This window comes from Notothenia rossii (genome assembly GCF_949606895.1).
Source record: "Notothenia rossii genome assembly, chromosome: 2".
NCBI classification, from domain to species: Eukaryota; Metazoa; Chordata; class Actinopteri; order Perciformes; family Nototheniidae; genus Notothenia; species Notothenia rossii.
Window position 1 is genome coordinate 85,879,538 of NC_136904.1, and position 68,588 is coordinate 85,948,125.

The window sequence follows — 68,588 nt, forward strand, 5'->3', positions numbered from 1 at the left end:
TAGTCTAACACAAATCACCTAGCCCTGTGGTTTTTGTGCCAAAACGAACCAAATCTACAGCTTTTGTCACATCTTAAAAAATGTGCCGTGTTTTTTTAGCATTGATTTCTTATGTTTTTTAATCGTTCTGCTCATTTGGATATCGAAATATGCCTTAAAATGTAAGTTTCTTGTTAACATGGTCTGTGATCAGTAGTTTGATCATATAGACCGCATGATTACCTTGGTTAAAGAGTGCTGCAGGGATGATGTATTCTTGTAGTCCATCTCGACAGTTAGCTTTGCTCTGGTTCCCTCGAACAAAGCAAACACCACTTTATGTCGTGGAAGCAAAAATGCAATTAGCAGATGTAAAAGTTCAACTAAATACACATGTTTGCATTACTTTACGTGCCCTCTTGAAAGCAAAAGGAATACCAGTTTCAGTAGATGTATAGATTTATTTATATTTAGTCTTAAATGATTAGACATGCAAAGCACAGTTGGGTATAGTAACCTGATATCCCACGCTACCAAAGAAGAAGGTTTAGTTTTGATTTGATATTCTATTGTCTGTGCTTTCACACAAAATGTAAAAGACAAGCACATGTGTGTATCAGAGTTGTGCACCAGACAGTGAAGTCTTGAATACAGTATATGCGTGTTAACGGCAGACAATAGAGCCAAGCAGAAATGTCTGTGTACCTCCTACGTGAACTAGTTTGAATCTTAATGACAGTGTATGCCTGGCTGGGCATTGTGGTGTTATGGTAGCAGCAGTGTTGTGTAATTAAAGCAACTTGCCCCTTAGACTTCGCCACACCTCCACTCTTCTCTCTGTGTCCTCACATCACACCACTGCTGCTCTGAACACTAGCTCGCCTCTTTCTTTGTGCAAGTGTTTCTGCTTCTCTTTCTCCTCGTTCTCCTTGCTCTGCTCTCTGCGAGTACTTGTGCTAGCATGGCAGTTTGGCTGATGGTCTCAGTATCGCGGGTGTGTGTCAAACACCACCTTCCCTCAGAGGAAAGAAACAGAGGGAGAGCTGCAGGAGGAGGAGGAGGAGGAGGTGTAGGTGGGGGCACACACACTCACTCACATAGCACAAACACACATACACTGCATGGTGATGTCATCTATAATGACATCATCCCATGGAGGGGAGCCAAGGGACCTGATGGGTTAGCATCCTCCAGTGAGTTAAAGGGAGAGAGCAAGGAGACAGTAAGAGAGAGACTTGTAAATACAGAGGAGGGGAGTGGACATTGAGAGACAATGACTGGGATCTGAATTTAGTTTTTTTTTACGACATGCTTTTTGGTCCTGCAGTCTTCACAGAGCCACGCGTCTTCTCTCTGTTAGGGAATACTTCCTTTATCTCCATTTGCAGGTGTTACAGTCCTGAGGGAAGTATGCATGAGTGCAGCTAGAGTGCAGCTAGAGTGCAAGAGAATCAATACCAGTGAGCTAATACAAACACCCACATAAACACATCAAACACAACCTTAATATCATATCTAACACAAGCACATGAACTGCAGTGTCTATACATGCAGTGTTGGAACATATGCTTTCATAGTTACACATGGACATAGGCTCACAATAAAAACTGTCACACCCATTGGGTTCTTAGCGAGGACACCTGTGTCTCTGCGTGTTTCCATTGTTGTCCACTTGGCTGTGCTGTGCTCCACACTGTGCTCCCAGCATGCTTGCCATCTGAAACCAGACACCTACGGGCCAGCATCCTGCAGGACTCAAACACCTCTCCTTCTCTGGAGCCGATGCTGAGGATATTCCTCCTGGCAAGCAGCGATGCTTTATTTGTAAAAACTCTATTTATTTGAAGCATGGTTATGATTATGCCCTCTTTTCTTTGTATCTTTGACACACTTTGATGAACAGCCAGCCACTCTCATTGTCAGTTTTCTTTTAAGACAGTATATTGATAGATGAAATCTTGGTGTTTCTAATACACGATGATTCAATCTTTATCGCTCACTGCTGTCAGTGGCAAACTGACACAACTGTATAAATAGAGAGGCATGTAGTGTGGGACAGAGAGGAGCAGGGATGAGAGATAGGAAGGGAATGGGGGAGGGCTCATCGTGATGTGAGGGTGTGAGTCCACACAATGGAGGAACCATTTGGTCAGGGCTAATCAAATGAAATAAGCAGCAAAGAAGAGGCTGAGGCAGAAAGGTGTTGCAGGGGCATATTTGACAGCGTATTTATACTTTTCAGTCACTCCTTACTACTCATAAAGTTAGCTTCAGTGCAATAACTTGTGTCCAGTTGACAAGAAAGATATACTTAGAACAGAGAAGAGGAAGCAAGCAATTCTAGTGATTACTTCCCCTTTGAGTCCATGTACTTTGTGTTGTGTTTGTTGGAGTAAAAGCTTACATGCAATCCAATCCATGTCTTAAAATAAAATACGGCACATCCTGTAGACTGACTGATGAACACAATAGGTTAATAATTCACAACCACAGACATGCATTCACACATAGACTGTACATACTGTATGAACTTCCACACACAACATGCGTGAGTATAATTTTGCGATGCGGGTCATCACGATGTAAATGTTTACATAGAGGAGGGTGCACTACACTACCATCCCACTCCACACACTTTCTATTTTTGGTCTTATTTGGTGTATCCATGCCCGGTCCAATCACCATCCACTCTTTCCCACCTTCTCTTTTTTCCCACTGCAGTATTGGTATGGCAACATTGGCACACTCCTACTCTCTTCCGATCTTAGTCATAGGCCTCACTCATGAGGCACAGCTGAAGCCCTCCAACAGTTGATATGTTTGGTCACTTCCGTGTGTTTCCTCTCTTTGCTTTTATCACTCTTGCACACACACATACTGTACGCATGCAAATAGCTCCTGACTCCAGCTCTCCACTGGAAATAAAGAGGAAACAGAATTCAGCTTAATGTCTTTTATCCGGTTCTTCAGGTAGGTTAGGTTTGCATGTATCTGACTAATGGCAATCCCTTTGTAGGTCAACAAAAAGGGAACATATACTGTTGTGATTAGCCTTTGTGTTCAGGTTTACTGTGGAAAATGTGTTTGGCTCAGGTCGCTAAGTTACCTGTTAGTTCCCATTGTGCTGGAGACTGAGCAGGGTAGGACAGGGAACTTATCACAGGGACACTTGCTGTCCCTGTGGACACCAGCCCATAAGCACTCTGTGAATATGGGACACCTTTTGTGCATACAGTGGTTTTGCATTAAGGAGCAATGTGTGTTTTACTTCCTGTCAGCTTGTTCTTCTTTCTACATTACATAACCATACACTACATCACAAGTGTTGCTATGTATATGTTGTAATATTCACTTCTATCTCAATAACACTGCCTCTGTGCTTGGATGTTTTACTCCCTTCTGTGTTAAAGTCATACATTTCTTACAGCCACATCGAGAAAACTCAGCTGCACAACCTTGTGTTTTACTCGCTCCACACAGGGTTGCATGTTGCTATTAAGTTTTACTGACGGCTTTTAAGGCACAGTGATATATGGCCCTCAATGACTGTCAGAGCTTTACAGGTTGTTCCAAGAAGAGGCAGAAGAATAATTACAGTGTCTTATAACTGTTTTGATGTATGGGGGGAACGTGAGTGTTGTTTTAAAGACAGACTTGTTAAAAAATGTCAACATAACCTCTTAAAAAAACCTAGGAACCATGCCCATACTGTAAGCCTCTGTTTGTTCCTTGAGGCACACTTTTACAGAAAAACCTCTTAATTGTCGAGTTTTACGGCTTCTTATCTTTTTTATTTTATTCTTGCCTTTTTGTCCGCTTGTTCCATTTTATAAACTTTCTATTTGCATTGATACAATTTTTCTCTAAAACGCGCAAATTTAATGTTGTTTGTCATACTGGAGCTGGAGCGTTAAACACACACTACTGCTTCCTATTATGGCAAAGACTGGTTAATTGACTGTTTTTCCACACACTAACGTATAGACAGAGGAAAAGCAGCCAAGAGAATGGGAAGACCTTTGAACTTCGTCAGGCAATTTGCCATTAAAAAGCATAATTGGAGGGGTCCAGTGAAGGGTTTCAGCCCACTCCCCACTAAATGGCCAACGGTTTATTTAAGGGGACAAACAGGTCAAACAGTCTCTAATTATCCCTCAATCGAAAGGCAAGGATTTTTCTTTTGCCCTTTTTTTTTTTCTCCTTTCCTTTTCTTTCCTGTGTGTGTGTGAGAGAGCAGCATCGTTCCAACTCACCAACCAGCGGTCTCTGTTGACCTACTTCTGCTCTGGACACTAGGGCACTTCAGCTGGGACAGGCCTCACCCACGGTCTCCTCTCGGGCCTGTAGACACCACAGCCCGGGACGTGAACATATTCCCTCAGAGAAGAGAGCTTAACGCACTCACATCCATAACCTCCCTGACATTTCGTCCATCAGGTTAATTGAGTGAACATCATTGATCTTGGATGCGTCCCCGTGCAGCTGACAAGGATACCATTGACAGAGTGACACTGATAATGTTTGCATGCTGCCACTGCATTTTCACTCCAGCACGAGTCAAAAGCATGGCTGTCACATGAAGTGTGTTCTGCAATTTTCAAAATCTTTGGGATCTAGTTTCTAATTTAATTTGTATACTCTGTCTAAAGGCATCACGTGCAGGGCAATGGGTTCACTTTGACTTCATTGATCTCTAGGTTTGAGATCTACACTTAGTATAACAATAGTTGTCTTTTGCATGAATAACTTAACAGACTATTTAAGAAACATGTTATATTGTATTAACTTTTTGTAAATATCCACATAACTAATAACCTTAAAGCCTATAAGTTTGAACTACATTCAGTATAACAATAGTTGTCCTTTGCATGAATAACTTAACAGACTATTTAAGAATCATGTTTTTTTGTATTCACTTCTTGTATATGCACATAACTAATAAACTTAAAGGCCTCTTTATTGTCTACAAAGTTGAAGAAGTGTTGAGAAAGGCAGAGTTCATTTATATTACTGTGCACACACATAGAGGCTACTGACTTTTTCGTTGTGAGTCATATAGATTCCTCCCACACAATATGACCTTTCAGTTGCTGCTCATATTCTAAATATCTAAGTAAAACAGAACAGGTGTGATGTTTTTTTTAACAGTCTCAGTTGCTCTTTTACGTATTTGGCTCTTCTGACACGAGTACAAAATGTGGGATCCCAAATTAGATCTTATCTTTTATTTAGCCATCTCTCAAATGCACACTTTGTATGCACTACATTTGCATTAAAAGTTAAAAACTATGTTTCAAAAACAATATTGCTCAACATACTTTAAGACGGGAGAGAACGGTCCTGGTCCATGTGGAACTCGGAGTTCAACAAAAAGTTTTAAAGGTGTCTTTTACGCCATCTGTGTTATATTTTCAAAAAGTCAGCAGTCAAGTTTGAGCAGAGAGACCGAGAGGAAAGCACAAGCTTGCATCAACTTCAGCAACATGTGAGTTTGTTTAAAATAAATTGGTTCGTGGACAGATTTAAAAGTAGAAAATATAAAATTTCCCCACAACTATTTTGGCGCTCTTATTGCAGTCTTGTTCTTCATCGATGACCTTTATGGAGAACCGCAGCCCATCAGATTATTACGCCTGTTTACTGTTTCTTTTTTGCATTCTGACTGTGCATCAGCCCACACATCGGGCACATATTCAAATACTGCTGCATAACTGTGAGCTTCACACACACACACACACACACACACACACACACACACACACACACACACACACACACACACACACACACACACACACACACACACAGGAACCTAAAGGTAGGTTATCAGTTTTAAAAGTTCACTTCGGATAATTAAAAGCAAACACAGGTGTATTATGTATGCATTAAAACTCGTCAGTCTGGTTTTCCAGCTTTGGGTTCTGACTCTATTTTCGTTTTTTAAAGGTTGCACGAATCCTGTAAAACTCAACTTTCAGAATATGTTAATACAAATGTGCGTATGATTGATATGTGCATCTCTGTTCTGACATATCAAACGGCGATCGTTTAATTGGCAATCATTAAAAGTGCCATTTTCATTTTTGAAAAGCGTCTGTATTTTGCAAAAGAAAAAAGTAATTCTGTCAGTTTTTCATACAATTATCAATTTAAATGTCTAATTGTCTCACATGCACAATAAAGAATGGGTTTAGTTCCTTGCAATTTCCGAACAGATTTGTCATAAAACATTGCAAACTAACTATGTACATGCCCAGTAAGTGAAATTAGTCAACGTTGGTGCTGAAATAGGGCTTTAACATTTTTATTTTTCCTTGAATGTTTTCTTTTATTATTTGCCTGTATTATCACTGTGCATCGTGAGCATTACAGACAGTCATCTAAGACGGTGTGCACCTGCTGTTACAGAGAGATAAAGTATTATTTCACTTACCTTTGAATTTAAGATGTTCTAGTCAGTGCCTGTTGAACAATATGTACGTTGTCAGTGAAAATGTTCCTCATTAGGTGACTGATAAAAGAATAGCCTTTTGAATTGATGCTTTTTAAAGCAACAGTTTTCACCTTCTTACTATCCACCAAACAGGCTCGTATACTTTTCTCTTAAAAACATTTTTATTTGAAAAGGCTAGTTTTTAGACAATTGTGAAAACTCCACAAAAGATGTCTCTTTCGTGACAGAATTAGCTTCTCTATTTAAATCAAATTCAAAACTCCAAAAATGTTTCCCATCAGACTTTCCACTGCTGTGTCTTACGCATGCAGACTAGTTGCTCCAAGCCACGCTAAATCATAGCCCAATTATTTTTAAACTCAGCTTGTAAAAGGGTGGGCTTATTTTACTTACCTTTGAATTTAAGATGTTCTAGTCAGTGCCTGTTGAACAATATGTATAGAAGGCCTACTATAATATTTCTCAACGCTTCGAAATAGTTTTGCAAAGCCCGGATAACATCATGCCTGAATCTGCAGGCCTACACTGCACCAAGAATATCTCTGGTGAGCTCCTTTTACAAATCCTCTGACGTTTTCATAAAGCTGTCACACTAATAAGAAGTGAATTTTTTTCCTCACGTTTGACTTCTTAATTCTAACGGCAGCATTTGAGATTAACTTCCTCCTGACAGACTGTAGCATTTTACCTATTGCTTTTTTTGTGAGATTCTCTTTTGCAATGAGTTAAAAAAATGTTCAAGGACATTTAGGATCTGGAGGAGCTGGTTTCCATTTGCTTTCATGTTATATAGCGGCCCGTGTTAAGCATGTGCTGCTCTATAGTCGCGAGGCTGGATGGAAGGAAGGGCGTCTTGATGGTGACTTCACTGACACCAACAACTTCCTGACGCAACGCTCCTGTAACAACGGCGCGGAAACAGGGAGCTCACCTTTTTATCCGATGAACCAACATGATCCTATTTCTGCATAAGCCGTCTCAGCTCTCCCTGCCTTCACTTCCAAGAACAGCATCGGCTCGTTACATCAAATATTACTCTGTTTATGTCTAGTTTTCTGCAAAATGAGGGCAAAATCCTCAGTCGTTTACTCTACTTGTTGCGTCGCTTTACGGTGCTGTGTATCTGTCGTCTAAAGGCAGGAAATCAAATCACCTGGCCTGTTTGTGATGTCCAAAGTGTTTGGACGTATTTTGAATTTCGCATCCACCGCGAGGAAGTAAACTTTTTTGCCACCTTGGCTAGACTATAATGTGTGAGAAAAAGCGAGTAACCTGTCAGGAAACGGAATGAATGGATGGGATATTTACGCAGCGTCAGCCCGGCTTTTATACTGAAATAAAAGGTGATTTTGTGTGATAGCGAATAGTTTTGGAATGGAAGGAAATCGCTAGTCTAATTTACTCTCTGTTGGTGGTGGTAACGCGTTACTGCGCATCTCGTTACCGCCCTGCACTGTCCGGGAACTAGAGTTTGAATTCGAGAGGCGTGTAGGCTGCAGGCGCTCTCTTTTATACTCTGGCTCGATGAATAACAGACAGAAAGCCTTTACGCGCCATAGAAAGCAAGGAAGTAATGCTGAAAAAGCTTTGGAATCTAGTTGTGTAAAGAAATCCAAGTTATCGAGGCGGGCTGTGTAAATGTGTCCGCTCCTATACGCGCGCACGGGGCGCACCGACCTGTAGTAGCCTGATCTTGGACAGCCTATCAAACCTGGGCACCGAGGACTGTCTATTTCACTTTGAAGGGATGCTGGTCGTCAGACACGTGAGCTGAGCTGATGAGACGAGTTTATCGCGGATTTGGATGAAGGGTTTTCTGCGCGTTAATGGCCAGGCATGCGAACTAGGCTACGGTGCGCTCAGATGTGAGTGTTTTTTTTCTTTCTCTTCTCGGTCGCTCTCCGTATCCACCGCTCCGCCTCCCCCTTTTCGCAACATTGACGCAACCAAAAACACTGGAACAAAAGAAACAACTTCCTTGAAGCTTTGCTGAAACTGCACTTAGTCGGAGAATGGAAGCGTGTTGTCAACTTGTCTGGATGGAAATGTCGAGGTGAGGCTGTCACCAGGAGCCGGCTGGCAGCGAGGGAGATGCAGTCGATCACTCCGAAACACATCCAGGCTGTCGAGTAAGTGCCATTAAACATTCACTGGAGTAATTTCAACTTTTGCTTTGTGACCTCTCGACTAGTTGAGTTTTCCATACAGTGTCAGTCACTGCAAAACAATAAAAGTCGTTTTGGTCGATTTTCTGTGACACGGGGCACAAAGTAAAGTCCTTAAATGTAACGTTGTCCAGTTGACGAGGTAAAATATAAGTTAAAGGACTTTATGGTAATTGTGGGATGTCGAGGTCCAGGCAAAATGACAAGCACTATTTTTCAACAATTTTACATTTAAGGAGCCATTGACAACACGACTGTCAATCTAAAAAATACTCTTTGTTGGTTCATCTAGTGTTAAATAATTGTGTGTGTGATTCTAACCAACGTTTAAACGAGTAGACAAAGAAGAGTTGTGCATTGACCGGCTACCAGTTTATTATTGTTATTCATGCAGCAGCTTTGAGCCGTCGCCGGGTGCATGAAGACCCCGGTGTTCGATAAACATGTCCCCAACATGAGAAGCGAATATTTTATGAAAAATATGTGGTGGCATTATTTCAGGTGATGTGTTTAAACTTTGCTCTGAGGTTTTATCCGCAGTTTTGGGCGGACCGGTACTGTGCTTTTGTCGCGTCGGTGTTTTCGCTGCATGAACAAAGGACTGGATGGAGTAGTCGGCTCGGCACAGAGCGTCGGTGGAGAGCAGGCGGGCTGTTTACAATAATAACACCACTGCGGGTGACGTCACGAGATTGACAGCGCTCTCGACTAATGGGTGAGCCGCTGAGCCATCAGCAACACGCTATATTTGGAAAGTGGTTACATCATCGAGGTGCAACAGTGGAGTGAGGAGGGAGGGACTTCCGCAGGGATTTTCAATTTGTAGTCCAGAAACAGGACAATGAGTAGATTAATTTTGTCTTTGGAGGCTGGGGGTCTGGATTTTAAGAGCTTATCAAACATTTCCAGAAGCTGTTTACTCTCTTATATTGCCAATAAGCTTTTAGGTGTGCCTTAAACACAGTTTTTGACCTTGTCATAACAATGCAGACACGGTCAGGTAACATATCCTTTAATATAACATTAAGAGTGTCAATAGTATATATATGTATCCGTCAATGGCGTGCTTCTTCCAGTTTAAGTGCTAAATATACTCAGTTGTGGTGCATTTAGCAGGTTGCTGTTTAATTTTCATCCATACACAACATTTCTCAGCAACTGTCTACTCCGTAAATGTTTACTGATACCCCAAGATGCCTATTCAAGTCTATGCAAGTCTGCTCTATTTATAAATTCCAATATTACATATTACACCAGAGCTTTCCTGTCTGTTCAGCATGGACACCCCCCTATCTTTAGACCCTTGGATAGGGAAAATCTCCTCTAAAAGGCTTTTATTGTGGACAAAACACAGATAGAAGGTAGTGTTATAACAGAAGTATTGATACTAAAACTGTTACATCTTATTGTAAATTGTAGATTTTAGAAAAGGAGAATCGATAATGCCGTAATTTTAAAGGCACCGTTTATTCTACCATTTAAATTGAGACCATACAACAACTGTTAAAGAAGAGGTTTGCCTTCGCCTGTACCCAGTGCTCCTGCCTTGATGCTACGGCTGAGATGAAATAAAACTGCAAACTTGGTCATTATCTTAACCCCGTAAAAGAGAGGTGTCAAGTGTAACATGTACGGGTATGGTCAGCTTCCACACTTCTTATTTATTTAAACAATATACAGAGTTAAAGATGAGAAACAGCCTATATACACATTAAGGTATTTTGTCCAAAATAATTGATCCTCAAGATTGATAAGTGCAAATTGTCAGCGCCGGGCTGCATATACAATCTTTGTCGGCAAATACTGCAGTTTAAATCCAGCTTTCTTGTGAAAAACTGTATCTTTGCTTCATAAACATTAGAAGTAGTGATTGACATATATTAGACTCTTACATAATACAATTTCTAAGCTGACACTATTTTTCATTAGAGCAGAACATACAAGAGGCAAAGCCAGAAGTTTATTCCTCAATGTAACAATTGGCTTAACTTTTTGATGAATGTTGTGCTTTTTTTTTTTTTAGCTCAATACACATAAGAAAACTAAACAATTATCTCAGTAAAAAACATTTCTTTCAGCGTAAGAAAATGTGCGGTGACTTGACTTCACATATTTGCTCTAGAGCTACATTGGAGTGTGAAAAAACATTTAGCGGCACCTAAATGTCAGCTATATTTGATTGATCATGATATATGACTTATTGCATGATACACATAGCTATTAAAACAACAATCGTGACAATGGACTCTTAGATCAGCTAAGTGCGTTGACACCTCATGAGCATATATGCTTTTGAATGTAAAATAAATAGGAGGATCTTTTGTGTGTGCTTTCTTTAAACTTGATCCAGCAGTTATTTTGCATATAGTCTTTCAAAGGTGTGAAATGCGTATTCAAATGAGGTCCAGATATTTTAAATCTATGGGTGTTAAACATATCACTCACAGTGGAAATTGTTGTAATGTTTGCTTCTTAATTATTTCGGGACATTTGAAAACAAACACTGAAACTAAATATTATCTGTGTTGATGTTTATTCAATATGAGACTACGTATGCTGTACACCTGCTGGAGGCTTCAGTGGAATTTAGTGGCTCTCTTGACTAGCAAATGTTACTGCATGCCACGACCTAAACACAGCAGAAACCTCAAGATAAAATGAAACAATGAGTTGTAAAGTAAAGGGTAAAGGGATGTTTTTGTTATTGAGTCTCGTTTAACCTTTTAAATATCACTAAATTTGAATTTAATGTAAGAATTCTATGCAGTAAATTAATATGCTATATCCTATAGATACTGAGCACTCCCCGGTAAACTCTCACCTGATTTTTAAACTTAGTGTTTTAATAAAATTGCACCGTGCTAATTTATTTATATCTTTTCCATGCAAGTCTCGGTGGATTGTCTGTATCCTCGGTTGAAGCTGCTCATGCCGTACTTTACTTTTGTGCACAATAATTATTACATTTAGAGACAAAAACTGAAAGTACAAAATATATTAAATCAGCAGCTTCTTGCAGAAAAAGATAGCAGTTAACTTTAAGCAAAACATATTCTTTAAGGCCTTTCTGTAACCCTGAATTCCCGGGATTAGGTCTCGCTTGTGTTGAGCCTTCTCTTTAATCCCTCTCAGCTCTCTGCCTCAATAAAGACAGAAAAAAATACTGAAGGGTGTGGACAATTGTCAGATAATCAAAATATATTACTACTAGACCAGGAAGCTACATATAAAGGGTTTTGTTGGGTAACTTTAACACTTCTTTTGAGTAAAAAGTAAAGTTTGGGTGCTAAGTCATAAAGCATCCCAACCATGACACTAGAGGTTTGACTCTCCGATGCAGCGATACATGTCTCTGAGGTTATTGGTCAGATTTTATTGACCGGAGCACAAGATCCTGTTTTTTTTTGGCACATGACCTTATATTTAGTCTGCAAAATGTAGCAAAGAGAAAAAGAAAGCCTCATAGATGTTGTTTACTATGTAACAAAGTTAGAGAACGCAATTTGTGGATCTGCTTTTGAGATTCTTAAGAAAGTCCTGTGTTGGCAGAATAACCTTTTCAGACTATAGGGAAGATTTTGCAGATTATTTTGTTATTTGACATAAAAATGTCATAGGAAGTCTAAGTGGCTCATCGCTTTACTCTCCTCCGCTTGTCTCTCCTCCGCTTGTCCCACCCCTCCTCCTCCCTTGTTAACATCGCAGCTAGCCGAGTTTTTCCCCTTATGCTTGTAATGTAATTTTACTCTATGAATTATAGTCACATAATTTGATTGGTGTGAGAAAGTCTGTAAGAATATACTGAGACTAAATGAAAAGGGCTTCTTGTTCTGTAATATCTGAACTTGCTGTCAGTGATAGCGTTTAGTAAGGCCCTGTATTGTAGTGTTCTGCTCTAAGCAAAGCTATTTATATGTCATTAAATTAGATAAAGGTGAGGGCTGTTGAAAAGCAAAGTAAGAATTATTATTATATCAAGATTTCTGATGGCAAATATTCATGTTAAAAGTAGTCTGTGCCCTTTTTTTCAGAGAAATGTATTCGTCACTTCATTAAGTTAAGGCAAAGTTTGTCAAAAAGCAAAGTAAAAAATAATATGTTATCATGATTTATGATGGTAAATGTACATGTAAAAAGTTGTTGTGCTCTTTTTAAAGCGCCCAGGGGCTATCGTGACACCTCGGCACCTCGCAGCCTTTGTGCTAAAAAGAGGTGAAAGGTCTCTGTTGTGTTTTCAGGGTGACCTGCTAGTGACTATTAGCCATTGATAAATGTGATGTCCCACAAGTGTGCGGGCTGGACCCCTCCAAAGGGGGAGGTGTCATAACACGCCCCACACTAACCTCCCCAGCCAACCCCACCTCAACGAGTGCATACACACACGCAAACACACACTCTGCCCTGCTGACAGGAGCACAAGGGGGCAGCTGCTACAGATGTCTCATAGAGAGAGGGGGAGGGGAGCCGAGGAGACATCAATGGAGAGTCTCTCTCTAGTATGGAGTTCTCAGTGGGGCTCATTGTGTTCTCTAAGGACCAAGACGAGGGAATAGGCCACGTTAATATAGTAAGCCTATAGTCTCTTATACTTTGTTTGAGGGTGCTGCTCACGTTGACTGCTGGGCTGTAACATTAGTTTCAGAGGGAATTGTCTTAAATATCCCCAAATATTAGCTCAGTTTACACAGGTTGAAAAAAGAGTATTTAAGAATATGCTTCTTTTCTAAAAGTAAATAAATTAGCCTCCAGTACTTTTTTATTCAAAGAGTGAATCACACAAAGAATATTTAAAAGGCTGACAAATTCCACTTCTTGAATTCACCTCTACAATGAGAAAACTATGAAGGATTTCCACACTCTCTTCACTTGTGATGTCTAATTTAATTCAGGGTGAAGCAGCAATGTACCATGGAGTGCTGTGCATACTCCCGTGTCAGCCAACACCTAATTTTCCCACGACAGAAGGTGATTTCAGTGTACAGCAAACTTTTAACAAGAGTCAAGTGAAGTCACCTGCTGGCGCCTTAAAGCTGCAAACTGTCCTGTCTTCTGTGGGTGCTAATCCCTTGTTTAGTGTCCCCTCTGGCCTTAATCAAATTGTTTTCAAGGTGTCATTAAGGCTTGTTTTTATATTTACTTCAGGTAACTAGAAGGATTTGCTCAAGCGTGTTCGGAGGTGAGCTTTTTTTACTCTCTACTTCACTATTATTTGATGTGATGCAGTCCCATGTCTGGTGGGGTTGTGAAAGGCCATATTTTGAGTCACATGAGCTAAGCAAGGGAGTGAAAAAGAAGTGTAAAACTCCTCCTTGAATGAGAAGCAGCTGAGTGTAACTGCCAGCCATGTACGCAAGTCATCTAACATGAAATCAAATTACATTGAACTTAAACTGCCATAGCATGGCAACTTTGGAGCCAGGGTTAGCCTGCTGTGGCCAAACACTGGGATTCCTGACACTATGGCTCTTGTTCAGCTCGACTACCAGAGGACAAGGGAGAGCCCCACTGTATCTCAACCCTCCTAATGAAGAGATGCATTATGATGTGATTTCATTTGGGCCTGCAGAAAAGCTGTTGTGGATAACAGAGCAGTCTGAGTAGCATGGTCCGTTTGTGTAGTGACATGTGACTTGTGTTTTCGTGAGTCATAAGGATCTCCTGCCTAATGGAAGGCAGTGTGTGCTCATGTGACGGTGACACAATGCAGGATGAACTGTATAGTATTCACCAGAGCTCAGCTTGGCTACTGTTTGGCACAGCTAATGACCCATGTGCGCCTTTTTATCTTGTTAATTTTTCTCATAGGGAAACTAAACAAACCATAACTTCTGTTTATTTCACTGAAGGGTTTTGGCTATAGTGGTCACTGTGTAATCGGTTTAAAACTTGTACAAAATTGGGGTTTTTCAAGAAATGTGTAAAGCTGTAAGTACTGCATATGTGCATGTGTAGATATGAATGCATATGCGAGTGTGTGTTTGCGTGCATTGTCTTTGACTCATCATGATCTCCCTATGGACACAGTGGTGTTTTTCGCTGGCTCATCCCTGCCTCTCCACATGCCTGTTTAACAACACTGAGCTCCTCCTTACAGGCTTCCTGTCCAAACCAGTTTATCTGTAAACAAGTGTGTTTTTTTCCTCTCCGCCCCATTGTCCACACTACACCAGAATGCATGCACAATGGGCGCCCTCTCTCTCCCAGTTTGCTTTTGTACTCCAAAGTAGAAAACATTATGTTTTTACTACCAAATACACAATGCAAAAAAATGGCTGGCTTCTTGATGAGGACTGAAGAAATATGAAGTTCTAAAATGGCATTACCATACATGTCAAAAAAGTAAATGACATCTAGTAACTCTGTTAAGTTGTGTTTGAAAGATTGGCCTCTACACTTAAACACCCGATAAATGCAAAGCAATGCACCTTGGTGGAGCCAACCTATAGCAGGTGAATGTCATGTATTGTTATTATGTGTGCATTGGGATGAAATGGCTGTCTCTGTTTATCTTGCCCGAGGTACACTATGCTGCACAGGTTATGATAACAGCAGGGTTATTGTGGCAGAGCCCAACCCGTCTCTGCATGCACACTACAGTAGTGTTTAGTGTGGTGATGCCAAGCTAACTTTTAACGGAGAAGAAGTGGTTATGTTATATAATGAATTTATGGAATGTGTTTCTTTTAAGGAATGTGTTAAAAAAAAGTTACATTTTAAAAAATTGTGCTGCTTAAAAGGAATATCAAAATGTTGAGGGGGCTATGTCACAGCAATTTAAGAAAAGCGAGCAAAAATCATTATTCCAACTCTCGAAAATACGATTTTTTCATAATCCCACACCACATTATGACCAAGAAATGCATGTAAGATGAATATAAGGCCGCAAAGGATGCATTTGGTGTGCATCCTTGGCGGCCTAGGAGAAATCCCACAGACTCCTTTACTTCTTGACCTTTACATATACCAGATGTTATACCCATGTCATCCATGGCTGTAATAATGTGTTTTATTTGGCTATTTATTGATTGTTTTGACAGGCCTGTCACTCAGAGACAGGCAATATTGCTCTAACTGTATATAAGAACCCATACTATAAATAAGGAACATTTGACATTCATTGCTCTCATATAAAGGATGGTAAAAAAAAAAATCCAACGTATTCAGCTTTCCTATACACCATAACACAATGCGTTTAGATGTAGCCAAATCTTATGTTGTACAGAAGGCTTCATAAAGGCCTGAGTCCATATGCAATCTGGAAATAGTGTTGTTGCATTGCCCATAGTTCAAACTGGGTTTTTATGACTCTGGCAAAAAGCACAAATGTTTTTATTCACATATTTTTATACGGGATATCCATGATTATGAATAATGAGTGAGTTAAGTGCAATAGCAGACAGCTGACTCATTTTGATCTGGGTAATGTGAGTGAGGAATAGTCTGTTTTAACCACAAGGCCAATTGAAAAGTCTCAGTGATTGCTGTTTTGTTGGGGAGTCAGCTCTTTAGTGGAAATTAATTACATGACAAATAATGTTTTAAGAAGAAATAAGTCAAGACCTTGCTGATGATTCTTTTTTTGTCCTTACGAAATGGCTAGGGTCCCCAGGAATGACAGTCCTTTAATGTTAAATATGTCGGTAAGATAAGGGTTCTATGAGCATATTGTTGCTAAAAGATCATGGCATTCATTATGTAACATTCTGGTTTGAACAAGTTTCAACGTAAGGGTTTTTTCGCCCTGATCAGTGCTGTAAAGTCATTGGGGTCGGGACCTGAAGGGTTAATTTGTCCCTCTCTGTTCAACGCTGCGTGGGCTGCGAGATCATTCGAGAGTGCATTTTCAGCGACCAATCAGCGGCACGGACTCCACTCCGTATCCAGCCAATGGGGAGAATGGGAGGCTCTATCGAATTTGAATGAGGAGTGTATCTTTCGGCGCCATTTTCGAGTGAGCAGCGATTGCCTCAGCAGCTGCGGAGAGAGGATGCTGCGAAACACAGAGAAATCTGTAGGGGAGAGAAGACGGAGCGCTCAGAATTAAACTGCGCTTTTTTAAGAGAGGGGGAGGACCACGTACTTTCAATGGAAAGACAGGTAAATTATGCCACAAAGAGTTTATTTTAACCGGATAATATCAACGGATTTGAAGGAAGGGGATCCGTTGAAAAGAGCCGTTAGCCGTTTGTACAGATTTGCCAGCTTGTTCTACTCCTAGCCTGTTAGCTTAGCATGCTAGCACAGATAGAGGGACTTTGCTGCGCTGTAACGGTAGAAAAAAAAAAAATGCACTCATACCGCGGTCCGTTTTATCCAGAAGGTGAGCCGAATATCTAACAATATATTTAGATAAAATATATTATATGGAGGCGACACCTGACTTAAAGGTTATTTGCAAAAGTTAAACTATAATGGAGTCTTTTTTTCCGATTTGGAGCCTAGTTTTGAGCGGGAGGTGCAAAAGCAGCCGACCGAGCAGAGGAGCAGCACAGTCGGCAGTGTCAACACATGCACACGGCTCCTAACGTTACACTGGCTTGGGAGGGGAAAATATCAAATGGGGAGAGACACGGTGCCTTTTGTGGTAACTAGATTTTACAAAGCTTGTTAACTGAGGAGGAGTTTTTGTCCGTGCTTGCAAACTGCATATGTGAAAACCAGAAAACACCTGGTAAGTTTGTCATTATATCTCTGTATGACCTTACTCTCAGTCATGACTTTAACCCTCCTGTCGTGTTCGGGTCAAATATGACCGACTTTCATCAATCATAAATATTGTGTTTTACATTTGCTTCAAGGCCTTGTGATATCCTTCACAGTAGGCATTTGGACAAATACAATTGCCGATCACCACTTTCATTGAATTTGTAGTGGTTTGGTCAACTTTGTTAGCCCTATGGTGTTCCTGGTAATAAAAAAAAAAAAAGACCGCCATAGGAAATGAATGGGTAACCCTAGATTATGTTCATCTATTCTATCAGATAGTACACACCCACAAATCGACCAAATGTTAATTTTGGAATACATGTACAGTGTCTATTCTTTGCATATTCACTGTAGTTATTAATGTGAACCAGTAGCCCGAGACGCTGTCTACAGCCCAAAAGAGTGTTAAACATAATTTGGTGATGATTGAGGGTTTTTGTGTTAATGTCAGGGCAGATTGGTCAAATTTGACCGGGAACACCAAAGTAATGGGGGGAGAAACGAACACGACAGAGGGTTAATGTTAACGACGGATTTTTAAAAATGTTATCTCAACCCGTATTTGCAGTTTTAACGTTAACTCAAACACCAGGACATTCTCATTCTTACGTGCTTGCTTTATATTTGTGTCTGTCGTACGGTAACGTTAGAAGAGCAAAGTGGCTCTCAGCCAAGTAACAACAATCATAGGTCGCTGCCTCTGATGATTCAACTTTAATAGCTCCGTTTGACGAATGGTTGTCATAACCACTGCCGATGCAGTAAAGTTGATTTAACGTTAGTTATTGATTATAAAAAATGGTGTCATTAGTTGTGGTGCTGCTCGGTGTAACGCTGGGGGTTTGGGATGATCGTAGTTTGATGCAGAAAGGTTTTCTCGTCATTGCCTTCTGTCCCTTCTCGCCTTTTTTGCCCTCAATAGCCTCGCTCCTCTTTCTGTGTGCCCTGCTCTCTGATTAAAATCAAGTACATGAAGGGAGAGAAAAATCCCTCCAACGTTACGGGGTCTAATCGTTTTAGTAAAGGGTGCCAAAAGAGACCTAATCATTAATTATTGAGACGTTCTATGTAAGACATTTTATTCTGTCTTATGCTTCTCATAATGAACATGACTACTTGACTAATAAAGCATTGAGAGAGGAAAAGAGAGGCTCCATATAAGTGTGCGTCTAAACCCGCCCCTTCTGATTCCTTCTAAGTAGAGATCGGTTTAATGTGTTACATAATGCGAGGCCTCCCTATCTTTCACAGTGTATCATTTATTTCAACAAATACGTGCCCAAAGCTTCAAGAATCATGTTAATATAAGAACAAACTAAAACATTTTAATTTATAATAACTGCTTAGAGAGAAAAAAAAATGTAGGCACCTTTTTTCTTCTTTTTTTGCAATGCATTCTCTCCTTGCCCTGTCACAAATGACAGTTTGCTTTCATATAGCATTCTTCCCAGGATTATTATTCATATTCTGAAGAATTAAGCTAAACAGTTGATTCCCCTTCAATTAGATATGAATTACCTTAATACAAATGTTATTTGCTTAGCTTTCTTCTCTGAAATTGCAGTATGTGTCCTTAGTATAATGTTTTTTTTTATGTACATGGGACAGCGTGTTTATGATGAAACCACCCACCTTACATATAGTAAGATTTGGTGTTTTTGATTTTAAATCATTTAGTTAAAGGTACATTTACAAACGTGATATCAGGGAACACCTTTCACTGCTACATATTTGAGCAAAGAGGTGGAGGGGGGGGAAATACTGTACTTTAAGATTTGATCCGCTTTAATCTGGGTGTACGAAACGCAATGAATGGTATGATAACGTACAGACATCTAATTATCTGCTTCAGGAATGAATAATTTGGCGATATTTAATGTAAACCACATGGTGTATTTTAAATGGTTATTCAATGCATAGTCATCAAAGTTTCCTATTGTCTGGCTTTGTTTGACTCCAATAAGCACTGAATGAATAAAGACAATATCCCAACTGTTAATCAATAATTACATAACCCAAAAAATGAGACTTATTGATAAAAGTGTAAGTGTAAGAAAAAAAAGCTATTCGGGTTGTGATGTGATATTTTTCATACCACCAGATAAAGTAATGCGATTCATAGCTCAATATCTAATTGTTTTTATAGGGTGGATTCATACCAATTTTGAATTATAATATTGGGATGTACGCATATGTGTATATAAAAAAAAAAGGTTTTTACATTTTCTTTTGAAAAGCTAAGTACACCTGCTTGCTTATTTAATGCTTAAAGTCAAAATTCTCCATCCACCGGTCCCTTTATAAATCAACACTGAAAGCTATTTGCAGTTTGAAGATTTAAAATATAATACGGAACACTTGGTCAGTTAAGTGAAGATTAAAAAAACAGTAATTTATGGATTTCGGTGTCGGTAAATTAAATTAGGGGGGGAAATGAAACTACACATGTTTATAGATGGCACTTAATATTTCAGTTGAAGCAGCAATAGTGATTACAATTCAATTTAGTTAATGAAAGTAATCTTTTGATATGAGTTTTTCAATTTCACTTGCAGTGTGTTGATAGTGCTAATATTTCTGTTTCATGAAAGACTACAGATTTGACTGATCAAACCTCTAAAGTGAACAAGGGAGCACTTTTGTCAGAATGAAATGTAATGATTAGGAATCTTAGTGATATATAAACTTTTACACACTGGCAATCTACTATTTGAATGTGTATCTCTCATGCTCATCCTGGTGAAATAGGTGGTGTAAAGATTTTGCTCATATTATATAAGAGGGATTAGAGTATTGTTGATACTGTCCCTGTAAGGAGTTGTCCAATTAGTACTGTATTTGACTAGTTATGTATTCCGGTGGAGTCTACAGTTAATCTCCTGTAAATGCTGGAGGTTTATGTCTTCCCCCCGTTCTCTGGTATTCGCCTCTTAACCCTCTGTGCGGAGCACCGTTGTGCTGTTTCAGACTGTTAGCATGACATTCTGTGACTCATCATTCTGTCTTCTCAGACCCCTCCGGCAAAATGGGCTCCCACCCCCATTTCCTGGTAAAACTGTGCCTCTCTTCTTGTACTTGCTCACATGTGTTGTAGCCAGGCTGCAGAGAACCCCCGCCCTCCTCTTCCTTCTTTCTGCACAACTCAGCACAAACTTTATAGTATTAAAATTTGCGGTGATGGGAACAGGTTTCCACGGGTTTTGTTGATTATTTTCCAGAAGTTGGCCGTGGTTTCACTTCTATGCCCGAGCAGCATTTAATAGAAGCTGTCACATTTTCTTTTATGTAAATCAGTCAGTTTTCCAGCAGACATGATTTCAGTTCAGGAATAACTTTAACTTCTATATTATTCTTATGTTTGGATCTGAAATGTATTTTGCATAATGCATTAAGTTATGGTTGATAACACTAGTGCAGAATATAAGGGTGACAGGTCCTTGCATGTTTCTTAAAAGCATATGTTTTACATGGGCTTAGATTTGTCCTTACACTTAGGGGCTGCATCACTGTAGTGCAAACAGCTCTACACCTGTTTCACATAAATAGTGAAGATGTTTAAACCATTTTTATTAAGGTGCCATTCATTTTTATTTTTTGAAATATCATCAGTTTTTTTGCTTCACTGCTGTTGTAGTTTTTGGAAAATCCTAAAGTGGAAAAAGTTGGTATTTATTTGAAGCAAGAATGTTGTTGTAAACAATATCTTTACGTGGTTAATTGGCAGCAATTTGTAGATTAAAAAAAAAAGTCTAGCACTCTTCTTTAAAAGTTAGATCTTTTGATCCTCTGCGGCTGCACTCAAAAATGTGCAGTTTCCCTTTTATTGTTGTTTAGTGTAATGGCAGTTCTACTTTCGAACATCATGTTTAAAAAGAACATGTCAGCTGTTAGTGCTGGTAAATTCTGTTTGATAATTAAATCTGTGGTTGTAATATGATAAGCTGCAACAGCAGATCTGACATAGCAAGAGTATGCCTCCTCTGACTTCACACTGTTTTCATTTCTGCTGCACCAGCCTTTTTTTCACCTGAAAGTGCTTGAATAGCCCACAATATTAACTTGTAAGCAGTTTGATTGGAATGATTTCTAATGATCTTAAAATACTGCTGGATGGTTTTCTATAATTTTTTAATAGGGTTTAACTAATTTAAGCAGGGTTCAACTTTACCCACTATACCTAGTCAGGTGGTGTGATTGGGTGCAGAGAGGCCAGATATTATTTTCACATACAGTGAAACCAACCATTCCTGGTTTGGTCAGTTTGCTTTACTTAATAGAACTTGTTTGGTGTACATGCTACGGTGATATCCGCACACATCCTTTAGAATTATGGCATTAACTCATCTTAATCTGCTGGTGTGTAATTTTCACTGCGGTAAAGTTGCAAGTAGGTCGGTCAATGTAATTCAACATACAGCGAGCTTGGTACTTAGTACACTTTGATGTATTTATTAATTCCAATGATATATCAACATGTAAACTCAGTCAATGGTGTAACATAAAAACATAAAGCCTCGTTTTTTGGGGGGAAAACATACTAGTGATATTTTTAAGGCACACTTTTTACACTAAGACCCAAAGTTGGTCTAATATCTGAATAATTATTTGCATTTAAGTTTGAATACGAACAATACCTCAAGTATAGCCGGTGTTAGTGTAATTTCTTGTATGGGTCTGCTATCCAACTCTCACACTTTAGCTTCCTCTTTTGCCAATCCTGAATATGTGTGACTGAACATAAAAAATACACACTTAACAGGATCTTAACAATAGCCATAGTGATGGTTCTCTAAGAAGTTACTTACTGTAAATAAGCATTTAATCAAAGGTTTCAAAAATGTTTCCAAAAGTGTGTTGTTGAATTTTTTGTTTTAATAGTTTCATGCTATTGGTCAAGTGTAAACTAACTCCTTGGGTCGTACTTTTGAAATTGCAACACAGTGCACTACTTTGTCGGCATCCTGTTTATTGCTGCTCTGTCTTCCGTAGTAAGAGGAAGCTTGTGATAGTTAAAATTAAGTTCTATTAAATACCTGGAATGATCAGAAATGTAATTGTTAAGGAATGCAAAATATTGGGTTGCAATGCATTACTTCTAAAGGAGAGGCAGGTACGCCAGTTTGTGTAAATATTTCTCCAGACACATTGTGGACACACAGACACTGCTGTTGTTCATGTTGGAACCTTATGTTATGGTCCATCTTTAATATACCTGCAGTGAATGCATATCTGCTTGTGTTGTCCTGTGAAAAAGGGTTTACTCTCCTCGATCCCATGTATTTGTTTCTGGAGTTCTCTGTAATTCATTTGATAAGATACTGCCGTTGCTTCCAGGGAATCCCAGTCACCCTGCCTGTGCTATGCTGGACATGTTTTGCTGGCTGTGCAAAATGTAACAGGTTTTTCTAGGATTAACACATCCCATTACAGTGCTGGTGTTCGTATGACACAAAGCAGTTCTTTATCAACACCATCCTTGGTTGTTTTTTTACTAATAAAAAACACTCCGCACATCCTCAGTTTCTCATAGACTTAAACATTGGAAGAGCTCATATTTATTTTTTCCATTATTGATATTTCATCACAATTTGTTGCTTTGTATTACTGGATGAATTGGTTTTGTATTTGATTTGACTACTGTAGAGAGATCGCATGCTGTGAACAAGCTGCCCCATTAGCTGGTGTAACATAATAATGCTGTGGCACGGTGAACATAGTTTGTTTGCACTGTGTGTATTCTTGCCAAACACAGGACAAATATAATTGGCAAGCTTAATATCTCTTTATCTGGCCTTATTTTCTTATGTGATGGAAGGATTTGTGGTAGTGTGTAATGGTGCTTTCATGACAAACTGAAAAGATAGGAAACTCGGATTATAATCTTACATTCCTTCCTGGTATTCTGGATGGCTAAATGTGTAATCTGTAAATGTTATTAATCACTAATGTTTGGAACGAAGATATTGTGACTTTGAGTAGTTTCCTTCAATAGTTGTAGTGGATAAAGATAGAGAGCTTTCTGAACACGATGAGAAGCTCACATTTGCATAGATCTTTTCATGTGGATAATTATGATGGCCATTCGTGTTTTCTGCACAGCTTAGGACGTCAGCTCTGCCTTTAGTTTGTGCTTAAACAGGCAGAATATGGTGTAACACAGACGAGAGGCCAGCCCAGACCACTTCAGGGGAGGTGATGGTTTGTCGTGTCCACGTCCCTGTGCGCGATGGTGTGCAGGAGGTCACTTGACCTCCAACCCTTGGGTCAGGTGACCCTTTGAGGCCATTGTATGGGGAGCAAATGTCGTAGGAATGGGTTAAAAAGGCTGAGCAGTGACGGTGACATGTCCGGGCATGCTGCTTAAAGGGAGACAGAGAAAAATAGGGAGAGGTTAGAGTCATTGATGTGAACGATTCCACTTGGACTTGTAAAGAATGTATTAGCTTAAAATTAAATTACACAGTTTACCCGATTAGTTCCTTTTATGCACTTTCGTCAAGTAATAAATAAGGATGAACAAGGTAAACATTTATTTTTTTTATTTTTTTTAATGGCTTCTTCAAAACAAAAAAGAGCATAGCAACTGACTGAAGGTAAGGACATGACTGGGCCAATGTTCAGTATTTGAATCCAAGATGGTGTACATTGTTTGTCTCTAACTTTAGCATACAATTGTTGTTGCGACAAATATTGCGACAGATTTTATTCTTTTTTTTAATTTATATAAGAAATAGGATGCAAAATTCTCCTTTGCACCTGCAACTTTCTGGAGCCCATTATTTTTTTTTATTTTTTTTAACGGTTTAAAAAGTTGATTCTAATTACAAAGATATAAAATGAAGGAATCCTGCAGATCTTCCAAGCTATGTCATTTAAATAGTTGTCTTGCCAAAACGGATTTGACCACATATTTAGTATAAAGTACAAACTTTTGATGGGTGTGTATCAAATGTCTGTAGTTTTAATCAATGCCTTCTTGAGTTTCAAGTAACATTATTTTATTTGGTTATCATTAATGTCACCATTAATATTGATATTCAGGAATAACATATTATGCCATGACATATAGAAGGATGATTAATATCCTATACGAGTATTAATAATACAATGGCTAATGTACATCTTGGAGTGTCTGTGGGTGGGACTTGAAGATAAATAAGAAAATGGTACATGTAGGTAATGATAGCAGTGGCACACAATACATTATTGGAAATGTTCGGCAGCATAACAACAAGTGTAATGATGGACTTGATCTCATCACTTGCACAGCTATTGTTATATTTTTCTAAATCATACCTCATAGTTTTGTAGTGACTTCTAAACTCTTTCAGCTGTTTTTTGTGTCACAGTAAACAATCGTTGGCTCATTTTTTCAGTCTACTATTGTGGCATGGCAATGTAATTAAGAGCAAGAACCATTTTGAAACGATTTAAATACAAGAAACAACCAAAAGTATATATCCTATAGGTTAAATCGTCTTACAGTGGACAGATGAAAGCAATACGTTTGAGCTGCTGGCCGTTATATGTTATTATAGTTCATCCCTGCTTGCAGCTTTATTGCAACATGACATTGATTGAAATCTTGCACAAGTTAATGAATTAAGGATATCATTTTACATTTTTTCTCGTTGATCTTCTCAGCAGCACTGGATCGTGTACGTGTGTGTGTCTGGGTGAAAAAGAGAGGGCGACCACTACGTCTTGTCACTGTTTTTTTGTAAGGGAAGTCAGTTAGAGATGTTATTGGGTTCAGGCTATCAGCTCCATTTCAGACCAAGGTCATAATTACAGGTCCATTGAGACCTCTAGTGGCAACACATTTGCTGGACCCAATCTCCTACTGGATTATTGTCAGGAGAAAGTTTGTTTTGGCACCTTTGCATTTAGGCATAAGCATTAGATTTAAGATTCAAATAGGTTGATGTTTACCAGGGCCACCTGGGAAAGTTGACATTATGTTGAAAGAGCTACGTTTTAATGGTACTATATTGAGTGGGCTAATTCTGTCTGGTCAGCTATTGAGAAACACCTCTGGTGCTGGTAGGGTCGCATTGATTAAGGTCGCTTGAAAAGATTAACTCCTGTCAATTGTGCAGACTTGGGTCTTGCCGTTAGTTGACACACTTTCTTCACTAAAAGGGTTAAAGTGTATTTACAGCAGATGCTTGGTTTTCTATGTTAATACTGGTTTATAGGAAAACGACTTTCTCCAAAGCAAATATTTTTAACATCCTTAAGGGCTATGTAGTCAGTCTTTTGTGATGGATACAAACTTAGCTCAGGACAATGGTGCTGTAATTAGCCATGTAACATAAGAGAGCTCAACCACTGAGCATTCTCCATCTGACAAAAGAGTATTTTGAGTAATCATTTCTGTATGCTTCCCCTGACCCTAACCCCATGGCAGCTTCATGTGCTTGCGATTGCGTAGTTAAAAGACCATTATGCATTGGGAAATATTTAATTCAGTGTTTATTTTATTTTATGAGTTCCAATTTGATAAAACCCCCTCCAAGGTGGTTTAACATCAACTCAATACAACAACTTTTGGATGATGATGATTGATCTAACTTTTGCAAATCTTGGCAGCAAGATTTCATTGTTTTGTGGAGAGTTTCCCGACAAAATACAATTTGAGTGTTCTGGTGTCCACATACTTGTGCTTACAAATGCACTGTTGACAGGCTGGCCTCAGAAGAACTATAACAACATTAATTATCTTTTTTTCCCTTGTTTTTCAGGTAATGACTGGCTGCATTAGGAGGGGACAGAAGACTTCTGCAAAAGATGCTGATGATCATCTAATCATCTTTAGGTAGAACAAATATAGGGAATTGGTGTGTAGTTATCTGTGATCATGTGGTCTGGACTAGAAGCCAGAGGGATAAGGACAGCAGATTGAACCCAGAAGAAGCGAAGCACTGACACCCTGACTGCACTTCTGGCGATGCTGTAGCAGCACGGAATGGTTTGTGGGTTACATAGAGATGCAGGCCATACTGTGCTGCCGCAGAAGAGCCTGAAAATACGACCTCGCACCCCTTCAACCTGTGTAACTAAGCCGACATGCTTACTGTTCTAAACGTATGCAAAGTAGATAACTGTTTGCCTGATGATTAAAAGTTGTCTGAATTTGCCTTTGCTGGTCGCCTTACTGTAGCAGCACGTAAATATTGGAGTTAAGACTTTAGCTGAAGCCTCCAGTATTGATCGTGCTGCTGAAGCAAAGCTGATCACTCACAATCAGCACAACCAACCTAACCTGTGACGACAGGCTGAATGGTGACGGATACCCACAGGTACATCGTTTACACACAACCACTACTTTGTTCTAATAGTTAAAATATGTTGATACCATCTTTACATGTCACTGTTCTGTCTGCACACTTGAAAAATAAAAAATTGAATTGGCTTTTGACTGCGATGTGTTTTGACCATGATTAAATTGTTTTTAAAAAGAATAATGTTCATAGTATATAAGGATGTTATTTTAAGTTATACTGACACGGAATGCCCCTCGTTTAGATCAATTCACCGCCATACATGAAGAAGAAATCATGAACATGACAGCCGCGTGCCCTCCCTGCAGCGCTGTGGGAAAGTCCGGCCTGTCAGCCGATCACAGATTTGCTGCGGATTAAAAATTAGCACAATAATTATACTATTTCAGTATAAACACCAGTTTTTCTTTTTCGAAAATGAATCGTTTAAATGTGAAGATATTTTGATTTCGAAAATGTTTTATAAAACAGGTTTCCGCTCGATTTGGACCCAGACGGTCTTTATGATTTCCTCTTTTATACCCAAAGGTTTGACATTATTTGTGTATCATGAATTCAATATGCACAAAAGATATGAGATAGTCCAATTTTAACGGCAACGCTACGCATGACGTGTCCCGTAACATGGCCTAAATCCTCCTTTTTAAGTTGCTTCGGATGCGCATAATGCGGGCATCTCAGTTGTCCGAGGGCATCAGGGGACGATCATCTCAAATCAGATTTACCTAATAAAAAGTCATTCATTTAATTTGTTTTAAACGCTTTTTTTTATATATTTGGCATCTATTGGTTGACCTGGCTTTTTTGCATTTTTTTTTACCACAGGTTTATGTGAGTTTGTGCCGTAAAACAGACATCTTCAAGATCAGATTAGTGGTTGCTGCTCACCAAATCGCACGCACCAAATCTTGCTTTGGATGAAAATAAATCCACAATAGATAAACACGTGTTATAATTATTTACTTAATTGATACATTTCACGTGGAAATGATGGGTCTTTTCTGATTTTAACATGTTCTAAAGCCCGGTATTGTGATCCCGTCCACCGAGTGAACGCCTTTTCCTTTAATTTGGCCTTGTAGGCCACTTTAATAATAATTCTAAATTATCTTCTGCTAGTTTTTTCGCAATCATAATTATATATTATCTGGATTTAAGGTATTTGGCAATAGTGGGATTTTTGAAAAATTATATTTGAGAGAAGAAAAAGTGAGATTTGTGATTGCTCTTTTTTCCTAAACGCTAGGAGTTTCTCTGAATTATAATTTTTTTAATTGAGAAATGTTCGAATTTAGTACATATTTTTGAAATATAAGCCTTCATATAATATATATTTGTATTATTGGCATAGCTTATTTCTGTGTAAATATTAACAATGTCAACGCAGGCCTACTTAATTCGTATTAATTTTGGAAATTATTCAATAGGTATACCCTTTTTTTTTTTTTACAGAATGTTAAATGTAGTGTGTGTCTGACTGTTCCGTCTTTAGAAAAGCAATGCACATCAAAATATGGAAGCTGTCCTGATAGTGATGCGTTAAATTCCACATGTTGTCTTACAACTGTTATGCTTTACTTTTTATGCCGTTTTGCCTTTATTATGCCTTATTCAACACTTTTTTTTTTACATGTATTTATCGTGCATATTTTTAATTACCTGTACAATTGTAGAATACCACGTCCGTTTTTTGCACATGTAGCCTACTACTGTACTTTCACTCACATTTTTCAGAAAATGTGTTAATTAATTTCTCTGGTAAATTAATATAATAAAAGAAAGTAACATGGAAAATTATGCATTTTATTACAGGGATACAAAAAGTCTTTAATCCCCCTCACACACTCAGAGCCTCGGTGAAAACTGTGGCTCCTGCAGTGATGTGACTGAACTGTGGAGACAGCAAATTGGCTTTGCACTCATCTGGATATTATGTAATCTGGATTGTTAGCAAATTCGACTTTAAATGTAGTTTTTATTAAGCCACACAATAGGCCTGTGTAGATGTATAGCGGCTCACTATGCGACCTGGCTTTTTGGTAATGATTCAAAAAAGTCTAAAATCGGAAAGAACATTTTGTCTTAATTTGGATTTTGTTAACGTTTTCAAAGGCTATATTCAAATTTTCGTGCCATGACAATTAAAATATTAATGTAGAGTGGTCCATTTATTTTCATGCTGTATTTGCCTGGCAACAGAAGGCTATATATATGTACATGCGTGCCATGACGTACATCCTGAATTATGGTCAGTGCTGACATCACGGGTTCACTTGGTGGTCTGATTTTAGGATTTCTATCAATTTACTCTATACTTCAAAATCAACTTCTGCTCTGGAGAATATATACACATAACGATAAGTAATCAATGCACTGTTCACTGTTTGTAATTTCGCTATATATGGCCTATTTTTCTGTTAAGACCATTATTTGGTGATGAGCCAAAAGTCTCCCATCCTAACCTAAATGGGAAATAATTTGAATAGCCTTGCTTCGATGTTTCCACAAACTTTGATTTCAGGCTTACAATTTAGTGTTCTGCAAATTCAAATGCATTGCAGAAAATACGTCTGAACTGCAGTCTTAAGTTAACAGGCAGCAGATGTTTGACTTTATAGACCGGACAAGTCATGCAACGAACGAGTCACGTGAATCTCCGCAAATAGATCTTGTGTGGAAATAAAGACACTTCCCTGCAGACGTGACAATCGTGTATTGCCTTATAGTATTATTATCAATGATGGTCGGGGGAAGGAGGAAACAGCTGTCAGTTTTAATGGATATATCATTAACATATACGGTGTTCTTTTTCCCTTCCTTCTCTGCAGCCTGGTGAATATTTCACACGGGCCCTGTTATGCAACGCTTGTAACCTTGAAGAGGTTGCAGCATCACTGTGGTGCTGACTCGCTCTGCAGGGAAGAGGCCAGGAATTACACTCTGTCAATTATTTTTATTACACACGTAAGGCTCGCTTGTGCCTCTAAAAAAAAAAATGGGCTGAGTTGGCATGACGCACTAAATAAAAAAACAAACATGGACGTGACTTACATTTCACTGTTTATTTATCAAAATCATCTTGGAGAGCGTCATACTGATAACAAAAAAAAAGAGAAAGTAGATTGCACATCGATAGTGTCTATGTAATTGCAGGTTACCGTTAACTGTTACTTCTAACTGTTCATTAGTGGTTGATTTTATTTGATTCGTTGGCTTCAATGAGGTTGGAGCTTGGCCAAAAACGAAAAAAAAGACAAAAAGTGTTTCCATATATTGAAGTGCATATCTGTCATTAGTATTATGCGCGTCAAGGGTCCCTTGGAATGTAGCAGTGAGTGCACGACAGAGATGTCACAGGCTATTCATTAAACAACGTGTCAATAACATTGACAGTATAGTAAAAGAAGTTCACGATACATTCCTGACCTGCACCCACTAAACCTGAGTACATGTCAGTCATCTCCTGAAGGTACACCCCAGTGTGGGTCAGGTGCGAGGAAACAGCAGTGAGCATCGGTCCAACCTGCGAGGGCACGTAGGGTGCCAGGTTGTGCGGCTGCAGCACGAGCAGAATCGGCAGTAACACACTTATTAATAAGGTGATCCATCTCGACGCTGGCATCCGTGATCCCCCCTCTCGGTAGTGGCCATTCTGGTGGGGGACTGAGATCTTGTCCACTTCTCTGAGCCTCAGTGAGTCCCACTTCTTCACATCGAAATTACGCACGAGAGGACCGACGTCCGTGTCTTTCCGAGAGGGCAGCGGAGTCTCCTTCAGGACCTTAAACTTCTCCCGAAACTCCTGCATCTGCTGCAGAAAGCACAGGGGGTCGGATACACTCCGGAAAGTCTCGGCGATGCCCAGCGCCCGTGTGTGCTCCTCCACCGCCGCGCTCAGCTTGGTGATCTCCGGGTCGTATGCCTGCAATATCACCAGCTTCAGCGTTTCAAAATCGGAGAGGATCTCATTCTTTTTGCATTCAATGTTACTGATGAGTTTGTCGAAATAATCTGTCACCTTTGCTGCGTCCTTGGTAACATACTGTAGTGCCTTTTTTTTACTGGCTTGCAGTGTCTCCAGGCAGGACAGGATGTCTGCGCTCTGCCAGCTCTCCACCCCGCGCAGCAGCTCTTCATACGCCTCCTTCTCCTGCTCATACGCCTCCTCCAAGGAGCAGAATGTATGCCCTCTGTGGTCATCTGTTGTCACGCAAAACCCACAGATTAGGTTTAAATCCGTGGCGCAGAATATGTTTAGAGGCTGGCCGATGTGTTGTTTACAAACAGACATTTTAGGCATAACCCTTATTTTGCTGTATTTCTCCACAATCCCACGTAGAGAGTAGTTGATCTGCAGGCTGTTGGCGCCGTTGTGAGGGGTCTCTTTGCGGCATGTGGGGCATTTGATAGGTGTTCTGAAACATGGACCTCGGTTTCCATCCAACAGTCCCTCCAAGCATTTCTTGCAAAAGCTGTGAGAGCACAGCAAAACCCGGGGGTCTTCGAAGAGACCGCAGCAGATTGGGCACGTAAGTTCCTCTTCTAGCTGCTCCATGGTATCCTGTAAACACATCACCCAAGCGTCAAATCGGTTCTTAATTAAAGCAAAGAAAACCCAATAAATCAACACTCGTAAAATAGGCTGCCCAGTACGCACCCACACTGAAATATGCTGCGCCATAAAGGCAAACAGGCATTAAACTACACAGGAAAAGGCTGTAGCATCGCAAAGGATACAGATTTTGCAGTCATGTTCCAGCTGTTTGAGGAGTATTCCCATCCTGAAAGTGAAACTGACTTGCATCGCTTTGCCCGCGTAAAAGATTGGTATGAACTCTGCCAAAATCTCCATTTGGACATATAACGTTCAAAAACATCCTGCTTTCTGCTGTCATTCTGTAACCAGCTCACGTTGAAGAAAACAAACGCAAAAATAAGGCTGGATATAAGTCAATAAATCGTGAATAACTTTATAAATGCAAACTATTTTCTCCTAGCGTTGTATAACAGAACAGCAGGGCAGTGGTTAGCTAATCTAGCCCTATATTACCGCCGTCTAACCAATCCAATGCGACAAATTATCGACAAGCAGGGTTCGCGTTAGCGTTGCTCCTGTTGGCAAGGTACTGCAGTAGAGCTGTGACAGATTCTGCAAGCGCATAGTAACATGCAACTACTGGACCAAAAGAATCACTCACCAGCTGCTGGGACGCACAGTGCAACGCAATCATGGCGCTTGTTGCTGTGCAGACTTGGCCCTTTTCCGGGTTCAGAGTTAACCGTTTGAGTGGCGAACAGAAAATTAAAACACACTAATTCGTCTGGTTTTGTGCATATGTACAGTGGGCTGTCCACTATACTGTAAACAGCATCAACAGTACAGGTGTTTTGAATTTTTTGGGGTGCGTAATTTCAGATATTGGGGTTGTTTACGTTTCTGTCCCTGCTGGGTACTTTGCAGAGGATCCCTGACAGTCCGATGGGGGAGGGGCTGTTGCTATGCAAAACATTACAGCGTGAAAAACTGTCAACTAGGTTTTAGTCCCACTTTCTGTATCACATGTTTTTACATTAACCTACTTTAGTTGCTTGAGTGGATACTTTTCAATCTTTTGTGCACAGTTAATAAAACAGATGCAAGCGAAGGCACTAGGCTGCATACAAAAGTACTCTTCAATACTATGTTGCACTGAGCTGTCAAGTGGCACATTATCTTGGCACGACAGACCCACACGACTATCTATATCAAACATCAGCAACATAACTTTATATTCCAGCCATTGGTGATGCTCTTTAGCTGATCATCCGTATCACTACTTACACATTTGCCAACAAAACATTTGATATATTTAAAGAAAAACACTTTCTTTTCACTTGAGGTTATGTAACATCGATACCCAATAGTTACTTAGTCACGTGTAGAAATGTTGACCTTGATTTTCTTCCCTTGTTTCCATGCCATCAGGAGCAACTGCCTATCTTAGCCACTGTGATTGGATACAGTTGGGTTGCAGGAGCTTATGTACTTCCGGCCTCTTTCGCTGTGCGTCGCTGTTGCGTAAGAGGAGTCTGACATATTTTACGTCAAGTGCTCTTTGGTTCGGTGGTATTTGTTTCCGGATGTGTAGCTAGAAGCAAGAATGGCTGCGCTGTTTACGTGTTGTCTAGGCTGCTGCGGGGATGGCGGATCGGGGCATATCCCCCTGAAAGAAATGCCTATCGTTCAGTTAGATACTCACCACATGGGTACGTAGTTTTGTGTTTAAATCTCAGAGCTGTTAAAGTGATGACAATACGCCTAGTTGTGACATGACGATATGCTACTTCCGCCGTTAGCATCATAGCTAACTGATAGCTGCTCGTTGTGTTGAAACGTTTGTTCAGTTAAATGTGTTTTTATATTTTGCCTCGAGTGGTTTCAGTAATTTCTTACAACGTTCCTCTTAATTTTCTTCCTACAAGGTTACTCATTTATTAATGAAAGGTGAGTCGTGATATTTAGTCTCCTGCAGCTGAATTCATGACACGACTATCAGGATAGAGACTGAATTACTGATTATTATTCTCTGTCAATTAATCAATTTAGCAAGTGAAAGGTTATTAAATAATCCCATCGGGTAACAATGATATATGTCAAATAAAAACAGGAAACAATTTCACTTGAGCTGCTGAAAGATGTATCAATCAGGAGGAAAATGTCCCATTTCTTCCATCTACTTTTAAGTTCCCTTCAACCCATTTTTGGTCAAATTTAAAGTATTGTGCTTTAAATCATGATTTGTGTTGTCATTCAATCCTGAAAAAAAAATCAGGCACATTGTGTTAAACTGAAATCCAATATAGTTTTTTTTTAATGTGGGTTTTAACAACAAGATGTATTTTTGCTTTTGTTTTGCAGGCACAGATGTTGTCATTGTGAAGAGTGGCCGGAGGATATGTGGCACTGGAGGCTGTCTGGCCAACGCTCCTCTGCACCAGAACAAAAGTTATTTTGAGTTTAAGATCCAGTCCACTGGTAAGTGCTTGGCTTCCAGCTGAAGATCACCCTGTTTCCAAACCTCTGCTGCTCTCCATTCTTGCCAGATTGACATTTTCCGGTGCATTCCATGTGGGAGTTTTTGGACATGCTGCAGTTTTTAGAAGCTACAACGTGACTGCATGCTCACTTATGGATTTCTCTAGACTTGCCAAGAAAATATTTTCAAACAGAACTCATCCAGCTCCACACTAGCCACAGACGGTTTAATGCTAACATACAATGTTAAATGTACCATGCATGAAAAACATACCTAATTATCTTGAATTGCAACTGTCCTGTCTTTGTGGTTTGAAAGGGTTTTAAAATGGCAGGTACTCAGTTTTGTGCTTTGTGTTCAGGTGTGTGGGGAATAGGTGTGGCGACGCAGAAAGTGAATCTTAATCAAGTGCCTATGGGCAGAGATACAAACAGCCTAGTCCTGAGGCATGATGGGTCTGTGTACCACAATAATGAAGAGAAGAATCGCCTACCTGCAAACAGCCTCCCTCAGGAGGGTGACATTGTGGTAAGTGCAAGATTATTTAGCTTGATCCTGAATTATGTTTGATTGCTCTTTAGCTTTGAGTGATTTAAGTGTTGCCAATTCTCGTAAATCTAAACATTTAAAACGCTGTCTCTGAATCAGCACTCAAGCCAAAGAATTTCTATTCCAAAGATAAAGAGTGTGTTCACGAATGATTTATCTCTGTTCTATCAATTAGTCTGTACATATCTAGCTAAAGTATCTTGTGGTCTATCAACAGGCATGCAAGAGTAGATTATTGGTATATTCAGAACTCCTTAAAGTCCTTCAGACTCATGGACTGCACGTCACATTGATGGTGACAGTGTAATGCTTTTTCCAACATGGGAAGGAAAGTATTCGGTTGCTAATTGTCACCAGTTTATTAATCATAACAGATTTGTAGTTATACTGAGACAATTTGTAATACTTGATAAGCCATTCTCGTTGTTTTTCAGGACTCAGAAATCATTTTGTTGAATACGATGTTAATTAACACAGACTTGGGTTCTGAAAAAAAAATGTTGCGGCCGGTGCTGCAGAACATCCTGCGGGTGCAGGCGGCTGCAGCACGAAACCCAGCGGGCGCAGAGCAGTTCTGAAAATGATGCAGACTTCTATCTTTCACTGTCAGCAAGCGTGTCATTATCTGCTCAAAGCAGTGCGTGACATATGCTACCCGACATAATGAGACAAATCTTGGTTTTTCTTTTTCACAAACCTAAAATATAAACGCGTCAAATGTATTTCTGTCACGCTACTTTTATGACTGCATATGGTTCTGCTGAAGAAGAGAGAAAAACAGCTTTAAGCTACAACTACTGGAACTTAAGGCTTGGTGACTTGAAGTGGTAGCTCTTTGAGGTGAGCTGTACTAGAGACCCTAAAGACACATAGACATAATCAGACGATAGATCGAAAGACATTTAGCAACCAATGATATTTAATAATCATGCAGGAATAAACTTGTGTAAAAATGATTTAGCTCACGAGACAATGTATGATCCCCTTTCGTCAAATTCAGGTCAGCCAATCTGTCAGTCAGTAAGACTTCTAAAATGAGTGATGCATGTTCCTTTGGGTTTACTACAGCTTTTAAAAAACGGAGGCCCTAAAACCAGCATGTGTTTTACTTTCCTCTAATATGTTGTCACATTTGCATGCACAAATTCAGTTGATTCTAGTTTTGTTTGTGTTCCTCAGGGCTTCACATATGACCACGTGGAGATGAATATATATCTGAATGGAAAGAACATGCACTGTCCTGCCTCAGGGATCCGAGGCACTGTATACCCCGTTGTTTACGGTACGTTTTATTTGTTGGCCGGATATGCTGAATACTTTGAAAAGGGGCTTGGTCATTTGGGGAAATGTTTTGACTATTTTTCTCAATTGTAAACTTTATGTACTGACGATTGCTCTCCCAGATATACCCTTTTGGCAGTTACACTTTTCTCCACTAGAGGGCTGTATTTGTACATTTTTACAAAACATTGCTCATTTCAGGCTGTTAGTTGTACTAAAAAGAAGTTTCCACCCACGTAAGAGTCACATTGACGAATTGAAACCAGTTCGGACAAACATTCTTGACATTCAGGTTTTATTCTAGTCAAAGGAAGATTTTATTTGTCACTCTGGATTCTTTTCATAAACATAATCTCTATAAAATGTACTGTTGTGTTGTATCTGTGCAGGCATATCATTTATATTAAAGGGCTTATTATTAATTATTTTGTATTAACATAGACTGAACTTCACTGATGGGGACATGCTGCACTCTTTTCCATATCTAATCTAGTATAGTATGAACTATTGAATACTAATGATGCTTTCAAATATAGATTTGTAATTTTTTCTTTCCTCCCTCTTTGAGTCCATTTTAAGATTGACTATAAGAATTTAAAAAATGGCCTTAAAACATAATTTCTGCTTTAATCACACATCAGGTTTACAACTGGTAAACATAGCAAGGCCTTTGGAGAGTGTATGTTTATTTGATGTACGAGTTGATGCCGCTTCTCTTCCTCAGGACTGATTTCAAAATTGTAACATTGTATTTTGACGGATTTTGTTCAGATTGCTGCTGGTACGAGGCATCTGACCTAGTTTCTACAGAACCAATAACTTTGTAAAATAAACAAGATAATGATATCTATTTGATTTCCTTTGACTTTATCAGTATTAAATGACTTGCCAGAGAGACTTGGGCAAATGTATTATTTTAACTTTTTTGAAGCTTTGAATGGGTTTCATTTCAATTTTGTTTTTATTTGTTTATTATCCCTGTGTGAATTAATATCTGTGCTATCCTGTGTTCACCCTTTTTACTGAGGCTGCTAAGACACCTGGATTGTCCAAAAGAATCCATACGGAGATCACTCAAGTTTTATCTTATGAGCTTAAAGAAACACAGATAAGATCAATGTGTGCTGTGGTCAAAAACTATAAAAACATCATTTGATATTTTCAATTAAATGCTGCTGATACTAATATTCTGTTCTGTATGTTGACTTGTACACAAGCTTGTGCTCATTTCCTTCCCTTCTTTCTTTGCAGTGGACGACAGTGCCATCTTAGACTGCCAGTTTAGTGACTTCTACCACCCAGCTCCACAAGGATTTGAGAAGATCCTCTTTGAACAACAAATCTTCTAAAGGATCACTTCAGCCTAAGCGCCTCTTTAACATGTCACCCTCTCCTGTTACTCATAGCAACCTCTGTGGCACTACAGTCTGACCTTGATTTGATATCATGTGTGGCTTAATGCCTCTTGTTTTGTTTCCCCTGATTACTCTGTCTCTCTACTCATGCCTCGCGTTGACGTTGGAGTATCCTTGAAGGAGTGGGAGTTTCTGATCATTGGTTGTCTATGAATATGCTGGTGGTTAACTGTCAAATCTTTACCTTGTGTCAGTGGTCCTCGCCTTGTATTAACTGAAACACTTTCAATCGCTGCTTTCATTCTCAATCTGTGTGCAGATGCCGGACAGCGGATGAAATGGTTAAATGTTCAAATGTTTCAGGATCAAAAAGCCATGTCTTATTCACATTGCTTTATACTTATATTATTTGATTATGTAATCTCATATATGTCCTACTGACTCAGCATACGCCCTATATTTATTTAAGTCACCTATTCACTTTCATTTAACAAAACATGTCTTTCTTATGGCCGGCAAGGGTGTGAACTAATGAAGGATCAGCTGTCGATACTGACACATCTGTCAACAAAATCCCATTCACTTTTATGTACTTTTCTTTAATTAAAAATACAATAAAAAGAAGTGATATTGCACCACTTTTTCAATTTGAGTTGACACAAAGATGGTTTAAATATGCACTCCAGTTATCCAGAGCACATTCACAGAGAACTGCCGGTTTGGCTTTCACTGAGGTATGCTGAGGTGACATGCTGTGAATATATAATACAAATATTTAAAAAACAATATTCTTAAATTACTGACACTAATTATATATCAAGCTTGATTTCCAAATCATTTATATGAACAGCTCTTTAGGCTTTCCACACTTTGTCTTTCCTGAAATCTTCATGGTGTTTTTATTCTAAGTATCAGAAAATTACCAAAGTTGGTGCCGGCTGTCTCAGATTAAAGATTGTAATGGTTAAAAATGTCAATCTGTTGTGTTGTATTGGCATTGCATAATTCGCTGCTAACAGTTAAATATTTAAAATGCTTGTCTTTGGTTGCACTAATGATGTTATTGTACAAGCATATCCAAATATTGTTGATTCATTAAACTTTTGTGTCTGGAGGCAAACCTTTGTCGGTCTGTTCTGTTTTACAGTACATTGACGGAATGTAACTAAGTACATTTACTCAAGTAGTGTACTTTGCTTAAAATTGTAGGTACTTGTACTTCAATTTATTATTTCAAATGATGCTACGTTATGCTTTTACCCCATTACATTTTGAAGGGAAATGTTATACTTTTGACTATTACATTTGTTTTACAGTAGTAGTTACCAATTTCTTTTTAGATTATGTTAATATAACACATACATCTACTAATACACTAGATATTAGCCAGCAGTATATAAAGTATATCAAATAAACTCCACCTTTTACCAGGTGCATTGATTGAAGTGATGAACACATACATGCATTAATAAATATAAAACATTTTTAATATATGATTCTGAAATGAGCCATACTACATCATGAGTACTTTTACTATTAGCCCTTTAATTACATTTTGATGCTTATAGGCTTCCGTTGGATGTCTTTAAGTACATTAACTCAAGAAATACACTTAAGTACAATTTTAAAGTACTTGTACTTTACTTGAATATCTACAATATTACTACATTTACTACATTTTTAAGGTTAATATTGTACTTTTTACTGCACTATATTTACCACAGCTTTAGTTTCTAGTTACTTTACAGATTGAGAATATTAGCTCACACACAATCGAAATAAAGTATTATTTATAATTATCTAGGTTAAGATATCTAGTAGCAGTGATTAAAATGAGCACCACATTAACAGGTAATGTAATGTATATGATCCTTAAATGGGTTATTATTATGCAAAATAAGTTATTTAACTGGTATGTTTTGAAAATGTTGATACTCATACCTGTACTTTAGCCTGTGATATTGAATGCAGGACGTTCACTTATAACTTAAAAAATTCTAGTGTAAGCGAAATATCTGAATACATCTCAAGGCTTTTATTGTTATGTGTGCATAGCTACAGTGTAGTTAATTTATGACAATGAACTTTCTAGGTCACAGGCTCCTCCAGCAGTGCAACACAATAAAACAGATACAATAGTACAACTAAGTAAATACAATAAAATATAATATAATAGAAACATTCCAGAATAGTATACAGTAATTGGAATATTGATATATGAGTTGCAAACAGATGAATGTTTTGTATGTTCTTTCAAAAGTTTAGGTGTTTAACATTCTTATTGCCTGTGGGATGAAACTGTCCCTGAGTCTTCATCTTCTATCCCTCGCTGCGTATCATCTTCACTGTTATGCGCAACATTGACGGTTGAGCTGCAAATCTTCCTGACATCCTGTGGGACAGTAAATCAAAGGGGAATTTATTCTTACTGCGTCGAGTAAGCGGAGGAAAGCAGGGCAGCCCATGCAGGAGCAGTAACTCCTCCCCTGTGTCACCGCCCCCTCCTCTCCCTCTCGGAGAACAGCAGCACAGGAGCTGCCTCGTCTTTCACGGAGGAGATTCCCGAAAGCCGGAGTAATAGCAAAACCCCATACAGCCATGGCAGAAAACGCCGGCTTGGAAAACCACCGCATCAAGAGCTTTAAAAATAAAGGACGTGATGTCGAGGTGAGCTGACATATAAACGCGAGTGTTATTGACATAAATCCGGATAGTTTTGCGTAAAAAAACGATAGTCTTTGGGCCTCGTTGGGAAGCCTGGCTGCAGCTGCTATTTAAGCTAAGCTAAGCTAACGGGAATAGTTCGCCATCAAAAGTGCTTATCTTGTCAACGACAAATCACACCCTTGATTGAGCGATTGTGATGATTGTTTAACACCTAACACGTGGTCTACTATTATTCAGTTGGTAATGTTTGTAAAGAGGAAGCGACATCACAGCTGGGCCGTTAGAAATGGGAGATTTAAGGGCAGGAGGTGTAGCTGTCACTGCCGGCTAACGACACCTAGCATGTTGGATGGGCACCGGTGGCTGGGCCCGACCGGCTCTAAAATCTTCACACTTGCTTTATTTCATATCAAGTTGGTCTTAATCAACACCAAATCTAACTTGCAAACGTTACATAAATGTGTCATTATTAGCAAAACATAATTTAAGGTTAAATAACATGGCTGGGTCACATCCACCCTTACCAAACATTGCCCCTCCTAGTTAGCATGCTAATGTTAGCATGTGAAGCCAGCTGAGCTACACTGAGCTGCTAGCTAAGCCACTAAACTGTTAGCTACATGGGAATGATGCGATGACCTTAGTTTTACAGTCTCATTTGATGTGGAAAACAGTCAAATGTAATGTCAACTAAAATCATTTGAGGTCATGTATGATTCAAATCCATCAGTGAGATTTGGATAGCATTGAGCCAGCAGTAGGCTACTATTCATTATAACTTGGTGTCATCACATTTTAAGTTGACATTGCTATTAAACTATGAAACATAATTGTAGTATATTCACTGTCTGGTCATATATCTTTGAGAACTATGTACCATACTGCCAAATGGGCAGTGTTAACAGGCTGGGTATTGCAGCATCATACAACTAACAAGTCGAATTATACATGTATGTGACAGGCAGCATTTGTCTGTAATGCCCATTGACTTGATGACCAGACCATTTGGCAAAGGCTGTGTTCAGACCAGCAAAATATAAAGGAAGCTGACAGTCTTGGACCAAAGGATGTCAAAGCAAAAACTGTATAGACTTATTTAGATGAACTTCCTCACTTCTATCAGGGTTATTCAACAAAAGACACAAAGATATATCTCGAAATGGTCCTTTTTAAGAACATGTCAGGGGGCCGTTTCATCCTCAAATTCCAAAAAGCACAGATGGATGCCCTATTGGTGGTTGTTTTGAAACTTGGGGTCAGTGTGACATGCACATGGCTACTATGACAGACAGACTTTGCCAAGTGCATTCCTGGTGCTATTTCAGGCATGTTGGAAGTCCGACCTGGGTCTCCTGTGAATGATCATCATTTCTTTTAAATGGATGACTCGGTCTACAGGAGGGGAGAAGATGCCAGTTTGGGTTTTATTTATTTAGGTCAGGCTTAACGGATTGCTCTTCATTTCTGACATCACTAGAAACGGCTTTGAATTGCAAAGCAGTAAAGACGCATGCCGTCGGATGCAAGCTCCTTTGTTTTGCAGGAAATAATTATTTCAATGTGTTGATGGCGTGGTTAATGCCCTCTTATTTCTTACCTTGTAGAATATCTGGTTTAACGGTTTTGTTCTTGGAGTTATTCTTTGAAAGATTGTCTTTATATGCATATGCTCTTTGTTATAGAGACATCCGAATACCTTTATTCGTCCAACATTTATTCGTCCGTACATTTACAAAAAAGTTCATATTTATGATACAGCGACCAACAGAATTAGCTAATTAAAGTAAACTAGGGGCATTTACCTCTCTTAAGCTTTAATGATGGTTCGATTAGAAAAATGATCACCAACTCTGTTGATAATCACGTAATGTTTAAAGTCATTTGGAAGACGCACATCCAAAATGGTAGAAAAAGCTCTTTTTTGCCTCAAATGTAGAGATGATTTTGTTTTTTTAATCATCATAATAGATTAATATTTGTATGTTTCAGACAGAAAATAATTAGCAGAATTATAGATTCAATGAAAATAACCATTAGTTTCAGCCTTACTTCACGCCCGGGCTGGACTTTTGTATTCTGATGTTCTGCTGTCTGTAAGGGACATTTAGTTTTGGTCCTTACTTTCAGTTTTGCAGTGGTTGGGACACCTATCTGCCCCACATCCTCCTGATTTATGACTGTCCTATATTACGTAACAGGCTATTTAGGAAGGCAACATGAACCTCTTTAAACAGTCACAAGATCTTAGACCATCTCAAACGGTTCAGGATGAACTGCAAACCCAACCAACCTACATCGCTTGTGCTGTCAGTTAGTTAAATCATATTAAAAAGTCTCTGTGTTTATCTTCACATAAACTCTTCCTTACCTTAACATGTTTCGGCTATTGTTGTGATGATTCAAAGATGTATGTCTAAATTAAGGGGAATAATACATCTATTACATGCTCTGTTAGATCCCAAAAAGGTTTTGGTCAATACTTCATTGAATCTAAAGGACATCATACAATTAGATATTTTTGCCCATGATATTTGATTATTCTTCTTGAGTTACTATCGATATGTGAAATGCTTAATAAAGTGTCATTTTCACTGCAGTATCATCTCTCAAAAATGTGCCAAAGCTCAAATATTCTTTTCCTTTGCTGAATCTTCTTCTTCTTTGTTATAGACTATGCGAAGACATCGAAATGAGGTGACGGTTGAGTTGAGAAAGGTGAGGAAAATATCCACTGTCTGTCTACACATACATCCTTCACTCATTTAAAATACTATTTATCTGTCCAAGACCCTAGATGCTTAAATCAGTCTTGTACAAAGTACCTCATGCTATTTAATGACTATCTTCTTATAATATCACATTTTTCTTAATATTTAATTATCCCCCCTACCTGCCAACAGACTATAGAAAACAAACCAAATCTACCTACGGGTACAAATAAAATACCCTGAAATGAACCAGAACAACAATTGGCTAAATCCTGCTTTAAACCTTTCTGTTACTTCTATAAATGTGAAGTTCTTGGTATACTGTCTCAGTTTGAACACAGGACACAACACAGTCATGTATTGTACTCTGCTTATATTCAATTTGACAGTGTATTTTATGTTCTTAGAAAAGTTGTACCAGAGTCAGTTTTCGTTACCAGGATACCGTGTTTGCTGTTTATTTCCTGCGCTCCCTGCTGTTCAGGCATGGTGACAAAATTGAAATGAAAGAGGAGCTTCCATTTTTTTTTTTTTTTAAAGTAGTGCTGGGGTCCGTGTTGATTGTTGCGCAAAACATGAACAAAAGGGAAATATACTTGCAGGTGGGCATTGTGCAGTTTCGTCATGTGACGTATTTTGTGGTCCTTTACCCTGCACCAGAGGCTTAACGTTTAAAGGAGGACGGTACTATTTAAATGTCAACCTCTACATTACTTTGAGGGGTTAAACATCGTCATCGTGTTGAAAAAGTGTAGTCATTTTCATGTTATTCTATATCCTTTATTCTGTTCTGTTATAAGTGAGACCCATGCTAAGTTGGATTGAGGTTACTTTACTGCTTTGGATAAACACGTTGGCTGCTGCTTTTTGATGGCATCGCCCAAAGATATTGATGCATCAGCTTTGACCTTGAAGTAATGTAAGGTAAGCCTTCACACCGCTGTAACCGTCGACAGTTAGCTGGTCTCACTGGCAGCAATACATATCCCAACATCATGTTTCACAGTCGATGCCCCTAGAATCAAGTTGTTTCCCTCTGCACATTATTCTTTCCAGCCATCTGGTGGATTTGGTTGTGTGTTTATTTTTAGATAACACAATGTGGAATATTTAAGAAGCCATTAGAGTTCAAGAAGGAACTTGAAGCTTTTCTTAAGTTCTACAAGAATCCTCTGATGAATCCTCTGAGGTTATGTTGGTGTCATTTTCTCTTCATACAATACTCTCTACGTCCTGCAGTGGGCTCTTAATCTTTCTGTTTGATTGTTCAACTTAAGTATTCTTCTGCCAGTTTATGTGCAGTTATTCAGCTATAAGCTAGTTACGAACTCCAGGGCAGAGCCTTAAAACCCCCCTTTTGGACTGTCTTAAAACTGACAGTACACATACTATGTCCTTTTTAAAATTTAGTCCATGGATATAACCTGTTCATACATAAACATTGTATTTGTAGAAGGGGATGTTTAAGTGCAGCGTTCTACCAATCCAAAACCTCACCTCCAGATACAAGCCCTGTCTGATATGTGTGTAATTGTTGTGAGAATAATCCACATTTTCTTATGCAACAATTCAAACCAGAGTCATATTGAGTTGAGCCAGTCTACATGTGATTTCATACTTCATTGACAGCACTTGGAGACAGCACTTGGAGACAGCCGTTGTTGACGTTGTGTCTGGTGGGATATTTCTGGCTGATGCATTTCTTCTTGTCAGAACTGTGAACAAAAACGTACTTTAACAAAACAGTAAACGGAAGCTTTTAAAATATTCATAGACTAAAATATAAAAGATTGTGAGCAGATCCTGAAAATGATCTTTTGGTAAGATCAGACTTCCTGTTTGCTACTTGGGGGTGGCAGTGTTTTTTTAACACGTGTTCAGATCATTGGAATAGGACACACCGTTCATCCTTTTTGAAAGTCTTACCGGTTGGAGTGTAACAGCAGTTACATGTGGTTAGCTTTAAAGTGTTGCATTTTGTTGTGTGGTTTTCTTTGACTGTGAAATTAGTAATGCAAGGCACCCTTTTTAACATGCTGACGGGCCTGAGGTTGTTTTTAGTTTGACAGTTTTTACAGATTTAGTTCTTAATGATGGATGAAGTCAAATTTAGCTGAGTTGCTTTTTGATTTTTTTTAGTCTGTAATATTCTTTGTACATTGTATAGATGAGTAAAATAAAGCACTAACACAATCAGTACGGCTAATCCATCATCGTGTCGTTGTTCCTTTAAGCACGAATATCAATAGCACATTTCAAGACCAATTTCTAAGAGTTCATCAAAAGCCCTACTTTGCCCACAAGTCTTATCTGCATTAGTTGAGTCATATGGTATGATTCTGAGTTGTTCATGTAGTTTGTGGAAGAGAGAAGGTGCCCTCTGGTTCCAGGAAGTGGCTGCAGAACAAGATGATAGATATTGAAGTGAACCCTTTGCTCCGTGAATGTGTTTGTCACAGCCCTGGCACAATAGTGACACAAGGAAATGACAACTTGTAAACATCATATTACAAGGTGGACAGCTGCACTCGCCAAGGCATGACTTGGTTTTTGGGCTATCTGAGCTAGAGCTTTTGATTCTCTGTCCAAACCCAATTCGGACCAGTTTTCCCGCCAATTTCCCGGAGCTGTCTTTTCTTTTCAGTTGAGCAGAAGTGCTTTGTGTTATACTCAATAACTTACTGTTATGCATCATTTGAATATGATATTTTTCTATAGTCTCAGATCTTTTTGCTCACAAACAGCAGTTGCTTAGAACAGAGTCCACACTCCGGCCTCTTATTGATGAGGGGACAAGTTATACAATCTGGCTTTTAAAGGCGAATGTCGGAGAGTGTCACAAAAGTCTGTAACTGCCCTGAAAATACCAAAGATAACTTTAGCTTGTAATAAATAATCAAATAAATTCCGGTTTTTAATCAGGCTGAAGCACAAAACTGCTCCAGGGGTCTGGGCTCGAGTCCAGCACGATGTTCTGCTTTTCTGTGCCCGATGGCCTCGAATCTGAAGTGGTAACAAACAGAACTGAGGGATACTTTGGCATCGTGCTTCTAAACAAAGTCTGAAGATTCTGGTAAACAGCAGCTCGGATCAGCCGACCGCTTGGGGAACGCTGACACAGACGGGGGTGCTAAAACACAGAATGTCACTGCTAGGAAATACTGAGGTGGTCTCATGTTTTGCACATTCCATTGATCTGGATCAGAGCAGCGAGAAGCACTGCACTCGCCGATTAGTCATCAGTGACGCACATGAGCAGGATGCAGAGGAATGTAGGGCAAGGGAATCTCCTCCTCTCGCTGACTCACATCAAGCTGATGGGATGTTTGGGTCTCTCTAACTTTCTCTATCGACAAGTGTCTCTGTATCGCAGTGCTGTCTGAAGGTGTGCTTGCAGAGAGAGTGTGTGTGTGTGTTGTCCTTCAAAGAGGACGAGTGTGTGTTTGCCTTGTGGTCTAGCCTGCAGGCAGATTAATCAGAATACTTTTTTAATCCCATGGGAAATTGTGTTTCTTGACTGTTACTCCATCGAAAATATAATAAAAATGAATACAATTATTTTAATAAAAATTAGAATTGAAGTAAGAATTAAATAAAAAATACAATGGAGATATTAATATAAACATAACAAGTGAAGTAAAATGTCCAGAAAATATCTATACTATAATAGGAAGTAAAAATGTGCACATTGTACTAGGGCTGCTCAATTAATCGTATCGAAATTACGATTATGGCTTGAAACGATTACGAAAACAACGTAATCAAAATAAAACTATTATTTTTTTACTATTATTCTTTTTTAATATTTTTTTTTAAATTGTTTGTTCAGTTGAATTATACTTAAAGTTCGAGGTAATCAACTATTAAAAACATACTGTTCACATTTTTTTTTCTTCAATAAATGGATGTTTTCAAGGTAAATGGATAATCGTTTTTAATAATCGTGATATCAATTATTGACCCAAATAATGGAGATTATGATTTTTGACATAATCGAGCAGCCCTACATTGTACTACAATATATCAAATGTATATAACAATAGATACTGTGGTGTATTAATAGGATATAAATGCTGAATTGCACAGTTTTATCGAGAATGGCCATCTATTTGTTGACCAGTTTGTTGACCACAGGCTATAATGACTTCTTACTTACTTATTATGGTATATCTAACATGTGTCCTACACTTTCAGATATAAAAAAGTTTGTGAAAAAGAGGAATCAGTCTTTTGAGGCAGACCCAGATTCACTGACACTTAAAGAATTCATGAATGCATTCATGAACACTTTGATCTTCTCCCCTCATTGCTTCTCTGTCTTTTTCTCTCTCTCCCTCATCAGAACAAACGAGACGAGCATCTACTGAAGAAGAGAAATGTCCCACTGGAGGAGAGTCTGGAGGACTCTGATGTCGACTCCGACTTCAAAGGAGTAAGTTTGGATGTCTCTGTAGAAAGAGAGACGTGGAGGCACTGGACGGTCTGTATAGTGTCAGAGCAGCTGTTCCAGACTGTGTGTGATACACTCAAGAAACAGTCGCTGAGCAGCTTCAGTTATAAATGGATTCAGAAAAAAAGTGTCTTTGAGAATAGTTCAGTTTTTACTGGTATCTCCTCCCAATTAAAAGCAGGATGAATTAAATAGGAATGCGTTTCTGTTCACTGTTGCTGGTTCGCAACATTTTTCATTGCAAACTTCAAAGAGCCCAACTACCCACGTTATAATCTCCCCCGGTCGTCTCCCAAATGTTCTCCTGAGGTGAGACTGAAAGTTCATTCTTCTTCTCTGAAGCAGCAGCTGACGCATAAAAAGTCTCACCCCTGGTGTTCCAAGATGGTTGTAGCAGCTGATGCAAAAATACATGACAACTGGGTTAACATCCTCTATGCAGTGCCGGTTGCGCACTCTTGCTAGCATGCTCACTAGCTAGCATGCTCACTAGCATATATTTTAATATATATGTTTTTTTTTTACTGCAGAGTATGTTCAAATAAACCGTGGTGAATATAGTCTGGGGTTTCTACATCCAGAATGAAGCACTCCCTCTCTGCTGCTGCTTCTATAATCCCATTTAAGTGTACCTTCTAGTTTTTCCCCATAATGCAATATGCTGCCTAAGATTCATTTATCTCAAAAGCTGTTGACTTCTGACAATATTCTTTTAGTAGATTAATTAAAAGATGAGGAATAGCATGCAGAGTGAGCCAATATGTGCGTTCCAGTCCTAAAGGAAATTGCATTCTCATGTGTAGCCAAGTGCAGCGGAGAAGGAAGGAAATGTAGCTTACTGAAGCTGTGAAGGCTAATGCTATCTTTAAATGATCAGGCTTTCAAATATTAGAGCCAGTGTGGTAGTAGAGAGACGCATCTTAATCCAAGAAGCCACTTCATACTGAAAACAAGCTAGCGTAGGTGAAGGGTGGGACTTCCATGCTATGATATTTTAGCCCTTTGTTAATGGCCTCAAGCAAAGACACTTCAGGAAGAAGAGAGAGAGAGAGAGAATTTTGCATATTCTGCATATTCTGCAATTCAAATGTCCAAGTCACACACCAAGGTGCAGTGGGGAAAGCTGCTAGTGACAATATATACTTGTAAAAAAAAGAGCGCTAACACAATTACACCACATCGACATCTGTTTATATATTAAACCCTTCTTTAAATATTAATGAGGTTCAACTACATTTGGTAATGTCAACAACTGGTGCTAAACTGTCCTGCTATTATTATTATTATTATTATTATTATTATTGACATTTAAATGTGTATAATTGGGGAAAAGCTGGGATGGTGTGTATGCTAACATTGCTCTGTTTTTTTTCTCTTTTTGCAGCAAAATGTTACGCTTGAGGCCATCTTACAGGTAAGTGATCACTTAAAGCTGGGGTAGGTACGTTTTGAGAAACCGGCTCGAGATACACTTTTTGATATATTCCATGGAATACTCTTAACATCCCGATAGCGATGAATATCTGAAGTGCTTTGACAAAAAAATCCATATTAAAAAAATGTCATCTGTGGAAGCCGTGGTACTGTAAAAAGCACGACCAATCATTTTACTCGGCCCGGCTAAAATAACTGGATGACCTACCTGCCTGTCAGCCTTCCATCTGTGCACAAACTTATCTCGTGCCCTCATTGGTCATGTGCGCGTTCGTGTGTGTTGAAGGAGGGGCTCTGTACGGAAGTGGCCAATTTGTTCCGGTTGTGTATTTTCAAATTCTAGCGCACTCGAGCTGGTTTCTCCAAAATTACCTACCCCACCTTTAAATCTTCCATTATACATTTCCCAAAGGTACCAGCAGTGGCTCCTATACTCTTACATTATTCTGTGCTAGCATCAATAATGACCTTCACTTCTTGTCATTGCAGAATGCCACCAGTGATAATGCAGTAGTCCAGCTCAGTGCTGTACAGGCAGCCAGGTGAGTCACACAAAAAGACGTCAGCTGTTTTTTGGTTTTATGGACGTGACGGTCTTGACATTTTTCTCTTTGGCCTTTGACAGAAAACTGCTCTCAAGTGACAGAAACCCTCCGATCGACGACTTGATAAAGTCTGGGATCCTGCCCATTTTAGTCAAATGCCTGGAAAGGGACGACAAGTGAGTCTGCTTCTAAACCATTAGTGTTTTTACTCTGTGACGCAAACATGTAGCTCTTAAGACTGCAGGCTGCTGTGATGGATTACTGAAGCTGCTACATCAAGTCTCTGCCACACCTCTGTGTGTGTGTGTGTGTGTGTGTGTGTGTGTGTGTGTGTGTGTGTGTGTGTGTGTGTGTGTGTGTGTGTGTGTGTGTGTGTGTGTGTGTGTGTGTGTGTGTGTGTGTGTGTGTGTGTGTGTGTGTGTGTGTGTGTGTGTGTGTGTGTGTGTGTGTGTGTGTGTGTGTGTGTGTGTGTGTGTGTGTGTGTGTGTGTGTGTGTGTGTGTGTGTGTGTGTGTGTGTGTGTGTGTGTGTGTGTGTGTGTGTGTGTGTGTGTGTGTGTGTGTGTGTGTGTGTGTGTGTGTGTGTGTGTGTGGGCAAGCAAGCAAGCAGGGCAGTTGGCTGACTCTCTCTGCCCCGGCAAAGCCAAATATAACAGCATTCCTGTCTCTTGGAGTTCCCAAATTCCCAGGACCTTGTGTTAGCCGAGAGGGGGAGAAAGAATGGCTGACGTGGAGGAACTTGTAAGGGAGAAGCTGTGAGGATTTCACCATAGCAACCGACAACATAAAGCATCTTGCAGAACCATCTTATATTGGTGTTATTTTTGAGTTGCAATGCAGCCGAGCAGTTTGACCCACGTGCCTCCATGAAGAGAAGCAATTGTCTACTATTGTTGTTGCCATAGCATCATGGCATAAAGCCAAGGAAGCTCAGCCTAATGCTATGAGGAGGCACTGAACCACAACGCAAAGGACAGCAAGATGAGCACCAGTGAAAGTTTTTTCTGAGGTGTTCAAATTCAAACTGTCAGAACACTTAACTTTGCTCTCCACAGTGGCACCACATCCAAGTTGGAAATCCAGATCAGGGTTCGCTTCATGATGAAATAGTCCCTAGAGTAAACAGACTTCACACCCTCTGCCTTGGTTTACTAGCATTTGGCTGGTGGGCGGTGTGAGGAGCGCTTGAGATTGTGAGCTCTAATATTTTGTGTTGCAATCATTTACAAAATAAATCCCAAAATAAATCACGTGTTTCCCTTTTGAGCACAGTACCAAATCTAGACCATTGATGTCATGTCAGGTGCATTACCCAACACACAGACGCTGTTTTCACCAGGATTTCATATCGATTTATAAGAAGGTTTTTTTTTATATAGAAACTAACTGCGTTAAAACTTTGGAACGTCGTTTGCTAAACCAACATTAGAAAACTCCCACTCTTTTTCTGCATGTCTATTTATTGTGAATAAACCCAGTGTTTCTGAGTTAAAGATTAGGCTACACCAGGGGTCGGCAACCTTTTTGATATGAAGTGCCATTTAAAAAAAAAATTGTTATCAGCGTGCCAACGATCGAGAATTATCAACGGGGGGGGTAGAGGAGCGAACTATCAGCAGGAGGGCGGGGGGAGCCTCGCTGCGGGGAAGCAGTGTGTGGACCTGTCAGCGCAACTTACATGATGTCGAATTTAACAAACACATTTAAATAATTGGTTTAAACGGCATAATAATAAGGACGATCGTCCGTTCTGTGATTCTCCAGAGCACACATGTTATGATATTAGGGTCATGCAGAGTTAGATGAGATCGCTGTCCCTTTAAGAGAGAGAGAAAGAGGGGTGTGGCTTGTGCATGTGTGTTTGTGGATGGTAGAGCGACATTAAGGGAACGTGTGTTTTTGTTTCTGGAAGTGAAACGAGGCAGCAGAAAAACAGAGGTCTGTGATGTATTTTGTGAAACAGAAGAACAGCTAAATAAATGCAACGTCCTCCCAAGAAGAGCTCGCCTCTCTCCAGTCATTTAAGCTAAAGTGGGTTATTGAACCTGAAGCTTGTTGCTTCTTCCCTCCTCGACTACGGTCTGGGAGCCGACAGGAAAGTTCAACACACAGATGGCCAGTCCGCTCCTTTGTAGCATATTATTTCGATGAGAGATGAGCAGATCGCCACTGGGCTTTCAACTAAATACACAGCCACGCAAAAACTGCGTCATTTGTACAGCTCCTTATGGGTACTGCAATTAGTGAAGTGCTTTCCTCCGTGGTGAAACGATCAGCCCTGCACCACGGAAGAAAGCGGCAGAAAGTCACCTGGAGATAAAGAGAACGGGGCTGCGTTGCGTGCATGGCAGGTAACGGAGAGATGCGCTCTGGCGGCGGTCTCGTTCAGGATCCGAAAATACAATTTAAATATTTTTGCACACTTATTCCACTTAATCCTAGTGTGCCACTGGTTACGGTGCCGCGTGCCAATGCTGGCACGCGTGCCAGGGGTTGCCGACCCCTGGGCTACACTAATAATATGAGTATTGTTTATTGTTGTTTATTTATACGTATTTTCCATCGGTGACTGCTTAGTAGTTGGTCAGGCAAGCTTGGTCAGGCAAGCTTCCTAGAAAATATCGCAGGTTGGGAATGCTGAGTCTAAGCAGTGTTCAGAGACAGAAACGTTGTGTCCACCCTTTCTCCCCCTCTGCTTCACACATTACTTTGACGAAACTGACTTTGCTTTAATAGAAAAAGGCTTTCTAATTTACCGTAATTTTCGGACTATAAGCCGCGCCTTTTTCCCAATTTTTCGACGCTGCGGCTTATATAACGGTGCGGCTAATCTATGGATTTTTACAGCTAACGGCCACTAGGGGACCTCCTAAATCTATGGATTTTACAGGTTACAGTCCACCACCTTTAACTCTGTGGGCTCTATGGCCGATCCGTGCCCCCCACCTTTAAGCGGCGGGCTCCAGCAGGAAAAGCTGGAGGCCGGAAAAGAGTGAGACAGGTAGCGCGCAAAAGTAAAAGTGGAACCGAGAGTGGTACGAGAGACAGAACGAGAGCAAGACAGACAGACATTACGAGAGCGAGACAGTTTGTCCCCGTACCACTGGTTGAAAACCACTGCTGTAGATCACTGCCGGTACGTGCGCTGGGAGCGCACCGTTTAAGTTTGAAAGTTGAAAAGTTTGTGTGTCTGAAACGCTATGTGATACAGTACAGTTTACACAGCACAGTACATGTTCTGTAGCTACTATTGCACTAAATGCTAACACTTGAATACGTTATGCAAATATGCAACTTGTTTGTTGAAATGTTAATAAATGGGAGCTTCCTCAAACAGCCATCTCTTTCCCGACAATCCCCTCTGTGCACGAACCCTTACATATGGTAATTAAACATTAAAACACCTGCGGCTTATAGTCCAGTGCGGCTTATATATGTACACATCATTCAATTTACCTGCTGCGGCTTATATTCAGGTGCTCCTTATAGTCCGAAAATTACGGTAATCAAAAAAATCACTCATTCAAATTGAGGATTATAGTCAGAATTATTGCTATGAATGTAAGGAATATATGCAGACCTCTTCAGTCTGCCATGTTGAGCTATACGCTTTTGATTCAAATCTGTTTGAGACACATGGCTCTTAAAGTGTTTTAGTTGCCTTTGAAAAACATGTCATGGCAGCTGGGAATTCGGGGGAATGTTCGCATCGATATTAATGATAATGTTTCTTACCCAGTAGAAAGTAAATGATAAAAACTTCATGTATTCATCCTGTTCTCTGTGTCCGCAGCCCCTCTCTCCAGTTCGAGGCGGCCTGGGCTCTGACCAACATCGCCTCGGGGACGTCGGCACAGACTCAGGCCGTGGTTAAATCCAGTGAGTTGACCCCACATTCTGCCTCCTGCACTCTTGTGTACTGTCTGCAGAGCTGCCATGTTTATTTGGGTTTCTCTCAATCGGGCAGTCAGTCATTCCTGGGTTATGTTTTTATTAGATAACACAGCACTTTTGTTTTTGAAACGAAACCAACGTGACAGCCAGCTCATCACATGAATCCTGATCCCGGGTCCACTCTTAAGAACTGAGATGTTATTTAAAACATATCTTAAATGTAAACTAAAAGACTTTTAAAAACATTCTTAAATGAAAGATGACGTTGTTTGACTTTATTCAATTCAGTAATCCAAATGTAACACAAGTGCTTGAATCAAAGTATGTAAGTGAGACTTCTACATTGCACTTTTCAAATCTTTTTGCACCTAAATCTCAAGCTAAACTTCAATTGGTATTTTGTATATTATTTTAGGAATGTGTTAAAAGATCATGATGTTCAACTGAGTGTGTATCTTATAACAATAATCTGAATCCGAAAACATTTACAGCAAAAGTGGCAAAAAAGTTAGATAAAAAAATAAATACAAACGAGGACAATCTTGATGTTTTAGCAGTAGCTTACATTTCCTTGAAACATATGTATTAACATTGGAAAGGATCAGCTGAAGATCCAGCTAACTGTGCCTAAGCATTTCAAGAACTGGAAAAAAAAAACATTCATGTCAGCTGACTTTTAGCATATTCACAGAAATAGTTTATTTTGAACGCGACCACTGAAAAAGGTGGAGGGGGGAAAACCCTTTTAAGCAGAGTAAACACATTTTCCCTTTGTAACATTGTTAGTACACCTCATTCGGTTTGGAGTTGTGACAATTTCATGGGTTTGTCCGTTTTTATTTTGACTGTGACTGTGACCTGACCGAGTGCTTATCACTGGACTTTCACAAAGTGTTACCTTGGTCTAATTTCCGATGCGTTGATGTTTGTGGGTCCAGATGCAGTGCCTCTGTTCCTGCGACTCCTACACTCTCCCCACCAGAACGTATGCGAACAGGCTGTATGGGCTTTAGGAAACATTATAGGTAAGTAGTGTCCTCTGATTGAAGCGTGTCCATTCTGCGTTTAAAGCTCACGTGTGTGTTGACCTCTGACCCTTTTGTTTGTGCAGGTGATGGTCCACAGTGCAGGGATTATGTCATCTCCCTGGGCGTGGTCAAGCCGCTGCTTTCTTTCATCAACCCGTCGATCCCCATCACCTTCCTCCGCAATGTCACCTGGGTCATCGTTAACCTCTGCCGCAATAAGGACCCCCCGCCCCCTATGGAAACAGTCCAAGAGGTGTGTGTGTGGGTTTTAATGTGCCAGACAGATGCATGTGTGTCTCAGTCGTCTGTGTCACTGCAGTCTGAGTCACACAGAGTTTTTTTACCGCGCCTTTTCCAGTAGTCAAAGCCCGGGAGGCGCTTGTAACTATAAAGCGACATTTGAAGTCTGGCTTGACAGCTCTTCATCTTCTTTGTATCTTCTTCCTTCTCTCTCTGCGCTGTTCTTGCCATCATCTGATCAAGGTATCCCTCTGCCTACATTCAACCCACTCACAACCTTCTTTTCTCTCCCTACAGATTTTGCCCGCCCTGTGTGTGCTAATATATCACACTGATATAAATGTAAGTATCAGATTCTTACGTATGACTTTTATATCTTTTACGGAATGAAATCCCTTGCTTTGCGTCGACTTACGCGCTTCCTGTGTGCGTTCGCTCAGATCTTAGTAGACACGGTGTGGGCTCTGTCCTATCTGACGGACGGAGGCAACGAGCAGATCCAGATGGTCATCGATTCGGGAGTCGTTCCATTTCTTGTGCCTCTCCTCAGCCAGCAGGAGGTCAAAGTTCAGGTGAGACTTTGATTTAATGATTACATATTTAAGTCTTGTCTAGAGCTGCATGATTTAAAAACTGGGATTCAATTTGACTGATTTTGTAGTTGCATTATGATTGGACCATTTAAAAAAAAAAAAAAAAAAAAAAAAAAAAAATGATAATAATTATTATTATTATTCACTTTAAATGTAAACAATTGTTAATATTAAAATAATATGAAATGATCATGGTGTTATTCTACTTATTTATTTATTAGGAGTATCTGTCTGTAGAGGATTGATCAAGTCTGTAGAATACTGTTTGTGGGCCAGGACTTCCCTGCATGTGATTACTGCAATTTGGATAATGCAGTAATCCATATTGTGATTTATATATTTATAAATGTAATTATGTATATGTGATTTACATTCCCATTTTGAGGAGTTGTGCAGCCCCAGTCTTGTCGACAGGAAGTCAATTTTAATGATCAGCAAATGATTTTACTCCTAATTCTCCTCCGTTTGTTGTCTCTGTGCAGACGGCAGCTCTGAGGGCAGTGGGGAACATTGTGACCGGGACAGACGAGCAGACGCAGGTTGTTCTGAACTGCGACGTCCTCTCACACTTCCCCAACCTGCTCACACACCCTAAAGAAAAGATCAACAAGGTACCTAAGCCTTTATGATGATGTCGTCTTTTATTTTTTGCTAATGTAAGTCTGCCAGCTTCTTATGGCTTAGTATGGAAAGAGGAAGTAGGTGGCAGTAGTTATATTAGAGCTATCTGATTCACTGTCAGGCAGATTAATACACCTGGAGCAGATTTGTTATAGTTAGTATATTTCAGCTTAGAGGAGTGAGTAGGATTTCTTTGTTTTTAAATTCACTGTAATGCTTACTCGTATATTATATAGGCAATGTCTTTTACCCTGATGCAGATGCACTAAAACACTTATTTAATCGTGATGGTGCTGTAAGAAAATGAAACCACAATGCAGTGTAAAAGATGATTGTTACTGGAGCATAACACCAGAGTTCAAACTAAAAGAAATACTCCAAAATATGGAATCTCAACCATCTGCATTGTTCCCTGTTTACTAGCCCAATGGTGTAGAGGTAGAGACATCCATGTAAGAATATTGATGTGTGTGTTGGATAGGGCTGCTCGATTATGGCAAAAATCATAATCTCCATTATTTGGGTCAATAATTGATATCACGATTATTCAAAAACGATTATCCATTTACTTTGAAAACATCCATTTATTGAAAAAGAAAAAGGTGTAGTATGTTTTTAACAGTTGATTACCCTGAATTTTAAGTATAATTCAATCGAAAAACCAATAAAAAAAAATCTTTTTAAATAAATAATAATAAAAAAAAAATAAAAAAATCTTTTTATTTCGATTATGTGGTTTTCATAATCGTTGCAAGCCAACATCGTAATTGCGATTTAAAATACGATTTAATTGAGCAGCCCTAGTGTTGGATATCGAACAGGTTTTGAGCGTTGTGATTGGTGTGTTTGCAGGAAGCGGTGTGGTTCCTGTCCAACATCACAGCAGGGAACCAGCAGCAGGTCCAGGCTGTGATCGACGCAGGGCTGATTCCTATGATCATCCACCAACTGGCTAAGGTTTGTGGGTATATTTATTGTTATATTCCCCATTCTTTAGGTCCTATTTTCTCCACAGATGGTTCTCGACAAACATAATGTTGGCGCTGATTCAGCTGCATCTACACCTTCTATGTTATGTAGCCAGAGAAGCAGGACATCCCTGTTTGAAAGGAATAAAGCACTGAATGCATGCATGGCCAAGATTTCCTGTGTCTCTCTGCGTTAACGTTGTTGTAGAAAAACCCGCTACGTGCACGTTGTAGTGACAGCCTGTCTCTCTACAGGGTGACTTTGGCACACAGAAGGAGGCAGCGTGGGCCATCAGCAACCTCACCATCAGCGGGAGGAAAGACCAGGTGAGATCTGGACCAATGACGGAGAGGTCTGGAGTCCTTTGTTTACATAAGTGTTTTTATTTCAGCCGCAAAAACCCGTCCTGACGTGACGTGTGAGTCCAGCATTGAATCAGCGTTTTTGACCACAAAGGGTGCTCAAGTGAAAGTATTGTTACTTTAATAATTGTATTGCCTCAAGGTCAAATAAACTAACTTCATTATTATAAATTTTCTCTACAGCTAAACGTAGCCGAAGGTCATTTTTTCTAATATGGATTTAATTAGATTTCTCTTAATTGTTTTCTTTTTGTATTAATTTAATTATATCTAAAAAAAATTAAAAAAACTCATAGCTGCATATGACTTTTCCTGAATTGAAATTGTGTATTTTCAGTGTGTATTTTTTATGTCTGAAGCCCTTTGAACAGTTTTTCTCAAGGGCTTTATAAATAAAATTAATAATTATTATTGTAGATTTTATTGCAAATGTACAATAGTAGTAGAGTAGAATAATTAATTTTCGTTTTACAATTGATTAAAAATACATACTCCAGTGTATATATATATATATATATATATATTTAAAAAAAAAAAAACATTAATTTCAACCACTGCAAATATTATTCCGTAATTTCAAGTAAAAGCTAACCCCACGATTTCGCACTTGAAAGTTCTGAATGTTTCCTTGTGTTGAATGTTCCACGCTCATTCCAATGCTCCTGTGTTATAATGAAGTGTGTATATGTTGGCTCTTTGCAGGTGGAGTTCCTGGTGGAGCAGAACGTCATCCCTCCCTTCTGCAGCCTGCTGTCGGTGAAGGACTCTCAGGTGGTGCAGGTCGTCCTGGACGGCCTGAAGAACATCCTCATCATGGCGGGAGACGAAGCCAGCACCATCGCCGAGATCATCGAGGAGTGTGGAGGTCAGCGTCTGGATCATCGTGTCCTTTATGCCTTTTTTTTGTAAAAAAAACAAATTCTTTTTATTTGTTTTTTTCCAGACGTGGCACTTTCAGCACATTATATATAGTACAGGACAACATGTCTGTTAAAGGATATACAAATACCCATCCCCTATCCCCTATCCCATTAGGTCATGGTCACATAAAAAAAAAAATACAAATACAAATACATGAAATAATAATAATACAATAAAAATAAATAACACCCATCACAGTTAACAGGAATACAAAAGATTCACATTAAGTAGAATAATAAATAACACAAATAAATCAATTAAGACATGGGAGATCATTTTTATCCTGAAGTGAATTTGGCATTTAGAAAAAAAATGTATTGGGGAAATGTGTTTTTTATTTTTACGGACTTGAGTGTTGAGTATTATATTCCACGTCTTATCTGGCAAATGGAATTGAGAGAGCCTTATTGGTTGTATGACTGAACTCTGTTGTGTGCTTCTTCCCAGTGTTAATGTCAATAACAGGAATTGTTGTCTTTGCTATTCCCAGGTTTGGAGAAGATAGAAAATCTGCAGCAGCATGAAAATGAGGATATCTACAAACTAGCCTTTGAGATTATTGATCAGTACTTTTCAGGAGATGATGTAAGTACACCACATGTGATCTGCATGTGTTTGTCCTGCTCAGTGAAACGTTACTCTGCTGTGATCTCACTATATTTATCCTTTCCAGATTGATGAAGACCCCAGCTTGATCCCGGACACCACTCAAGGAGGAACCTTCAACTTTGACCCAGCTTCCAACATGCAAACAAAGGAGTTTAATTTCTAAAAGCTAGGATTTTTAGTTCAACCAGCTGCACGGGTACTCTGTAATCACCCCAGACATTCATCCATCTCTCCTCCAACCTGGCAACCTGGTACTGAAGGATTTACTTAGCATCACTTCAACATGGAAACTCACCACTGAAGGATTTACCCACCCCACCTCCTGCACTGCGGGGTGTTTTTCTTTATGTTTGTTAATCATCCTTCACCGAACACGGCTACCCTACATCGGAGTTCAACAGGCACCGTCACAACCTGGCAACCTGAATCAGGAGGGTTGCCAGTTTTAAATAAAAACCAGAAGGAAGAAAAAGCCTTCATGGCAAGCTTCAATTGCCAAATGTCCAGTTTTCACAAAGACAAAAAAAACACAAGCACATTTTCAGACACAAACACACACACACACACAGAAACACTTTTTGACACTTTGAATTTGTGTGCATACTTCTGTTAGAAGCCATCATATCACTTATGGGGAAGAAATACTGCTGTTTGTTTGTGGTTTATTCTGTGCTTTCCCTCCCCTGGATTGTCCTCTGGTGTTACTTCACCTACGCGCACGCACACTTGACCTACACACACACACACGCACGTCAACACACTTGACCTACACAGATTCCCATGGGCCGGGCACCCCAATAATCCTCTCTCACCCAGTTTTAAAGAGTTAATCCCAGAGCTAAGCCATGATTAACCGCGGACTCCCCGCTGCCCCCCTCAATGATCGTCCTGGGGCAGGTGGAGGGGGGGAAAGGGCTCCGAGGCAACAACAAAAACAAGGACTCCGTGGCAGACTGACTGACGGGACTTCTGACTAGATGGCGTCACTTTTTTTTTTAACGTGACCTCTGTTGAAACTTTGTTTAAAAAAAAAAAAAAGAAGAGAAACCATCAAAAATGTGAAGAAAATGCCATAAATCTTTTTTGTTTTTTTTCCAATTCAAACGATCCTGCTTGATTTTGATTCAGCAGGACGACGACAGTTTTTTATTTTTCGGACGTGAATACCTGTCACGGGAGGAAGCCCCTTTGGGTGAAGACGTAGAGACTTTAGAGAAGAGGAACATGTCAGCCGAAGCGTTTCATCCCCTGCAGGACATCCGTCTGTAGGACATGAGCTCGGTCACGTCCTGTGATTTTGTTCGGGACTCCCCTGTAATGTGAAACTTTTAAGAGGGATAGGGGGGGTGTTAACAATAAGAGAGCTAAAAAAAACGACCTGAATTGCTTATCTGACCTTTAAGATTATTTTAATTGTTTTAAATTCAAACATATTTTAGGTTTCAGCTACTTGGTTGAGTCTGTGGAGCTTCCATAATGTTTAATTTTTTCCTTTTCTTCAGTCTTATGCACACGTCAGAGAAGGCATTTTCATGTCTGCCTGTAGAAAGGGGACCTATACTCATTGAACACTAGACTTATATAACGAGTACAGGTCCTAAACACACTACTTAACTACTTTCTCTCTTTGAAGAGGTCACATGTCATCACTCAATTTGAATAATTGTACAAAAAATGTGATGTGTACCTCTCCTTGCCGTCTAATGAATATATGAATATATTTACATAAAGCCTGTACAAAGCTGCTGCAGCTGACAGTCATTGGAAGGACGATTTACTGTCAAAGATGGCTGGGGAGGATTTTTTTTCTTTTTCGTTGAAGCAATATTTCTTTGTTTCAATGTTTTTATTTCTGACTTGCATATGTATTGTGATGACATGCTGATAAATTGGAACAGGCAGTTTTTTTTCCTTCTTCTTCTTCGTAGTAGTAATGGTGACGGGCTTTTTTTTAAATGTGCCGTCCCAGTTGGTGTGGGGGGTGCGGGTTCACGGCGTCAAACTTTGAACCCGACCTAAGCCCTGGTCTCGAAGACTTTATGATCCTCTGGTTGGCTGCTATCTACTGAGAGGGGGTCCGAACAGGTGGGTAGGGGGAGGGTCACACTGGGGTTTTACGTATTGGGTGGGGTTGTTATGAGCAGCCCAGGCTTGTTTTTGGGACTAGCTGTTTATTACTGAACAAAACTATAGAGAGGGTGTACAGTCATGAACTAGCAGACTAGACCGAGCCACTTTAAAGATTTACAATTTCGTTGCCTTGTATCCGAATTGGATACAAGCTTATGTTTGTTGCAAGATTTTTACTTGCTAATGAAAAGTTGTTTTAAATAAAATATTTGGAGAAGAAGCAACAGACAGCGTTTTGGCCTCTGATTGTTTATATCTTTTTATAAATTTTAGATTGAATTCCTCTCTTTAAGGTGGCTCATTGATGCGTTCAACTCTTGTGTATATTAAAGACAGGAATGAGTTGAAAATCATTGTGCCTTTTGTTTTTCATTTCAACTAAAACTCGGTTTTATTGAATAGAAACAATTCTTTGAGTAGCTGGAGACTTTCTAGGGTGGGAGATAAAGAGATGTGTGGTCTCCCTGTTTTCTGGAGTTTGCCATGGCTGCTCTCTGCTGTGAGAGTAACCGCTCCCCTCCAAATCTTATTCACTAAACATTGTAACACACCATTTCTCCCGCTCATTTGCCCCCACCCAACACCACAAACCATCTTTGCCATATTTCAGTCAGGGGATTTTGATCTCATCTCACCCTCAGGACATGATCTGTGTGTTTGATCCTAACCAAAATAAACTTGCTGTTTAGCCGTTGGATCCTCCGTGCTTGCAAGTGTTGTGATTCACCCTTACAGTAGCTGTTACATGTAAGTTGTGCGAGTGTAAGCGATATGGAAGCCCATTTCTGCCAGAAAGTTAAATGAAAGCTTAAGATCCTTAAAGTCGTTATGACAAACTTTCTCAAATATAATAACTTGGTACTGAACTCCAATCAAACTGTTAAAATAAGCAGCATTGATCAGATATAAATCTTTTTTGTGTTCCTTCATAGTCTATCGCAGCTAAATCTAGGCCAGGAAAGATTTGGTGCCAACGGTGAGATTACAGTGGACACTTCAAATGTCTGATACAATATTGAACATGTTTGGTTTGTAAATATCACAGTGTCCTGAATCAAAGCATGTGTGTTAGTGTCACATTGACTCACCGTTCAGATGCTGAATTTGGCTTTATTGCTGAGTCTGTAACAAAAATAAGATAGCTGGCCTCTTGGCCTCATATACGCAGCTTGACACGGATCCAGATTCCCCAGGTTTCAGTCTCTTGGGGACACATGCTACGCCAAATCAAGAGGAGAACTGACGTGGTAAGAACATCAAGGCAGCTTATACATTGACGTTAAATGAAAGCTTAAGATCCTTAATTTCGACCTATTAGTTCTAACTGGATTTGAGCATCTGACTATCGTGCCTCATCCATTTAAAACACTATTCCGTGAAACGGGTTGGGATCACAAGGTTTTGCCTGGAAAGTGTTTATGTATTGTTTTTTATTGGTCAAAAAAGTTAAAACAAATATGTTCCCACAGAGTTAAGTCAGGTATTTTTTTTTTATTTCTCAGGATATTACGTTACCCATTTTGGCCACAAGAGGCTGAAATGCACCACCACCCCATGTTCTAAATGAGAAAACATTTATATTTTCCTCCAGGTGGGTTTTTAATTCCTACATGCCCTTTGAATTTAATATAATTGTAGACAATAATGAAAAATTACATCTGCTCTCCCAGATAAAAAAAAGTATCCTGGCAAAATAAAAGCCCCACCCTTTTGTTAAAGCTGTTTTAAGATGATACACCATTGACAGTTTTAAAAACAATATTCTGCTTGGTTTTGATTCCAACTAGTTTTACCTCGAAGTGTTATTTTAGCTATTTTAACTAGTATTGTATTGCCTCTGCATCATCACCAGAAGAACCCCCTCCATTAACCAAATCACTCCTGTTCTTCAGCAACTTCAGTGGCTCCCCGTCAAATCTCACCTTTAAGGCCATTCATGACCTCACTCCTCTGTACCTCTCCGACCTCCTGCACATCAACACACCCATCCCCACTCTCAGGTCTTCTGCTTCCCTCCACCTCACTGCACCCCCCTTCCGTTTAACCACCATGGGGTCTAGAGCCTTCAGCCGCTCTGCACCCCGCCTCTGGAACTCTGTCCCACCTGACATCCGCAATACTGACTCTTTCCCCATTTTCAAAACACATCTCTTCAAACTCGCATATCCACCCTGATCCTTATCCATCACACATCCTGTTTTTATTTATTTGATTGATATACTGCATTGTCTTGTTTATATCTCTTATGCTGGTGTTATCTATTGTGTATCTTATTTTTTATGTGTTTGTATGGCGACCTTGTGAGCCTTAATTGTTTTTTCTGTTACTTGCCTCTCAATAGAATCCTCTGATAAAGAGGATCAAATGTGATAGAAAGTTCTGGGAAATAATTTGTCTGTAAAAAAAAAAGGGTGCGATTATTGATTAAATATCGCTTTCACAGTTCGGATCCCTCCATCTGAACTCACGTCTGAGATCGATTAATTTGGTCTTCAGATCACGTGGTTTTATGTTTTCTCCACATTTCCGCAATAAGCCTCGGTCAGCGGCAGCGGTAAGAAACGGACACCCGCCAACAAACCGGGGAAACTGTTAGTCCAGAAACACCGGAAACGTACACAATAAACAGGTACATTTAATCAAATAATGTTATTACTCTGTAGCGTTAAAACTCGTTTTAAAGCTGTTTTTCTTCATGTTAAACTGCATGTTAGCAGGGACTAGTGTGACTGTCCACACGGAAAAGTCTAGACTCACTTTGTTGTGTCACTGCTGAATAATGTGTTTGTAACAATGGCCACAACAGTAAGAGGCTATATGAGTAACGACGTGCATGTTTACTGCTGTTTTAATAGGAAATAGGCAAAGTTATGACACATAAAACCTATGAGACCCAGGGTTTCAACACTTTTAATTCCTCAGAAATGCATAAGCCTCTCCGGGTCCATAAACTGTTTTCACAAATAACAGATTAATTGACACAGGCAACACTGAGGTTATAGAAAACATCCTAAAACAGGTGATACATCTCTGTGTGTATCAGCATTCAGGCTCACAGCTGAATAAAGGCAACATTTAACAGCAACATGTAAAAAAACATTAATAACACTAGACTTTCATCTTTAGTTTACACATGTGTAACGGGTCACAACCGTGAGCGACTCCTTATCGATCAGGAAACGAAAGCGAAGCATCTGAGTGTGTTTTCTGGCATTTATTCGGAGAACTAACACAACATTTCCTTTACATCCGCGTTGCACATCCTCAGCAGTGATCACTTCAGTGTCTCTAGTTTTTATGTATACATACTAGCTTATTTATACAATTTGAGAAATTATGAAATGACCAAGAAAATCTTATTTTTAAGTAATCACATAAAATACAAACAAACATACCTGAGAACAAACACAACATTTCCTTTACATCCGCGTTGCACATCTTTAAAAAAGAAAAGAAAAGTCAGAAAGTGTTGACATGTAAACAAATACAATTTCCCGCCAAAACCACACCGTAAATATCACTCAAAATACAATTTCTTACGGTGGAAACTTAACAAAAATGGGTTAATAATGTACTCAAATTGACACTTGACAACATACATCACTTTCATCAACTTAAATCGCCGGTTTACCACACAAAATTGTAATAAACTGTGACACAATTCCTAGCATAGCCTACCCTTAGCAGTGCTCACTTCAGTGTGGAAAGCGGAAATGACATACACGAAAAGAAAATGATGTGCAACAGAAAAGTGTTCCCACTAGAACATAACTCAAAAATATTAAAAGAAAACAATGTCATAAAGATAAAATTCACAACCTATTGTAAATCGTAATTTATAAACTAATAATTATTTATACACATTTTTAACTCCGTTACACATGCACCATTGGGATATTATTTTGTTGCAGCAGCAACATCTGGAAGAAAATATAAACATAATAAAATAAAATAAAATAAAATAACAATTACAGCAGCAAGTATATGTACATATATACAGTATAAAGGACATGAACCACAAGAATACGCAATAAAAAAGTGTTGAAAGTAACAAGAGTAACCAGAAAACTTTCAAAACTAAATGTGGCCATTGTTGTTAATACCAATAAAGAAAATAGTCAAAAGAAAAAACACAAATAAGAAGGTAAAGTGGTGAAAGGCAAAAGAATCAGTAAACACAGTGCAGCAACAGGCAGCCACCTAACATCTAGCCAGTTAATGATCTAAGGATCCTCTCATTGTACTATGATTTAAAAGGAAAATGGGTTTGCAAAAATATGTATTATTATCTCCAAGTCTGTTTCCTTTATCTCTGTACATGTCACTGTAACTGAGCCATCTGCTGGTGAGGCCTTTCAGGATTAGGACATTTCTAGATCACTGAAATGATTTTGTGAGCTGATACCAAAAGTCGGACAGTGTGTTGGATTTTGGGGCATCTACATGTTTCACGATATCAATCTTAGAAAATGTACACACTTAATACAAACATATTACTACATTTTGTTGAACATCTCGGTATCTTTCACGCCTGTCTTTCCCAAAGTATTCAAACCTTGAAGATAGAATTCATGACTTTTGTGAAATGAAAAATGCTTATACTGTAAAGGTTGTCAGATGTCCTTGATGCTCCCTGACTTTGCATTTTTTATTTTAACACCAGCTCACTGCAGCGCTGGCTCCCCACACCTCCTCCTGCTGATGCCCCCAGCCCTTGCACTGAGGTTCACCCCTCCAAAGAGAGAGCATCATGGTGGATGTTACCAAATGGCCCATTTTCAGCATGATGGGGCCCCAGGAGCTCTCCTCGATACGGAAAGCCTGCGTGTTTGGGACATCTGCTAATGAGGCCGTCTTCATAACCAAAGATGATGAGGTGAGGCGTCGGGGGGGAACAGGGCAGTGGAGTTAATCATGCAATAGCGAAGCCATCGTTGTGCGTAACTAATACTTAGAGGATCTTGGACTTCAACTTTCACATTACTTTAATTTTACACAGCATATTGTTTTTTTTTAGATTTATATTTTCATTTGTATAGCAAATAGTTTTCTCCCTTTAAGATTCTTTTTTACTGTGAACAAAGAATCCAAATGTGATGCAAAACATGATTTGTTTAAGTTGAATGGGGGTTGTGTCAAAACTAGTGTTTTTGCAAAAGACCCAATTATTACTACTACTATACAAACCATCATAGGCCTGGACTTCCTGATTCCAAATACGTTTTATTCAGTGTGTTTGTTTTATTCTTCACTATAAGACTTTATAAGAAATACTTACTTCATAATATAGTGTTGCCTGCAGGAAAACATGCTCTTTAATTGGTAAGTTACCCAGACATAAACATGTTTAGTCTTTAAAGTGAAGCTTTCCCTAAAGAAAGATCAAAATCAGCAGCAAAATGTATCTATGTTTCTTGCTAGTTATCTTAGAGAATATTATGGATCTTTCAAAGATTATTCTTAAAGTAAATATCAAAACAAGCTGTAGGCCTGTGCTCATGACCTTGTGTTGTCCTCTCTGTATCGTGCTATTTTGAGTTTGCTCTTATCAGCACCGCCTGATGTTTGTGTTTCTGGAATGTGACCTGGTACCTACTCGGCTCACGATAACTTCCTCTGCTCAGCCCCGCTTATCACTGTTACTCGCTCTCTCTTTCATCCCTCGCTCTCCCCTCTCTCAGGTGTATGTGATTGGGTTAAACTGCAGCAGCTGCCTGGGGACAGGAGACAGTCAGAGCTCCATTGTTCCCAAGAAGCTGGACTTCCTGAGCGGGAGGAAGGTGGTCAGCGTGAGCTACGGCAGCGGACCCCACATCCTGCTGGCCACAGAGGGTAACTGCACAGGACGTCTAATCCTCCCCTTGGATTAGAGAGTGCTGCAGAATGACTCAGCGTTTTGTGGTTTCAGATGGAGAGCTGTTCGCCTGGGGTCACAATGGCTACAGCCAGCTGGGGAACGGGACGACCAACCAAGGAGCCGCTCCGCTGCTCGTGTCGGCTAACCTGCTGAATAAGAAGGTCACAGAGGTGGCCTGTGGCTCGCACCACTCCATGGCCCTCACTGACTCAGGAGAAGTGAGTGTTTGCAGCAGAAACCTGTTTGAAACCTTCTAATGAGAAATGTGATTCAGATTCAGAGCTGAAAAACGTAGAAAACACTCTAATAAAAAGTTCACTATTGTTCAACAAAATATTTCAAATATTGTCAGATTCATATTGTAGCGTGCCGTGCTGTTAACATGTTGGTTCCCAGATACAACAACAATGTTTTATATACTGTGCTTCAAATTTGTAAAGGGATGAGATTAAAAGGTTTAGTTGAGATTGATCAAAAGTTTGATATTCTAGGACCCTCATTTGTTTTGGGGCCAATAGGGAAGTAGTGACTGGTATACATGTTCTATACAAGTCGCTTTAGAAACCTTTTCAACGTTTTCTGCTGACACAAAAGCAATCAGATCTCTTTCTGTTTTCGGAGCTTAGCAAGACTTAGGATTTATTCAGACCATCAGGGAAAAGCAAGAAAAGTATACAACACGTTTACTGTAGTTAACTCCCAATCTTCAGCCCATCTGATCCACTATCATTACTCTGAGAATATATATTTAAAAGACCTTCATAATAAAGTACATTCATTGCAGTCACATCCTTTAAACATGAAGTCCCTCTTAAGGGATATCAAAGTGTGCATTTTACAGCATAGGATTGTGTGGATAGATCATATTTTCTGTCATGTCATGATAACTGTCTACCTTCTTCTTCTCCAGGTGTATGCATGGGGCTACAACAACTGTGGTCAGGTGGGTTCGGGCTCCACAGCGAACCAGCCGACCCCCCGCAGAGTGTCCAGCTGTCTGCAGAACAAAGTGGCCGTCAGCATCGTGTGCGGGCAGACCTCGTCTCTGGCAGTGCTGGACAACGGAGAGGTGACTGTTTGATTCAAACTTGAATGTAAACACAGTGTTGCCATCTCCTCCATCTCCTCCTCCTCTGCAGCACTGATGCCTCTCTGTGTGTCTGCAGGTCTACGGCTGGGGCTACAACGGGAACGGACAGCTGGGACTCGGGAACAGCGGGAACCAGCTGACCCCCTGCCGCCTCGCCGTGCTGCAGGGCTTATGTGTGCAGCAGGTATGGGATCGGGAACTCACAGAAACGTATATTTAGGCGTCTCACCCAGTGCCACTCTTGATTTGTTCAGCTGTGTATTAGGGCGATATAGATTTATAGTGGAGAGGGGTAATATTCAGAGAATTTTTTTTGTGTTAAAAGTCATAACTCTAAGAGAAACATTTTAATACAAATCAAAAATGTATGTAAATTCTTCTAGGATAATTTAATTTGGTCATCCACTGAATAAATACTATACTACTTATTATATCTTCTCTCTGTGATTAACGACCTGCTCATTAAGAGTTGCTAAATCAATTGACTCTTATCTTAAAGGACCTGAAAACGAATTCCTAAACACTTTTTAACTTTCAACAACACTCAAACACAAGTATGAACTGTCACCTTTTAGGAATGGGCCCTCACGCTTTAAAACAAGTGAGGGAAGAAAACAGCACACTAAGTACACTTTGTTTGTTCTTCAGTAAAATAATAAATAGATACTCCTATGTTAGGATTCTTCAAGACTTCAAAACAGGTTTTCAAATCCCACCTCCTTAATCCTATCAGTACAGGTAATAGACTATTATTTTAAATGTAACCAGAGCCGAAAGTGATACCTTCCTTTGTCTTACCAAGAATACAAGAAGGTATACAATTCATAATATATGAAGCAGAGCAAGTCTTCACATTTAAAAAGTTGCACAAGTAAAGAGAATGGAGACCTTTTGAATTAAGCAAAAGGAAAACTTTATTGTTCACCATGAAGCAGATGTAGCTTGTTTTGCTTTCGAATCTGTGCACTTCTTTTCTGTAATGGACATGTTTACATTCTTACGCTGTTCACAGTCTTACACTTAGAGTGTCTGTCTCTCTCCAGATTGTCTCGGGCTACGCCCACTCTCTGGCCCTCACAGACGAGGGGCTGCTGTTCGCCTGGGGGGCCAACACCTACGGACAGCTGGGCACCGGAAACAAGAGCAACCAGCTGAGCCCGCTGCTCATCATGACGGAGAAGGAGAGGTGAGCGTCACCACAGACACTACAGACTGCTCTCCCCCCTGCCTTTCCCTCCCTCACTCTCTCCTCTCCCCCCTGCAGGATAGTGGAGGTCGCCGCCTGCCACTCCACACACACCTCAGCCTGTAAGACTCAGAGCGGCAGGTGTACATGTGGGGTCAGTGCAGGGGCCAGTCCATCGTGCTGCCCCTCCTCACACACTTCACCTGCACCGACGATGTGTTCGCCTGCTTCGCCACGCCCTCAGTCATGTGGAAGCTTCTCTCTATGGGTAAGGCAAAGGGTTAATGTGCTAACTGGTGAATGGACTCTATTTAGACAGCATCTCTTTACCCTTTACACACATTCATACAGAGGCATTGGTTGCCACCTGCTCAGGAGAATGACATCCACACACTGTTGGCCATCAGGAGCAACTTGACTGTTTGCCATATGCACAGGGATGTAGAGATAGTAGTTATTAAAGGACTGCATTCAAAGGCTTTATTGTGTTCAATGCA

At 39.6% G+C, this 68,588-nt stretch overlaps 4 protein-coding genes and 1 long non-coding RNA gene across 8 annotated transcripts; 4 read left to right on the forward strand and 1 right to left on the reverse strand.

Moving 5' to 3' along the window:
• The first annotated feature begins 6,832 nt into the window (after positions 1-6,832).
• Positions 6,833-29,562, forward strand: LOC307030524. The gene is made up of 3 exons (XR_013805681.1): positions 6,833-8,562; positions 26,049-26,122; positions 29,417-29,562. It is a non-coding gene; the product is annotated as an uncharacterized lncRNA (long non-coding RNA).
• A 73-nt stretch (positions 29,563-29,635) lies between these two features.
• Positions 29,636-32,539, reverse strand: trim13 (tripartite motif containing 13). 3 transcript variants are annotated; one of them, XM_079667001.1, is made up of 2 exons: positions 32,521-32,539; positions 29,636-31,149 (listed from the first exon to the last, which is right to left on the reverse strand). In XM_079667001.1, exon 2 carries the CDS (start codon positions 31,141-31,143, stop codon positions 29,947-29,949), a length of 1,197 nt encoding a protein of 398 aa, XP_079523127.1. In that variant the 5' UTR covers positions 31,144-31,149; positions 32,521-32,539; the 3' UTR covers positions 29,636-29,946. The 3 variants fall into 3 exon arrangements, with proteins under 3 accessions (XP_079523127.1, XP_079523126.1, XP_079523128.1); XM_079667000.1 differs by lacking the exon at positions 32,521-32,539 and adding an exon at positions 31,787-32,431; XM_079667002.1 differs by lacking the exon at positions 32,521-32,539 and adding an exon at positions 31,246-31,776.
• Positions 32,540-32,650: 111 nt separating this feature from the next.
• spryd7b (SPRY domain containing 7b) lies at positions 32,651-37,909 on the forward strand. The gene is made up of 5 exons (XM_079667008.1): positions 32,651-32,834; positions 33,487-33,603; positions 33,966-34,132; positions 35,333-35,435; positions 36,686-37,909. The coding sequence occupies exons 1-5, from the start codon at positions 32,729-32,731 to the stop codon at positions 36,781-36,783; spliced, it is 591 nt and encodes a 196-aa protein (XP_079523134.1). The 5' UTR covers positions 32,651-32,728; the 3' UTR covers positions 36,784-37,909.
• Positions 37,910-39,187: 1,278 nt separating this feature from the next.
• kpna3 (karyopherin alpha 3 (importin alpha 4)) lies at positions 39,188-60,660 on the forward strand. 2 transcript variants are annotated; one of them, XM_079666998.1, is made up of 17 exons: positions 39,188-39,456; positions 42,127-42,171; positions 46,507-46,596; positions 47,999-48,028; positions 48,538-48,590; positions 48,674-48,769; positions 52,385-52,470; positions 53,418-53,510; positions 53,597-53,766; positions 54,051-54,095; positions 54,194-54,325; positions 54,829-54,957; positions 55,820-55,924; positions 56,191-56,262; positions 57,001-57,163; positions 57,710-57,804; positions 57,893-60,660. In XM_079666998.1, the coding sequence occupies exons 1-17, from the start codon at positions 39,388-39,390 to the stop codon at positions 57,989-57,991; spliced, it is 1,572 nt and encodes a 523-aa protein (XP_079523124.1). In that variant the 5' UTR covers positions 39,188-39,387; the 3' UTR covers positions 57,992-60,660. The 2 variants fall into 2 exon arrangements, with proteins under 2 accessions (XP_079523124.1, XP_079523125.1); XM_079666999.1 differs by having other exon boundaries at positions 53,424-53,510.
• Positions 60,661-62,447: 1,787 nt separating this feature from the next.
• Positions 62,448-68,488, forward strand: LOC307030518 (RCC1 and BTB domain-containing protein 1-like). Its single transcript, XM_079667003.1, is given in 9 exon segments — positions 62,448-62,587; positions 64,622-64,834; positions 65,640-65,790; positions 65,867-66,033; positions 66,726-66,884; positions 66,982-67,089; positions 67,949-68,091; positions 68,170-68,228; positions 68,231-68,488. Coding segments are annotated over 8 exon segments (1,059 nt in total). The 5' UTR covers positions 62,448-62,587; positions 64,622-64,708; the 3' UTR covers positions 68,377-68,488.
• The last annotated feature ends 100 nt before the right edge of the window (positions 68,489-68,588 follow it).

Coding starts and splice junctions, on each gene's coding strand:
- trim13 (XM_079667000.1), bottom strand. CDS start 31,819: ATGATTGCGTTGCACTGTGCGTCCCAGCAGCTG. Junction 31,150..31,786: donor ACTGTGCGTCCCAGCAGCTG/GTGAGTGATTCT, acceptor ATGTGTTTACAG/GATACCATGGAGCAGCTAGA.
- spryd7b (XM_079667008.1), top strand. CDS start 32,729: ATGGCTGCGCTGTTTACGTGTTGTCTAGGCTGCTGCGGGGATGGCGGA. Junction 32,835..33,486: donor GTTAGATACTCACCACATGG/GTACGTAGTTTT, acceptor TTTGTTTTGCAG/GCACAGATGTTGTCATTGTG. Junction 33,604..33,965: donor GTTTAAGATCCAGTCCACTG/GTAAGTGCTTGG, acceptor CTTTGTGTTCAG/GTGTGTGGGGAATAGGTGTG.
- kpna3 (XM_079666998.1), top strand. CDS start 39,388: ATGGCAGAAAACGCCGGCTTGGAAAACCACCGCATCAAGAGCTTTAAA. Junction 39,457..42,126: donor ATAAAGGACGTGATGTCGAG/GTGAGCTGACAT, acceptor TCTTTGTTATAG/ACTATGCGAAGACATCGAAA. Junction 42,172..46,506: donor TGACGGTTGAGTTGAGAAAG/GTGAGGAAAATA, acceptor CTCCCTCATCAG/AACAAACGAGACGAGCATCT.